At 42.9% G+C, this 72,089-nt stretch overlaps 1 protein-coding gene across 1 annotated transcript; it reads left to right on the top strand.

The window, feature by feature from the left end:
* Positions 1-38,806: 38,806 nt before the first annotated feature.
* Positions 38,807-49,335, top strand: sall1a (spalt-like transcription factor 1a; the record flags this gene model as incomplete). The annotated part of the gene is made up of 3 exons (XM_084540730.1): positions 38,807-38,879; positions 44,195-47,604; positions 48,649-49,335. The coding sequence occupies 3 exons, from the start codon at positions 38,807-38,809 to the stop codon at positions 49,087-49,089; spliced, it is 3,924 nt and encodes a 1,307-aa protein (XP_084396856.1). The 3' UTR covers positions 49,090-49,335.
* Positions 49,336-72,089: the final 22,754 nt, after the last annotated feature.

Here is a 72,089-nt window from a genome sequence, read left to right as displayed (position 1 = left end):
CAATAATTGAAAATGTCAGTAAAAGTGCTTAGGAGAAATTCCAGCAGGATTATCGCCCCAGTAACATGGACAGACAGAGGGCTTGTCTCTGGAGAGCACAAAAGAACTTGTCTCCATATCATAAAACCTGCACTGTTCCCCTGCTTTTTAATGAAACTGCTGCTTTGCCAATCCTGGGAGGGGAGTTAGAGTAACATCTTGTTTTTTTTTTTTTGGTGGGAGTTGGTGATGTGTGTGTTGGAGGTGGGAGGAGAGGCGGCTGGCGGTGGCAGTGGCGGTGGTGGGGGGGGGGCCGGCGTTGGGGTGTTGTTGGGGCAGTTTCCCTCCTCTCTCTTTCTCGAAAGCCAGTGTTGTCGGTGCATCATATAAAAGAAGATATACAAGCAATTCACATGCAAATGCTGAGGGTGATTTAGAAAAGAGGGGGAGAAAGGGGAAATGTGCTATTGAAAGCCAGTGGAGGGATGGGGGGGCGGGGGGGGGGACGCATTAAGCGTTGGAGAGGGAGGTGTGAGGTGGCGGTGCTGTGAAACAGAGAGACATTTGTGTAATCTGGCTTTATGTATCACCACTTCTGAATAATAACATGAAAAAAGAGACTTACCTCATCTGCCTGGTAGAGCCAAGGCATAAATAAAAGGGCAGAACAATGGAATTACTATTACCCCGGCCTCTGTGCCGAAGCTACATCACCAGTATTCTTTGGAGCCACTGGCAAGAAGATTAATGTTTTGTTAAATATCAGTGTGGGAGCATGTGAAGAGGGGAGAGGGGAGGAGGAAGCGGGTTGCTTACTGGGTCTTCTAAACTTAGTCAGCCCTGGCTCTCTTTGTAATTATGGTGTATTGCTGCGGATGAGTCCCACACTCTCCCTTCCCGAGTGTTGGGCGAGCGTTGTTATGGTATCAGATGCATGTATTTGTCGAGAGGATTGTGGGTAATGTTCCGTGGCGTCTGATTGGACATGTGTGACTTGCTGCGCTCTTGTTTTCATGATGCATTCCTTGGCTCGCGGCCGTCATGGCAAAATGTTCAGTGGTGCCGCCTAAATGCACTTAGACTGGCTCCTCTCTGTCAGGGCGCTCACTTGTCTCTTTCTACCATTTGGCTTTTGGAAAAATAAATAAATAAATAAATGGAGTGATCCTTATTTTAAAATAAATGAATATGGCAGGGTCATCTTAATATATCTGAATATAGTCCTGGGCTGCTACTTATCACTCAACTATTAATAACTTCACAAGGAATAATAAAAAAAAATGTAATGATTTAATCTATTAAACCTAATATATCTGTAGAATAATACTTTTCTCATTAGCCTCAAATATGTCAATGTAACCTGAACTATTAAATCAGCTAACTTCATATGACACATTTAGCTTTTTGTGTTGATGTTTTGTAAAGATTTAGAATAATTTGAAGGAGGAAACAACAATTTGTGACTCCCGGGAAAAATAAACCAAGAGACAGAAACTGTAACAGGTTTATTATTCAGTTTAAATAGTTGAAGGAAACTTTCTTACCCACTGTCCACCCTAACTCCATCGTTTCTGACTATTAGATTCCTATTATCTAATAATCCTGTAACAGAATTTTTTTTTTCTTCTTAAAAAAAAAAAAAAACTAAATAAAAGAAATCATACATAACCCTCTCGTTTAAGTTGTTGCACCGTAGGCCTTTGAGAAAAGAAACTGACAATAAAGATGACTTAGATTTTTGACTTTGACAGATAGAGTATTCTTAGCACTTTTATATCTTTATTTGTCCAATAATAACTGGGTGATTCTTGGGCTATTCCTTTAGCAGCAGCAGCAGCAGCAGCAGCACGCTTCCCTGTCGCATCCATTCTCACATTTAAAAGTGCCCAGTGCAACCACAGAGCTCTACTGTTGACCACAGAGCAGCAGAGCAGCAGTTTGGGGTTTAGCTCCTTATTCAACAGCACCTCGGCCGTATTTGAACAGGCACATTTCCAGTCATTTGCACACTTCTCTAACCCCGGGGTTACCGCGGTCCCCCATGCGTTAAATATTATAAGAACACAGAATTTACACAGACCGCAAAAACTGGCAGTCAACCGGCGACGCTGTTTACATAACTAAAAGTCCTAGGTAACACGGGCATACCCCAGCAATCATGTTCTTCATAATCGGGATGTGGTCTTTAATGAACCAATGTGTCTTTTTACTTTTTTTTTCTCTAAATTGCCATCATCACCAGCCACAAAAGCGTTTTAGCTTTTCTGACGCAAATGTGAGTCACATTTAGTCAGGTAATGACTCTCTCCTCTTGTAAAACCTAAACAATATACATGTGAAAGCAGCCACACAAAAACACGTTCTCACACAAAAGCGACAGTTCTTTTGGCAGAAAGAGGCCTCTGTAATTTCAATTTTAATGGCATTTGCATGTGTGTGCCTGCTCATGTGTGTGAACTGACCAGACACCCTACCCCTGTGTTAGTAACAGGACTAAGGGGGGTGGTGCAGCCACAATATTACACACCCTCATAAATCTATGGCCCCTGTAGCATTTATGTCGGTGGCTTGTGATCTAGGGTGATAGGCATGTCCGGACACAACTGCCCTCCCTCCTGTGCCTCGGTTCTTTTCTCTGTGGCGTGTATGAAAGAAGCAAAAGGTCAGGGGTGAACCCGGTCGCATGACAACGGGCTGACAGGCTCAGTTGCTAAGGGGATAGGTGACAGGGTGGCACGGACGTGGGGTGACAAGGTGATGGCATGAGGTGACAGAAAAGTTACCAGGTGAGGACGGAGGTGAGTGACGGCATCTGACCGACTCGAGCTTTCTCCCTCTTCTTCTCTGTCCGTCTTTCTTACTGTCATCCTTCCTCTATCCGTCCACCTCTCCTGTCTTAGTCGCACCAGCAGTCACACTCCGTCACACCTTTGAACTCTTTCTACCTGCCTTTGACAGAAAATGTGTGTGTGGGCTTCTTCTGTTTTTTGTTTGACTTAGTGTGCGCGCGTGAATGTGCGCATGAGCTTGTGTGCAAACATGGAAGTACTTGTGTACTTACACATGTCATGTGCTCAGTCCTATGTATTTGTGGCAGCTTTTACTCCAGTTACACCTTTGTTATCTGACTTTTTTTTTTTTTACTCCTCCACACACTCTTTGTTTTTTTACCCACTCTGAGCTGCATTTTATATATGTGATTGTTTCACAGCAGTTAACATCCTTCCTGTTTGCTCTCTTAGCTCTGAGTCACAGCCGTGACGCGCTGAAAGAGCCGAGGGGGAGGCATACATACTCCTGTTGGTGGTTGACGCGAACCAAAGGGAGGAAATGAAAGGTACTCCCCTCATTTCATACACCAGCAACCTCACACACTGACTCAGCAACCCACCGAGGCGAAAGTGTGTCTGTGTGTGCGCGCTTATGGCTTGCAAGTGCTCACATGTCTGTGCCTGCGCATCGGGGGCCACATATTACGCATTCTAAGAATAGCTTTGCATTGTCGCACAAATGGTTTGAGATCAGCGGTCATATTTGCACAGTCTGCTGTGGAGCAGTGTGTTCTCAGTGAGTATCAGGGAGATATTATGCAGGAGGGCACTGGAAAGTATCTGACCTGTCTGGTGCTTCACACACCCAACATCTTGTTCAGTGCAGTTCCTCCTTGCCTGGGAGGTGAGGGGAGACACAATAGCAGCACTCATTGACCAGGTTAATAAGTATTCTGTCTTGGTCCCAGTCAGATGCTCTTTACCTTCTAATACACTGCCTGTGTGTTTCATTCTTCAAAGCAACACAGTGACCTCATGTCTGCCTCACACAGCTTTTGTAAACTAATGAATGACAGGGGCCAGGGATTCTGCAGCCTGGCTGAAACAAGGCTCAGCCGTGTGTGTGTATTCGTGTGTGTGTGTGTCTTTCTCTCTCTCTCTGTCTGTGAATTTGCACATATATAACTTCTTCCCCCCTCCAACACTCCCATCTCATCCACCTTGTCCCGTGTGTTTACAGAGAGCGGTTTGTATGAGTGGATAACTGTAGGAAAACAGTTGTGTGTATGTGTGTGGCACACAGGCAGGTGTGTGTTGGTTGTGCTGGCCTCATTTCTCTCTGGGTCATATGGGGCATGTCACTCTACACTTTGTGTTGGATTGTTGCATGAGCTTGTTTTGGCAAAAACAGACTTTTGTATTGCGGGTAATGTCAGCTTTTCTGAATTTTCCAGGATGAATCAGATAATGCAGCAGAGAAAAGCAGTGGCATGCCTTTGTGAAAAGAGCTTTAATAAATTGTTTGGAGGATGAGGAAACAAAATACAGTGAAATACTGTATACAAACCATATAGATTGATTATTTATTTCATATATAACCTGTTGACAGCTGACTATTCTAAACTGCTAAGTATTTATTATATCTTTCATTATATACCTGCCCTGCTCCACTGGCTATCACAGCCAAGGAGGATCAAGAATAATCGGCCTCCACTGTGGATGTACTCATCATCCAGATCTTTGCTTTTTTTTTTTTTTTTCTGGTGTTTGTACATTATCTTTACCAATGATCCCAATGTGCAATTCAGTTTAGTTGAGGTTATACGTAGACATGTGCTCAACTGTAATGGGACTTTTAAGGCAAAAAAATAATAACACCAGTAAACAATAATGCCAGCATTTCACACAAGACTACTTTACACTCAGTAATCGATATTCCTCACAGATCTAGACAGATCTCCTCAGCTAATATACAACAGTAGGTAGTGGGATAAATTTCTGACGTGGTTCTAGACGGGCTTTGAAGTCACAACGGAAGTACTATTAAAAAAAATAGTTATAAAGCACAACATTATTGGGTCAATTTCCCTTATAAATACTATAGTATAGATTATAACACCATCTATCAGCCAGCCACATGTTTTCCATTATGCTGGAGTGGCTGTGTTGTCTTGTGTTTCAGAAAATGCAGATTGATATTTTCCTAATAGATGTTGACCAGTCATACTTTCTTGCTTCTCTTTTCATGTAATTACCTTTGTTGGAATACAATCCAAATATTTACTCCCTGAGAACAGATGAGGAGTGTGGAGATTTAAAAACAGGAATCCATCATTCCGCTCGCACAGTCACGTTCCTAAAATGCGGCTGTTTAACACATTTATTGTGCCAAATCGTGGACATGTTTTGATGACCTACATGATCACGTGTCGCGTGTGGATGTGTCGCTACTGTAGAACCTGATTGTTAAAAGCTGTAGGCAACAGCCACTTCCATCTCGAGTGCTGTTGAAAGGTGTTCCTTCAGGTCCTGGCAACCATCAGGTGTCCTGGCTCGCCCAACCTCGCTCGTTCTCCAGAGCCAGAGGAGAGTACTAATGCATGAGGGACATAAGCCATCAGTGTCAAGGGAAGGAGAGAGCCGTCGATTCCATGTCCATGCCACGTGTTGTTTGTTTACAGGAAGGTTCCTCTTGTGTGTGTGTGTGTGTGTTGCTAAAGGCCATGGACCAGGATGGAGGAAGAGGGACTCCTTCATCCTTAATGACTATTGAATGTGTCACACTAGATGACAGCCGCATGAGACCACCTGGCTGGCACTCGCCACGACCCCACATTACTTCCTCACGTTGTAGAAAGCAAAAAGGAACGATTTATGAATGTGTATGCATGTGTGGCTCTCCTTGAATAGCCATGAATCAGGAGGTCATGTGATCTGCTCTCTAATTGTCAGGTTTAAGTCTCTTCAAAAGAAGAGATGGAAAATTCCAAACCTTGGAGGTCAGGCACTCAGACCACCAGACCTTTTTGTTTGCTCATGGAAGACAGAAAGGTAACAGCCCATGTTTACATAATTTTATAGCTTTTTATGTCAGGCACGAAGAAGAAAAACAACATTTGCCTCCAACTTAGTAAAGGATTTATGTCATGTTTGTACAACTATGAACGATCCATCTTTATACAGGGTCTTAATTTCCTTGAAAATATCACTATTATTCCTCCAAGAGGAATGTGTTCCTAAATCAGAAATTTGATGTGTTAGTTCAGCACAAGCTAACTTAACTCACCCTTTAAGAATTCCCTCTATATTATATGTGTTACAAGTTTATGAGGATAATTATTCAACAGAGGCGTACAGTAGCAACCGCGGAGAAAGCCATGAGAAAATAGAAAGTCATTTGTTTTCATTTTCATACAGCAGCCCACAGTGTTGTTGGTGCCGGGTTTATTCCAGTAATCATACTTGTCAGAGCCCCTCCACGCTGCCATAGTACGGAGGGGGAGACACCTCGCAATTACTTATCTGCATTTTGTTGAGACGTTTATAATTCCCACAACCTAATACAGGAGCATCGACTCAAATTACAGGCTTTAAGTTACACGGTGAGAACTTATTTATTGTGGCACCTTCTCTTTCTTTGCTGGTGTCAGTCGACTACAAAACCTAATTAGTGCTTTCAGCTCGACACCCATTAGCTGAAACCCGATCCTCGGCCTGGTGGAGAAAAATAATTATGACATTCCTCTTATAAATCATTGGTTATGTCCCGAGCCCTTTCAATGGAAATATGATTTCCCACTACAAATTGTCCGACCTGTTTTATGTTCCCCAACACATAATTAAAGCCGTGGCGTGTGAGAGGAAGTAATTTTGTTCAAAGGCTTTTGGCAACAGCGGCGCTATGTCTTTTCTGCTTGTTTAGAGAACAGCTACTGGCAAACCTGGACATGTGAGCTGTGTAATGGATTAGGAACAACAGCGGCAACATGTGTGAATAACCTGGATTTGTCAGTCAGCCAAGAGACACGGGAAATGAAATACATCGCGGAGCGGCGGGGGTGATCTGCGGGTCATCAGGTACGGCGAGGGCCACGGGCGGACCGCTTTCTGAAAATGTGTCCACACATTAGGGCTGCGGGGTCCACGCAAGTCTGCTTTATTCTCCTGGGGAGGCTGGCTTCAAACCACAAGTAGCCATGCGTGACCTAGTGAGCCCAGCCTCGCTGAATGAACACCATGTTCAAGGCTGAACCTCTATATGTATTACGACAGGCTAAAGATCGTTATAGGTAGGGATAATACCCAAAGAGTTGTATTGTAATCAGATTACGTGCGGTGAGATTGAACGAAATATTTTTTCTACTTTTGAAATGAAAACTTAAATATTATTTGCTACTCATAACTAAATGTGACTGTTTTTTTTAGTTTCTTTCATATTATCTATCTATCTATCTATCTATCTACCAACCATATGGCCAAAGATAAGTGCACAAAAATGGCACTTGAGGATACTTAGGTTTAACCCTGCTTATTGTTGTAGTGGACGAGCTAATCTCCTTCATACTTGTAATCCTCCTGAAGCAGGAACATTAAGTTATAGTCTCTTGTTTATCTATGCCCTTCCAGGCAGGGAAAGGTTGGGCCGTTACCCTGCATGTGTTAGTCTGCGTACTGTACATATATAGGAGAAGGCAACAGCCTGTACCAGTGTCACTTAGCCAAATACATGACTGTCTGAGTGCCCTCCAGAGGTCATAGGGCAAATCTGGTGGTAATCTGCTAATCCAATTGGCCTGTCGTATTCACATGATCTGGCAGGCTGACAGCCATCTTCTGTTCAGACACGCACACACAACACACATGTAGGGAGAAAGCACATACATACACGCACACACGCGCCTTCTGTCCGCTACCTTTTCTCGCGACAGTCTTTGACTCCATGACACCGACCTGTTTGATTCCGCTTAGGCCACGGCAGATTAGTGAAGGTGACTCCTGAGGGGGAATTCCGCTGCATAATTGGCATAATTTATAAACCAATTAAAGGCACATTCTAAAGAGTGCTATTCTGTGACTATTATTAACTTCTTGTGATGGGATAAGCAATGTCCCGCTGATGCAAGTGTGCACACTTCCTGTCATACATGTAACTGTACAAGAGCGCCTGTGTGCTGTTTGAAGTTAATATAATCCCAATCCAGAGACCATCGACAAATGTGCTCCTGTGCTGGCAAACTCTGACTGACCCTGTTCATGCATGCGAGTCATACGTGTAGACTAGACACATCTGCAAAGTTTTCTCTGTCCAATAACCAACATGTTGGAAGATGAGAGAATGTTATTTATATTTTCCCATGAGTCATAGTTTGGCATAGTGTTTTTTTTTTTTTTTTGGTACACTTTCAGGAATTTACACACTTATATGTACCATGCATAAATATTCTTTAACATTACACTTAGTCATTATGAGAACATGTCTCTAATCTTTAGCCCACCCTGCCATCCTATCTGTGCTAACCAACATGCTATATGTTGTAAAGGAAAGTACACACTACATGTGGTTCCCATGCAAACAAAAGATAACAACCACATCAGGGCTGGCGGGCGGCACTGTGAGTGTGTGTCTTGCACTGTAGCACCAGAGCTGAGGCTTAAGAAGGGACTGGATCCCATTTCCCAGGCTGAAGCACGACCCGAGGGCAGCGTGTGGAAACTGAACTAATTGCAGGATATTGGTCCTTGGATGATTAGAGGAGGACATGGAATGCCTGGTCTGTGATGCAAGCAGACCAAGGTGAGACTAATGACGGATGCATTTTTTCATGTCCTCAGATAAGTCTGTATCCTGCGGCGGAGGCCTGCAGCACCGAGACCAGAATGGCAGCGGTGGCGAGGCTGCGACTTCAGGCTACAGCGCAGTCAGAAGTCTATCGAATACGTACAAATTTCCAACCTGCCCATGACCTCCAGCACTGTTTGTTTGCAACATGTGCCAATTCAGGTGGTGAAAAGGGAGCCTCACTACACTCTAAAATGTTGTTCTATTATTGATTGTTTGGACACTACTGTTGGCACAGTTTCTCCCAGAAACAGTACATTTCTATCAAGAAGAAAATATTTTTTGACCTCCAGAGAAAATACTGAAACAGAACAGTGTATTCCTAGGCAATATTTTTTTTTTTTTTTTTTTTATCCTGAACCTGCTTACACATACTGTACGTGTTTTAAATATGATTTGGAGACCAGAGGAAGAATATCTGTCTAACAGCACTTAACTACACTAAAAAAAAAACATGCTTGGCAGAGAAAATAGTAGTATACAAATAGTGTATTGAGTTTAGTGGTATTCCAGCAAGAAGCATAAACTGACTTTGAGTTTGACAAATGTATCTTTAGTTTACTTTCCTAGGTCCGTTAGGAAAAACAGGTAAAATATGCAATGCTAAACGCTGTCAATATAAAGGAAATTCAAGTCCTAAATCAAACTCATGTAAACACAAATGATGAATTTTAATACTTATACAGGCTCTGATGCCTTTAGTGTGTGTGTGTGTGTGTGTGTGTGTGTGTGTGTGTGTTTAACACGGAGCTGAGTCAACTAATGGTTTTCCTTTGGCTGAAGACCAAAGGCTGATTTCAGTTTTCCTTAATTGTAATTATCCAAGGTTTTGAAATGAGACAAATGTGTACGTTGTGAAATGGTTTTCCCTTTTCAAACAACTTCTGCTTTAGAGTCCAGCACCCACTCCCACTGCACTAAAAAAGCAAGTTAGGTTTAAACTCCTCTCTCTTACTCTTGTTTAATTTGTTACATATCTATCTGTGACCCTCTCCATGCGTACAACCACGTGCATTGGGAGCAGACACAAAATGTGTCTACATATTTAAATACTATCACATCTTCTTCCCTCTAGTGTACAGGTATACACTCAACACAAATATGTTCACAACATACAAACCACCTATTCAGTTATTACATAACTAAGCATCACGTCCTCGTGTGTACCCTGAAGTCTTTATTTTGAAACAGCAGTCGCAGCTATGACATGTAATTCAGTTAATAATATAGAAAACTCCATATGTGCTAACCTTTGTCTTTTATTATACATGTCTTCTTGGTTGTCAGACCACAAGCAACAAGTGGTAATTATTTTCCTTTTGTACGATACAGCTGGCCCAACTCCTCAGCTATGCTTCACTCAGTTGTTTGTGTCCAGAAATGTTGGCCATACTGGGCAGGAGGCATTTTGGAGCCAGTGAAGTGTTGCAGTCCCTCTGTGCAGACACCAACCCTTTGATTCTGTGTCTGCGTTGAGTCGCCTCCTTTGTTTGCAGTGTTTGTTTGATGTTACTTTAGCAGAAAGAGACAGACACCATTGAGTAGTGGGAGTGCTGTTCTGCTGCGTGCCATTCACGCCTGCTGTAGAGCGCGCAGAGTCAAACACAACAAGGGTAGGCCATTGTTTACCAGTGGAACTAATCACCCTGATGGCACCTCCATAAATCCCCCTCCCTGTTGACAGTGATTGGAGTGTACCTATGTGTGACCATGGACAATACAAATGCGCCAAAGGCAAATAGAATGGGGGTGCACTGAGGCAATATTTAGCTTGGCCAGATGGCCAGTTGCATGCAGCAGGCTCCTTGGCCCTTCACATCTGCTCCTTGTGATATGCCAGCAGAGTGTCTCAGCTTTACTTTTTAGGGGTCTTTTTTGTGTTTCCTCCGTTTTGTCTCACTATATAATGATGCCTCCACACTTTAACCTGTCTGCTGGACGATCCCTTCCCGCAGTCAGTCTTCTGTTTCTCCTTCCTTGCGGCAGTCTGTTTTGTATTTTGAAGGACACATCTGTGTCAGAATCCCCCCTCCCTCTTATTTTTAATTTCTTGATCAGATTCAGACTTGTGGTGTGGTCCTGTTGCATCACCAGTCCACACACAGAAGCTTGCTTTTGCAGCTGTTTGATATAAATTCCCTTCAAATATCTTTGCGCAGATGGTTTATTTTTACAAACAATACACAGGGCCGCATTCCTACTGAGCTCCGTCCCCACCCCTTTACTGTCTGTCTAACTAGACAGCTTCACTTCAGAAAGACAGGCACTATCACACAGAGAGCGCACAGATGGTCCAGTGACACTGCTGTCATACAAACAGGCTTCAATAAAAAAGATATATACACATGTATCGGTATGGATACATAAGCCATTCATTTTCAAAGGAGACATGCATGTGGACCTCCATACTTGTTCATGCGTGTGGAGACAGATGTGTGGAGAAGAAGAAAAAAAACACATGTATATGGATTTTGGATTTCAAGGTGTTTATTTTAATAGGATACATACCCATTTGTCATAGATCACAAGGTTTTTTTAATGACTTCCAGATGACAAACCAGTGTTGTGTTAATGTCAGTGATATTCACTGGCTGGGTGTGCACGCCCTTACAAGGTGCAGACATTTCTAGAAGTTATAAAGGCTGTTTTGGCATCAGGGGGGGACACCTGTGTCGAAGTGTCCAACAGCAAGACATTGAAGTACTGCACCTAGCTGCATAGCAAATTAATATCCATATATCATGTATTTCTTTTTCAACATTTTAAAATACTATTTAAATAATATGTCATGATTTTCTGCTTATCTGTGATTTATATATTCAGTGGTTTAAATAAATGTCAAAAGAATGAATGAATTTAGGTATTGGACTTTTGATCAGACAGGACATGAGTTTAAAAGTTCTTGCATGAGCAATAAGACAATAACACCTTTTTTTCCTGAGAGAAGAAATATTGTAAATATTATTTGAGAGAACGATTGATCCCATATCTGCCAAATTGCATTCTTTATTTTAATTCTTTACAGATTATCCACTGATGTGTTGTTCTCCAAGAACAGACACAATTACATTTTATTTGTGTGAAATAGTGGATAGAATTAAAAGAAAGGCTTTCTTCATTTGATGGACAAGGTACTGAATCTGAGACAGCTCAGATTCTTAATATAATTTTTATTACCAGAGAAATCAAAGGTGAGGCTCTGACTATGCTGTGCAGTCATACAGGATCTACTCTGAACCCAGAGACCTCAGTGAATTAAATTTAAGAACAGTTTTAATGCATTTATTTAATTTTTCTTTGTTAATCTTTCTGCATAGGAATCTAGTAAACTTTGATAATTAAATGCACTGGGTCAGTATACACATTTAACTTTGTTCATGACAATCCAAGAGAGTCAATCATTAGATGTTTTGACTGGACAAATATTAAAGTGAAATTATCTCATTATGGTTGAACTATCTTCTGGTGCTTTAAGAGGCAATGCTATGAATTCCATTGCTTTGTTAGTCAGGGCTTCTTTTTTTTTCTACTTCTTCTTCCAATATACTGTAGGTTCTACCCCCGAACCCCCACCTTCACCTCTCCCCAGGCCTTACTGCCACATCCACTGCACATCCTCTGCTCCCTTCCGGGCCCCAAGCTCTGGAGCCTCACAAAGGAGCCCTAACAAGAGAGAAGAAAGAGCCAGTGCCACTTGGACGGGATTACATCCTAGTAAGATTCTTCAGTCCTCTTGGCCGGCCGCCCCTTAACCCTCCCCTTCCCTGATTAGAAAGTGAGCAGGGAAAGGCTGGCTGAATATAGAAAAAGAGTCCACACATGTCCAATGAAGTGTTGCACTGTTGTATGGAGTAGACTTGCTGAGAGTCATGTCAGTCCGGACTTATCAGACATCCTGTCATTGAAGCACTTACAAAGTACATGACTCATTTTGTAGCGCATGCACTTTGTCAAGCAGTTGAAATTAAATAAGTGCTGGAATACGCTTTTTGCCTTAAAGTCCTAGATTTAAGTCTTATTCAAATCATTCCATGTTACGGATTAAACACTGGTATGCTCTTTTTATATATAAAACAATAAATGGTCCATTTTAAAATGACATTTCCTATTCAGGGTTAACTCTAGCTTTAGTTCTTGCTCTGACATGCCCAGAAAAATGGGCGTGGAACCTTGTTCTTTCTACATCTTTAATACCTGACTGTATCCTTGCTGTGCTCAGCTCTCCTACCGTGCCCTCAGTCCTGACCCATCTATCTAATTTCATGCTTGCTTTATTGTTTGCACTATATTATGTTCCATGTTTTCCTGCTCTTCAGTGCTTGTATAAGAGGAATACTTTTTGCAGTGTACTTGTCTCTGATCTACAACCACTGAGGATGAGTGATGGCCTCTGTGCTTCCCCCCCACACCCACACCCACCTTTTATGCCACCTGAGCCCCATGCCCCCTCCAACAGTGGGGGAAGGGGTCAGGTGACAGGTGGACAAAAACCAGTAGCTTCAGAGTAAATGATGCATGCCCCAGGATCAGTAAATAACAGGCAACGTGCCATTAAAGAAGGGCCGCCTGCATAGCTGCCATTCTTGCTGGTGGGGATGTCGACAGGGTCACCTGGCTGGGCCCACTGTGGCAAGTGTGGCGTAAAAGTGTGTGTGATGGTTCATCAGTATTCACTGATATATATTTTATAAATATCTATCAGTTAATGGCATTTTATCTTGATTATAATTAGTTAAATGATCCGTATTACTCAAACAATTTAAATACGTGTAAACACAAAGGCTGACTCAAAGGTGTGTTGATGCCTGTGTGTGTTATTTGCGCTAAAGTACGAGATGGAGCGGGCTTCTTGTAGACTGCAGAAACTCGCTGAGTAGTGGTCAAGGGTTGCAACACATTCACACTCACAAAAAAGAAATCTCTGCGTCCGAGATAAATGGAAATGGCTCTGGGGCTGAATGCATGAAGCAGATTATAGTTGTTTGTAGACGGCGGCAGTAATAGCCGTTATTCTTCTGTTGTGTTTCTCTTCTCACTTATCTTCTGCAGGGATGTCTGACATTGTCATTTCAGCTGCAAGGGAGGTTAAGTTATTTGGCAAAATAAAACTGACAGGTTAACCGTCACAACCACCTCCCAAGGTTTTCTCACTGCCATTAGCGATTCCACTTTTATTTGCAGCTTCCGCCGGTGCAAGGGATGAGCCGTTGTTGTTTATGGGAAGGCGGTATTGTTTAGAGAACCTGTGTCAGTGCGGTAACCTCAGAGCTGAGCGAGAGAGAGAGAGAGAGAGAGGGAGAAAGAGTGGGGCGGGGGTTGTTCTGGCTTCCCTCAAGAGCTCCGTCGTTCATCTGAGCCAGGGAGGCAGCTGCCTGCTCGCCCAGCCAGGGCTCCCTTTAGCCAGGCCCCACAGCACTTCTCTGCTCTCCTCTGGAGCTGAGCTGGGGACTGACGAGGCCTGGAACTCCTCTGTCTTGTACATCGCAGCCAGGACAGCAGCCGCCAAGCCAGCCAGCCAGTCAGCCAGCCAGCCAGCCAGCGAGGAAGGCAGGCAGGCAAGCAAGCCCCCTCCCCAGCCTTAGCTCCCAGCCAGGGCCCTTTGTGGTGCTCCACTGCCCAGTAATTGATGCCTTGCACTGGGGATATATTTAATCACCATAACAAGGAGTTGGTAGGAATAAAATGATCTTGTAAAGACGCTGCAAAGCTTTCTCTCTGAACAAGCTGGATCAGAGTTTGTGGGAAACAGAGAGTGGGATCTGAGCGTATGTGTGTGTGAGCATGCATGCATCTGTGCACTCTTGTTCTGTTATTTGTAATTTAAGACACTCACCTACGTCTTCCCCTCGTCTACCTCGACCCCAAATACACGACTGCAGGCCAACAAATTTCATTACAACAGCCCTAAACGGCACAGTTTTAGAGCCTTCTAATTATTCCTCTCTCTGATGTGGTTGTGTTGAGAAAAGTCGTAAATCAACAGAAGTAGGAGTGCCAGGCCTGGAGCTGTGAGAAAACTGGAAACAAATGATCGGCCCCTTCCCTGGCTCTTTCCTTTCTCGCCATCTCTCTCCCCCCACACCTTACCTTACTGTCCACGCTACTTCCGACTTTAGGGGACTCTGAAATATGAAACTGAAGGGCTGAAGCGAGAGGATGCGTGGTCTGGAGGGCGGAGGAACCTTAGCCGGTCCACCGAGCACATCAGATATGGACATTTGTGGTACAAAGCCGCTCCACTGCCCCACTTGGAGGTAGAGTGTTTTGCTCAAAGGCTCTGGTAGGTATGATGCGATGTGTGAGATGGCCAGTCGACATCTGAATGGTACCTGGGACCAGGTCTGCTCTGCAGTCTGTGACCGCCTGTAATCAGCTTCTTTAAAGGTTCCAGCCAGTAATTGCTCAGTATTGCCCCAAGATAGCAATCAAAGAGATGCAGAACTCCTTGCTCTCCCTCTCCGGGTGTCTCTCTTTCCGTCTGTCTCTATCTTTCTTCCTTTTTCTCTCCCCTCCTCTGTCTCTCTCCCTCTGTCTCTCTCTCTCTCTCTGCTGCTTTACATTTGGATACACTGTAAAGAAAAGCATCTTAGCATCTGTTTTTTAGTGTTTGGGGGAGGAAAATCAATTCAAATTGAACTAATGGCAAAATTGATATTGCTTTGAAGAATGCCCCTCCACCCCACCCTCCAACTCCCCCCTTTCTCCCGTCTCTGTCCTGGTTGCATTTTTCCCCGTTCTCTGTTCTCTTATCTTTCAACAATTACAAGAGCAGTCTAATGGCCCTTTTAAGATGCCTGCCAGCTGTATTTGCAAAAAAAAAAAAAAAAAAAAATGTCTTCTTCATCTGCGGGAGCAGCATAGCTGTGCCGAGGTCCATTCTCATGTAAGGATGGCTGATGCCTTTCCTCTGAAGTCATGATGAGGGCATTAAAGCTGTTTGTCTGGGCACGAGATGTGAGTGCATTCATGAGCAGATCTCATGATGTTATGTCAAATCTGTCAACCATCATAAGGTACCAAGCAGCGTTTGATGTGGTATGAATTCCTGTTATCCGGAGCTGTTAATTCATCGCTGAACGGCGAGCCAAAACCATTAGTTGATTAGCCAATAAGACGCTTGGGGGAAAACAATTTATCAAGTGAAAACAAACATTTTCTGCCTATAGTTTTGTGAACGTTGCTGTTGCTCATCATCATCATCATCTTCAAATAAAGAAGGTGGGATTTTCCTGCGGGCTGCTGGCTAGATAATTTCAAGATATCACTTTGGTTTCTGGTAATTTATGAAATTATTATTTTTGACAGTGTGTAGATTGAATAATGAATGAAGCATGAAAATAACTCGAGCCCAGAGGGAATGTATATTTTGGATTTTTCAAAGTATATTTAGTTTTTCAGACTATACACGACAGTATATGTAGTATGCCTTGCTTTGAATAGCTCATGTTCTGAGAAGTTTTTCCGCTACTACGCAACTGTGGCTCAGTTTTCATAAAAGGCACAGTTTCAAAGTTTGATTTGTGTCTTTCGTATTTGTGTAATTATATGTCTGTGTGTAAAGTGCCGTATTAAGCATGCTTTAAACTTTGCTATAAACAGCACCGTGTCACCGGGTGAAGTCATCTGTTAACTCTCATGAGAGGAGACACCTGCAGTTCAGCAGATGTCCCATCAATTATCACTGCCTGCTCTTCTCCAACTTCACCCGGCACCCACTCCTGGTTCCTGGAAGGTGGCCCCAGCCTAATCAGGCCAGTTTGTCCCTTTGATACAGTTCTCCAATCATTTCGCCCCTTTGTCATTTTGCGACTGATTTTCAGCATTTCGGTTTTTGCCGTTAGACTGCTCCCATCTAATCACATTGCTGATGTTGTATTCTGTGCAGGAACACAACATGAACCCTGTAGAGAAGCATGCTGTCACTTAGGACTTAGTTTGATGGGCTCATTGCTCAACTTTAATGCCAGCTTAGCCTGCGTCGCACTGAATTCAAGGGGGAGGAAAAAATGAAGCAGTGTGTCCTTTCCTCTTAAGACTTAGAAGTTAACCTGCTTAAGAATCAGCCTTACGTGGGATATCAGGTGAGGATCATCCAGCATGGGGGATCAGATCTCATCACCGAGCACGCGAACCTAAAGATGCTAATACATAGAGGGAGCACAGCGACTGGGAGGTGGTGGCAGCGGGGAGAGAGTTGAAACAGAAGCAGGGGAAGACAGAAATCACACAGCTCAGAGTTACTGGAGAGAGGAATGAAGGGGTCAAGGAGAAGAGGGTATCGGTCTTGCGGCTCAGCTGAGGCCGAACAAGAATGGGAGAGCAAGAGAGGGTTTGAGCAGGAGAGAGAGCGACACAAGCCAAGTGTTTGAAGTGGATCACTGTAGGCCAAACATCTGAAGAGGACAAGACTGCAAACATGTCACACTGCAGCCTGCTTGCATTTAACAACAGCTGTTTGGCCTCTCTATTCCTAGTAATGGGTCCACGACCAGGTTGGTCTGACCTAGTGAATAAATAATACACATATCTTTTTCTTTTAAACCCATAAAAAAGGACATTTGCTGGCATGCAGGGTCATGCATTTTAGCAGCCCTGAAATTTCCTAACTCTCATTTCCCTACTGTCTCCTATCCGCTAGCAAGGCTGTAGTGTCTTGCCTGGGGGCCTGTCAACAGTACTTGTTGCAGGAAAGGAGAGACACGATAGTGATTCACTTTTCCCCACCCAGTTTTTCCCAGACAGCCAAATACGTCAGCTTAGCTACAGACAACAGGAACTGTAATAAACCAGCTGAACATCTTTCCCTTCTGTTTTTTTGAGTTCTCCTCCATAGGTTCGGCTCTGTTTTCTGAATGCTTAGCCACGCTTCCTCTTTAAGTGTGTAATTACTCTGTGCCTACAGCAGCCCATACATTCTCCCCACGTAGTGCCATCGCTGGGGATCTGCTCCGAATTTATGGGTGCGGGAGGTTCAAAGTTTTAATAATATTTGGGTAAAATCATGGCAGGCCTCGCTTCGTCCGAGTGATGGATGAAGACCGGACCAAGCCATTGCAATTCTGAGCATGACAAGATACTGGCACCGAACAGCTTTACACCTCTGCACTCCTTTATAGGGGCTGGCAGTGGCGTGAGAGCAGAGCCAGAGGAGCTTCATGAATTATAGATATGAGGCTGAGTGATTGGGGCCGGGGCCATGTGAGCGATGGACCGGCAGGACAGGAAGTAGTTGGCTGATGCGCCGCTGTCCCTGATGTCCCGCTGGATGCCGATGCTCATACAGATTAATGATGGGATGCTGAATAAAGCAGGTCTCGTGTCAGAGCAGTTCATTGGCAGTAAAACGCTAGGCCGTCATGAGACACTGTGGGCTGCTGATGGAAGCTGATGGAAGTCAGATGTATTTTTAAAGTACTTTTGACAAACCGATCGCTTACAGAGGCTCCGAAGGCCTCGGAACGTCGATAGAGAAACCTGCGTGGCTTATTTTAAAAGTTGCGAGTAAAAGTGTGGCAGGAAGTTGCAGAGTCTCTTCAGATCTGCTGCTCAAGTGTGCCATTAATGTTGAGTAAGGCAGTGGTTTTGTTTCTATTTGGAAATATGCGGAAATAATAGGCCACACAGAGAAGAGGAAAATTTTTACTTTTTTCAATAATACTGCCATTAAATTAATTTTTTAATTATTATATATATATATAAAAATGATTTAATCTACAGAAAGTTTCAAAAACTTTATTTAAGAAAAAAAAAGAAAAGATAATTCCTTAGAGTTCGAACCAGGGAACACCTTTTCACTACTACTTTAAAACCACGCCTCTGTGTTTGTGATTTCCTGTATATTGTCCGTCTTTCTTCTGTGTGTCTCAAACCATTTTACTTCCCAGCGCTCAGAAACATCCCGATTTACGCGGTTAATTGACCTTTCACGACAGCAATGTGAATCCATATTCCACTTTGCGCTGCTCCTGCGCGTGAGTATTTGTGCCCGAGTGCTCTGGTAATACGTGGAATTAAACATTGCCATTCTGTTTTAATGAACCACTTGTTGGGGGTGCATTGATTGTGCAGACATTAAGCCCATGCTCAGATAAGATAACACAGAACATTCTCTAATCTAGCTCTGTCCTACTTCACACTTGACCAGATGGAGATGTGTTTTTTTTTTTTATCGTTCAAAGAAGAGAGAGAGAAAAAAAATCTCTTTAAAAATTAATACATTATTTACACCCACTAGAGGCTTACCGCTCAGTGTAAATCAAGTCCACAGCAGGCTCTTCTGAGTCCCTCTTAATGACTTCTAAAACATATGCTTTTTTAATCTTTCTCTTTTTTTTCATAGCCTCATTGCTGCTCTGGGCTTTTTTTTTTTCGGCCTTTATTAAACCATGTAGACGCACACATACTCAGGGTGAATTACACAGTGTCATTTTCACAGTGATAAGAGGAGAACAGGTCCTCCACTCTCCTGATAAAATCAGAGGAAGGAGACACAGTGAACCCCCCCTCCCACCCCTTCTCTTGTATCTAATCCTTGCCCTCGCTCCTTCTTTTCCCCTGCTCCGACTCCATCCTAGAAGGACCAGAGGAAAAAAAAAGAGGAGGGGGCAGGTAATGTCAAGCTTGACCTTACGTCCAGTGGGGCAGCTGCTTTCTTTGTCCACGGTCGTCAGATAAAGTCAGTCAACGAGGCCATTGTTGTGGCAGGTAACTGTTCTTACATGCAACTTAAAGAGCGTCTGGTGGGCGGCACGGGGGAGATTACCACCTGAGATTTATTAAAATGGTCAGTGATAAAAAGAACAATGGGGCTTAAGCAGGCTGGGTAAGTGGGCCTAATTCACGACAGGAAGAAGGGCTACGCGGCTACACACCTACAAACGGAGGAGCCTGAGGATGAATGCCCTGGCCACTTTTCCATCAATTAGCAAACAAGCTCTGTGGTTGGACTGTCTGTGGGACAGAAAGGAAAAACAATACACTTTTGATATGGGACAGTGAGGAGCAGGCGCGCTGAGAGATAAGTTTCCGGGCTATTGTCCAGGTGCAGCAGGGAGGAGAGGATATGGCTTCCTTTGAGATGAATTCAATCAACTGCCTGTTCCATATAATGCTGTAACATAATGATCCTGTCCCTTGTGTAATGTAAAGGAGAACAAAAGAGGCGAAATAATGTTTAAATGAGGAGATTTCAGGAAAGAATTGTGGGTTACATGCTGATTAATAGCAGCTACTGTAAACTGAATGCCTTCCACGTATGTAGCTAGCGGCTGAGCTCTCCCTTTGCTTGATAAATATTTTGAGATTAAAAGCGATGATCCTACAGATGTTCGAGCAGACATGCACGGCAAGCGTGATGTTTTTCCGTGTTAAGAGGATGCGTTTAATTCAACTAGAAAATAATTATTGAAAATGCTAGGCTGCAATCCTAATCTGGGGTCCAATCAAAGCATGAGCCCTTAGTCAGATTAAATCCATCCCCCACATTTCCATCTGCTTCAAGACATCTCCAAAGAAATGACACATTTTTCTTTGGAGGGAGAAAACAACGGAATTAGATGTTGGCTCACAGCGGTTTTAGCGTTAGTGTTTACCGAAGCCATATGGATTAAAGACAAGGCCCTCGTCCTGGGCACCGGAGCAAGTCTGCACAAAAGGACAGAGCAAGAACTGCATTCCTAAAGTTCCTTGACCCCGCGCTTTTGCCTACACACACGCATGCACGCGTGCACGCTCTCTAACATTACCAAGCCCATGACTTTATGTGCAATCAGCTTGTATGTTGCTTGGGTGCATTCTTAAATCCGCAGAAGCAAATTTGGGCTTCGAATGGACAGAGGGATTAATCAACGGGATGTTAAAACAAGTGACATCATCATACAGACTCAGCTGGAAAGTTTTGTCAGACGCAGCGCACACATTCACCTGTTTCTTTTCATCACCTTCTCCGCTGTGTTGTTGTTCTTTATAAGGCACAAATTGGAGACGTTCTTGTCTGAGCTCAGCACAGGACATGTCTGCAGGGAGTCGCTCCATTAAATCCTGTTTGTCAGGCCCATGTCCAACTAGTTAGCATTTAACCAGACTGTAGTCTTAAACACTGGGATTGTGCCAGTATTGGAAAGATGGTGTGGACTGAAAGAGAGTTTCCGGGAGAAAATATTATTAAAGGTGCTGTTACATATCAAGTTGAAGGTTTGGTGATATATAAATTTGAGAGTGACCAAAAAGTCAGGGAGTTAAAAATGGAACAAGCTGTTTATTAGTTGTATTTGATCATCTTGTCTCAGACTCAACACTGCTGCACCGAAGATGAATGTTTTGCAGACAGTCCTGACGCAAGATGGACACAGATAAATCTTTGGAATACATTTGAGAACCTACTGTCCCCTTTAGTGACCTCGCCGACTGGTCTGCCCCCCTGAAGTGTCAGTTTCCAAGTGTTCATTTTGAGAAAACATTCAGATTAAAGAAGCAGCCAAAAAAATATATATAAATAAATAAAAATGAATTGGACTTAAATTTGCTGAACAATTATCCAATACAAATTCAGGCATATAGTTTATTAAAGACTGATTGTATCAACAATCAATAATTTCTGTTGCGGTCCTTCCCATGGGTTGTGGATGTGTTTTTTTAAAAAAACATATTTACCCCAGAGAAAGTGTTTTATGCTCTCTTTGCAGAAAGTATCTGGTTTCTCGTCTGTCACTTCACTGTCTGAGAGTGACAGGAGATGACAGCAGGCTGCTATTACCTCCGTCTCTCAGACGTGGCCTCGGCTGCAGACATGTCAGCCTGTGGCATTTGGGGGATCTGATGATACGTTTACACATGTTCACATATGTCTGAGGGAATTAAGACGTATTTCACACTCTTTACGTCTTTCTTGGGCCAATGTCATACTTGGCCTCTCAGATTTATGGCCCTGTCTGTCCACGGTTTGCTGCATTTCACACTGGGGATTATTTCATTACTCACTTTGCGTTTCACACTGAAACATCCTAATATATCAACGGTGGCTCCTCCAACTTTTCCCCCCACGAATAACTCAGTTTCGGTGTAGCTTGTTTTAGTCCCTCGTTTTTTAATGACCATGGCCAATTGGATATGTTCTGTTGGCAACTGTCTTGCTCCTCTCAAACACTGGCCTATTGTGAAGTAGGAGGGAAAAACTCAACAGGCCCCTTGGATTTCTAACTTGTGTGTGACAGTAAATATGTTTCATGTGACTCCACATCTACCAACTGTATACTGGTACAAACTCTATGTTGTGTGTGGAGCGTCTCTCTCTCTCTCTCTCTGTCCTTCTCTGCTTTAATATTTGTGTATTGGACTATTAAGATGAATACACCATCCACTGATGTCATTACTTTATCTGCATGAAATAGGTGTCACCTCAAACCTCTCTTGTACTAAGAGGGAGACGTGTGCTATGATGGAGTGGAGCAGTCAATGCAGAGACACTGTTGTTAGCATAATGCTACATCCAGAACCTGTATGGTCCCCGTAATACGCCCATCACTGCTTGGAACTGCTTATTGGTTTATTTGGCGACACTTCTAATTACTGGTAGTGACAGCAAATATTATTTAAAGATTTCTGTTTTACGTTTTAACAACAGCTGATAACCTGGGGGTGCGCGTCTTGTGGCTTGCAGCTCCTGATCTAACAGCTCACTGTGGTTGTTCCTTCTTGTTTCAGTGCTTCCCTTCAAATATTCGAACTGGCTGTGACTACCTAATAATAAAAGCCGGCGTTTTGTAAGTTAAGTGCTTTTATTGTGAAGCTGCAGTTGAAGGAAATTTGCAGTTTTCCGAGTTAGCAGCGATCTCTGCATGATGGCTGAAGATGTTTTAGAATTCTGGATGAAGCTGATGGTTTCCAGCCCAAACCTGCACAAAAGCTACCAAAACACACACAAAACTGCCTTAAATATTAGATTCATAGTTTGTTTAGTGCTTAGAAATCATACAGCAGCAAACTGCAGAAGCTAACCACCACAGATACCCACATCTAGCTATTACGAAGCCATTTAATGACATCATGTAGTCCAGTGATTGGCCTGTGGAGCTTTTCCCTACTCTTTACAAAGCGTCGCATTCAGTGCACTTACGCGCACTGTCTTGGGAGGAGTAAAAGCACTTTGGTGTTGTTTTAAATCAGCATTAAAAAGTAATCAGAAAACCGTCAAAATGGTCCCAAACCAGCCCAGTTCTATTTTTACCCATGAAATAACTGCCCAGTTTGGTGTGAAACTGCCCAATCTGGCAACACTGTCGGTCTCATATCTGGATTTGTTTTTAGAGACACTTTCTTCAGCTGGCCCTAGACCCAGTCACCATTTAGTGTCAGATCATGACTTTACAGACATTTATTTCAATGAAAATCTTCAAGACCACCACTAGTATATTCACCAGGTATGAAATTCCTTTAATATGATTTGCCTTTTACGACACTGTGATTGACTCAGACTGTGCAGTCTAACATAATTCACAAAAAATCACTGAATAATTAGAGCGTAGATAAAATGTGCAAAGAAAAATCTAATTTAAGAGCACGCTTTACACACAGACTCCTTTCATTGGCACACACTGATGAAGCTGCATCATATCAGACTGGCCAGTATCCAGTAGGCCCAGGACAGTACTGATATTGGCTTAACCTTACTCGTGAGTGCACACACAAAGCGTGCTGGCATGAAGGAAGAGGCGCAGATCATAAAAGAGGGAGGAAGTATCATAATCTCTCATTACATCATTCATGGAGGTTATTGCAAAGACATAAACCACTGCTGCAGGAAATGACTTAACAACTGTCATAAAAGTCGGTTAAATACCCCCCCCCCCCCCCCCCCCCCATTTCCGATCAATATATGTTGAAACAACAAGGCTTTTTTTTTCATGGTGCAATACACATACTCTGTGTATTTGAAGTATCATATTGGTGTAAGCGAGAACTGTGTAGGGTCAGTCATTAAAAACATCCACAGCTATTATCATTCAATCTTTTATTGACACACATCAACTGATGTTTAAATGGACGGTTTTCAGGAATGGCTCGTTCAAGGTGCATTTCGCCTCGGTTTGATAGGAGCACATTCCACCCAGCTCCAGATGGGTCCTCTTTGAAGATAAAAGACCTGTAAATCTGTGGACAATAGCACAAATGATCAAACGCAATAAGTTCAGTCAAGAATATCAGAACCTGTTATGGTTAAGCCTTTTATCCACATCTCAAGGAACTCCTCCAATAATTGTCCACAGACTACTAGTTTTTAAACTCAAAATGCTTTCCCCCTCCTGCGTTGACCCACTCGGTGCTCTCCTTAGGTCATGTTTTGGTGGTGATGTGCCTTACGCCGTGAGTTACCTAAAGCCGTTTTATCAACTAAAACCCGACTTGGTGGACCTCCCTCTCAGTTGCGTCCCAATTATCCATGTGAGTCGTACAGCAGGTATCTAAATGTCAAGCGTCTTCCGTGTTATTCCTCTCGCAACTTCGTCTGTGGAGTAGATTCGGTAATTAGTACCTGAGGGATGTGTCAGTGTGATCAGAGGGCGAGGGCTAAGCATGGCTCCACGCTCAAGCGGTCCTTCATAACAGCTCCACGCTCGTACCATTCAGACAGGGGTTTTTGTTCGATAGAGCCCCTGAATCAGGCGTTACAGCAGTGTCAGTGGTGTGCAGGTATGGAGGCTCGGGCAGCTGGTGTACCGTGGTGGGTCTTAGTGTTCTCACAGCCTTGGGAGTTGCATTCCCACAATTGCTAAGACAGAAAAAGTGTCAGTTTTACCAAGTTTTTTAGCCGTGTGATTGGAAGGGAAAAGAATCAGACACATAGACATGTAGCTGTTTCTTTTTGTTATGTGGGAATGAAGACTAAAAAAAACAATATTGCTGATCAAAGTGTCCCTTTCTTCTACAGTCAAACCAGGCATTTTAGAAATTAGAAATGTAGAAACAAACATCTCTACCGTAGAAAGATTTTCTGTGTTTTTTGCCGCCATTCCAAGCCACCGACCAAGGGGGCTAAGTCCCCTTTGTCTTCCCACATCTATGAATGGATGGTTTTTCAACATAAACTATTCCAGAGTTTGTGATGGTAGAACATTTCTTCATCCTTTTATATTTATGTCTTTTGTTGTTTGCCCTTTTGGGCCCTTGTGTTTCTCCCAATACCACTTTTGTACCAATGAACGACACAATTACACTCCAACTGAGGTGATTGTCCGATGGTCAGACAGCATCTCAAGCAACCACATACATTCACAAAGACGGACTTCATTTTCTGTAGCTTTTCTGAGACTGACATAGTGATTGGCTTAGCTGTGTGGAAGTGAAAACGTCGAGTAGTCAACATTTCTGCAACTTTATCAATACTTTCTGAAGACTGCCTGAAAGTGTCCAATACCTGCGTATGTCCCACAAATCTCAACGTTACCTTCTGCCCTGACTGGGAAAGCCAGATTCTTCATTTTAACTAGAACTACTAGAACTATCCCCCTTCCCAACGAGATTGACCTGAACAAACTGGTTCAGCTCTGGCAAACCAAAAAAAGCTGAACACAGTGTTGCATCAAACATCCTCACCATTGTTTGTAAAGTTGTGTCCTCCCAATTTCTTTTTTAGAATAGTACACATAAGCTGAAACGCAGTGAGAAACAAGAAATATCAGCAGCCTGTTCCCAGGTTGGTGTTCTCCAGAGAGAACACCAACAGAAGACTTTGGATCCATCCAGTCCTGCCATCGTGTAGAAGAAACAATCCATGCACTCATTAAAGGTATTTACTGTATTTCCATATTTGCACATCTCTACCAAGCACTTGCTTCTGTTCACCTCTGTTTCAAGCTCTGGTAAATAAGAGAATAGGTAATAAAGCAGCACGGAGAAGCTGTGGAAAATCGACTGATGAGGCTCAGCTCAGTGTCTCCGTTTGATATAAGAGCTGTTCTATGCAAAAGCACTCCCCGCTCGTTTTTTTCCCCCTCGCCTCCCCCTTTGTCACTTAAAGAATGCTTGGCGCCTGTGGATTAATTAAAGTCTAAACATTAAATATTGATTGATGCATTATCAGTGGCTCACAGTCGCCTCCTCTCAGATTGATTTCCTCTGTGATTTATTGTCATATTTGCAGAGTCATTTCACTTGATAACAAAGAGAAATTGCTTGCAACCTTGGTACCCCCACCATTAGCCCCCCACATTGACACATGCTCCCTGGTACTTAGCCCTCCCCCCATCATCCCCCTCTTCTCTCTCTTGTTTTCTGGTGTCTCTTTTCATTCTTTTCCCTCTTCTTAGTGACTTTTGCTCCTTTGTCTTTGCCGTCATCCTCATTCCATTAAACAATATGTCTGCGGTGCCAGTCCTCTCACGGTTGTTTGTAACGTAATGCAATGCAGGCACAGCAGCTACTAAAAAAAAAACTGCTGTGGATAAGAATCAACATTTCAAAAATATTGAATCAACTTTTTCTGTTCAGATAATTAGTATTTTTAATTTATGAAAAACTGCAGTTAAAAGGAAAAAAAAAAAAGGTAATTTCTTGTTACAGGTTTTTTCCTCCGGTAGTCGTGCCATTTTCACGTGCCAAACATAATGTACGATTTTCCTCCTCAGCCGTCAAATGTGAACTCTATTAATTTGTAGGGGGGAAGTCTGATTTATAGGCTTATGAGCCCATGTGTTCACATCATCATTTGTTAGCCAGATATTTGCTGTCAACTGCCAGGGTGATGGCATCGTTCAGTTCCTCCGTAGCGAACACACACATCGTGGACGTATGCACAAACACACTAAGGAAGACACATAAGGAAGCATGATTTATGAAATTATACATATATTAAAGGAGAGGGGGTTGATATGTGCCGAACTCTACCCTTTCTGCTTGAACTCTCACTAAAATGACTTACCCCGTGTCTAGTCAACTCTTCACCTCACTGTTACCATCTAATTTAGCGCTCTCTCTGGTATAATTTCCCCTTCTATTCTTACACCAGCATTAGGGACACACATTACTACATTCCCTCAGTATTTACACAATGTCAAAACAGAAAAATGCTCTGTTTATCAACACGTCATATTTTTAGAACCTCCTCTCAAATCAACCCATTATATCGAGGGCTCGAGACAAATTGAATTTCCCTGATTGCAATTGGATTTGGTGACATTGAATTATGAGATATGTCCTAATTTGTTTTTGTTGCATCTGCTTGTGTGTGCGTGTCCGTGTGTGCAGTGCAACAACGAAGATCTTGTGGGTCGTAATTCTTAAGCCCGCGTTGAGACGAGGGCTGCATGTCACCCAGGTCTCGCACGGTATTGTATTGCCTTGCTAAATTGCGTTATCACTCATGAGGAGACGGTGTGGGAAACAAAGTTTTCCCAAATCAGCTGCTCAACAAAAAAACTCAACACATGTGAGCTTCACGGCTCTAAATTGTCCTATTAGGTGGCGCATCAATTGGAAAAGTTTGGTTCCAAAGGACATTAAAATATATTATCTTAAGCATTCCTAGAGGATTTAAAAACATTCTCATTTCATCTGTATAGGAATTTCAGCGTGGCTCATCAGCCCTGCTTTCTCCCTTCAGAACACTCTTCTTAATCACAATAGCCCGTCTGTGTTTGACATCCATAATCAGTATGCAACCAGGGAAATTATTCAATTAACCCTAATTAACACAGTAATATTCTACAAACTGCACGAAGATTAGCCTTGCGCTTTGACTATTTTCCGAGCTTGTTCACACGCGCGCTACAAGCTCATCTTTTGTCTGGGAGCAGTTAATTAAGGCTAAACTTGCTAATTGTTCATTTGTATTTTTCCTATTGGCCTGTCATGATGAATCACTGCGCTGTAATTCATCTCGCCCCACGTACTTCATCTCTGTCTTATAGGAGCTTGCGGTGCAGCTGAAGATGAAATGTTCATTGTTAGCATCATCTGTCACACTGTGGGGGCAGCGTGATGACACAGCTGTGATTTGCTAGCTTTACAGTACCGGGCCTTTTAGCCACACAGCCTGCTCCGGCTAAACTGGGTTTAGATTAGTAATCCCAGTGAATTTCTCCTTTCTGCGCCAGTGACAAAGCACCTTATAGCGGGCCTTTGCACTGCTAATTTATTTATGTTCGGCAGTCCAGAACAGACATTCTCAACCTATTTTGTGCGACGCACCATAATAGCCCCATCAGAGGAGTTTATGTACCCCTTCATCTTCCAAATGTGTTTGGATTTTAAACCTCATGTTATTTAACACAACTAAGAGCGGATATTGTTGCACCATTAGACAAGTAAATGAAAGGGTTCTTTGCTCAAGATGATATTTGTGCTACAAACTTTTTGGATTGGCAGAAGCTGGACATTTTACCCATTTATCCTCTACTTTGAGCCTCTCTGCTCCCTTGCTAATTCGTTTTTGCACACTCAGTTGCAACATGTGGTGTTACTGCGCTCGGAGGTGGACCATCGAGAAAGGGAAACCAGGCAATTTTTGTTACATGTTGATCGTGGTGATGTATACGAAGTAGTCCTGTGGAGTTAACTTACATATTTTCTCAATAATGAGAGAATATGTAATTTTTTATATTTTTCTTTCACTTCAGCAAATTGCGTAAAGGGGACATTAGTGCTGTTCGTGGCACTGATACAGCAAATCCTCCAGAGACAGCAGCTTTTTGCACAGTTTCCCACTGCGCCCACGTGTTATTTGCATACAGAGCGCAAAACTGAGATTGGATCTCAAGTGGTTTTGTGGAGAAGCGTTTTGAACGTGCTTCTCCACATGTGAAAGGTGAGAACACACGTACTTACAGCTCACAGTCACTTGTGATTGAGTAACCCAGGATGGATGTTATTTCCACGTTTGAACATGGCCAGCGCTTGTGTGCGTTGCATTTTATGGAGTCATGGGGGGACAGCTTCTTTGCATGAGGCCCCCAGAGTTTAGGATTGCACACAATTCTTATCAAAATATGAGTCTAAAACACAACATTGGGTTTTCATTATAGAACGTGATTCAACTATACAAGAGAAAAAATACCTCTGAACCCACCCGGACAGTCCTACAACCAATCTGAGGCCATTATGCTGTAAAGAAAGTAAACTCCACAGCGTTCAGATGGCGTGTATGACAGCAGCATAATCAGTTCCCAACAGAACGACTCCAGACCAACTTTCGTCCGCAACAATTTTATGATCGGGGGTTAGTTGTCTGGCTTCCAGACTAGCTGTAACAAGGAAAGGGAGCAAACTGGTTATTGACTGAATATAGTCAAGATTACCATCACGCCAATTTGTGACCTTATTTGACTGTTAATTTTCTTAAAACAAATATGTTGACACATCTCTTCAGCCCAAGCTTTACTACGGGACATAGACGGCGTAACCTACAGACGTAGCCTACACCAGTGCAAGCCGTTTATACTTGTGCGCTCACCAGTCTGGCTCACTCTGTAAAAATGCCACCCAAATGCTAGTCGGTGCTGTGTATTTTTTTGGCGGTCGGGTTAATTTTTGTTTCTACTTCCTGCTTCACTTTCAACAACGACATCTGAAACCTTTGCCAAAATTTCTCAGAAGACAAGTCATACCAATGTTTGTATCTCCGAACCTCCTCAATTAACCTTTCCTCGATGCGTTCCATCTTTATTGATCCAAAACAACCAATTCGATTGAGATGGAGAAGATGCCGGAAATTCTAAAGCGGAAACACGCTACTACCAAATGGACCAACAGCTCTTGCGTTGTGCATCGCTGTGACGCATTGTTACATTTCTGGGTAGGCGCATGTCAGGCTACGGCAGTATGGTCTGCGAAGGGTCTGGGCTGATGCCAAAGCTGCGGCGTCAAATTGACGCAGAAGTATAAACCGTGCATTAGATAGTTGTCAGTCGAATCAGGTATTATTTCAAAAACTTGAATTATGCTCACAGAGCCAAACATCTCTGTCAGATGTTGTCCTGCTATCCCAATGCATTAAACCAAGCTGCTGTCCACCATCCTGTATTTTGCAAGAACTCACTTCAAGGTCCTCCTTTAGATAAACAAAACACACCATCCTTTCTATTCTGTGGTGAGGCAGTTCAATACCCTCTCATCTCTCTACCCTGCAGTCTCTCCCTGCCGCATGTATTGGCCTCAGCCTCTACCAATCGTCTTATTGATCCCAAATGAAACACTGAACTCATCAATAAGGTCTTAATGCGAGTTTGTTGTTCAATCACTTGCCATTTAAATCACCCGGCTCAAGTCCCGCAAGCCATCCGTTTTCTGTCATATGCCACACGTCTCGCCAATTTGCTTTGTCATTTTGGGAGGAGTGTGCAATTATCATAAATTTCTCCCAGCACTCACTTTGTCATCCCCGCAGCGCGTCGTGATCATGCCTGAGAGAATTCAGGAGTCTGCTCCTTTTTATCTCCTTTGTATCCCGTGTTGAAAATAGGTGCTTTTCTCTTCCCACCAATACTTACGATGGCCTATTCTTACATCTTAAATGAGGTTTCATGAATGTCACAAATGAAGTCAAAGTGCAACCCCATTGATTAGGTTGGTAATTAAGATGTAAATGTGGTCGTGGGCTGGTGAGCGATCACACCTGCGATAATAGCAGAGCGCTGTTAACATCACTAGGGGTCTGACTGCCATGCGGTGCGGCGCCTTATCAATGTTTGGAGTGATCTTCTGTTTAAATATAGGCTCCGCTCTTAATTCATGCTGTTTGCTAGTGCTGTGCTGTCACTGGCAGATACTGGGCTACAAGGTAATGACAATTTTCTCCAGTGGGTGCAAGTCTCTCCACATATACGCTCAGTGAGAGTTGGCTCTTGTTGTGCCACCTGGTTAAACAAAGGACCACTGGAAGACGTCACAGTCCGAGTGAGAATCACCTTAACTGCCAAATGCAATTAATGTTGCTGAATTTGTCATGGTGACACATTCACAACTCACGTTAACAGAACATGCTGACACAGTGCAGTGTAAGGGGACAAAGCTAGGCACACATGAGAGTGTGTCGAAGCAAATTCCCAAGTTTATGTAGGTTTGTGTAGGCCCAGATTCATAAAGATGAGAGCAAGTGATTCAATTTTCCCATGAGCCATTGTGTGAAGTTGCACGGACAACTCCTCATTTATGACTTTGTTGAGATTCACAAACACTCATTGACTGGCTCTTACACTGCGTCCCCTTTTCTGTGAAGAGCAGATGTGAGTGTGGTGGGAATGAAGGTAGACCAGGCAGCCGCTGGCAGTCCTTTAGGGCTCTGGCACTCACACGTCAGTGTTAACAGTTTAGTTTCAGTGCCAGGTAGAGAATGAATGACACGGGGCAGGGTGGCACATCCTTGGAGATGTTTGTCAGGAGATGTCCCTCCCTTCTGCGTGTTTACACTCACAGGGGCCACACTTGGCTGTTAGCGGGGGAGAGAACTGGGAAAACAGCCGTCTTGTGAGAGCCAAGACTCTTACTGTGAATATTAAAGAGAGACAGAGAAGGAGAGAGAGGGAGAGAGAGCTATCAGGACAAAACAAAGCTGGGTTTGGAGAGCCCGGAGCACATAATAAGCACAGCTCTTTCACTGCACACCCAGGACACTCTGCAGAAGTGGGGAGGCCGCTGAATGGGAAAGGAAGTAATAAAAAAAGCAAACTTCTTTGAAAAGAGTCCTGTGTGTGTGTGTGTGTGTGTGTGTGTGCGTGTGTGTTAGCCCATATACATGTGTGTGAATGTTTGTGTGCAGCTGTCTGCTGAGTGATGAGAGCGTATAGCCTACCTGATGTAGGGTTTTCGGACATGTAATACAACTAAGCATTATGGATCTCTAAAAGACAGAAAAAATAAATCATATTTCTGTTTGTACTGTATCGCCATCAGAGCCAGTGGGTGAATCATCCCAGGCCTTGAGAAAGGGTAAGAAGATCTGTGCCGTGTCCCCTTGCAAGACATTTTGATGGGAGTTTAAAAGGCAGCGACTCGCCAAACAAGACGAGCCAAGAGGTAAAAGGGCAGTGGAGTTTGATGAGAGAGTCTGATTGCCATTCTGTCTGACATGCAGGCTAAATGAGCTAAGAGAGCGACTGTTTGATTTCAGCATACACACACGAACACAAGAGGGGGCACTGAAGTGTCTGTCTTTTGCGTGTTTTGCATTTACTCATGCATATTATTGCAGGTAGCTTGGAGTTATTGTTAAATTCTAGCAATTGCAAAAGTTGAGTTTGGTGAAAAGTTGCAGGAGGGGAAAGAGTGAGTAGTGAAGAGAGAGGGAGTCGAGGGAGAGACTTGGAACAAAAGTAACAAATTGGGAAAGTGGTGGCAGTGCTTTACCCCCCGAGGTAGTCTTTTCGCCAGTCATCAGGGACCTGACTTCTCTGACGTCCCGTATCCGACTAGACTTCCACAAGTGGGGTAAATAAAGAATGACAAGCCACCCCCCTTCACCTCCAGGCAAGTTTCACCCCTCGTCCCCTCTCCAGTGCAGACGTTGTGTGCACCAACAACACAGCTCTAACTAAATAACGTCTCACTTCCCCTCTAGTTTGCCCGTTGAGGGATGGGAGAAATTTTTGCAGCACAATTATTTTTAAAGTTTTATCGCACGGTCACCCATGTGGCTAAATAACACACTTTACAAAAACTGACACGTATACACACACACACACACGCGCGCGCGCGCGCGCATGCACAAACACACTTGGAGCTCTCTCTTGTGTGGTCACAGGGAGCTGAAGAACACACATGCAAACACATGAGAGGACCTCACATAGAGCCGGCAACGCCGCTCTTCCCGACACATTGCTGATTTTTAACCGCTGAAACCTCAGTGCAGTCTAATGTGTGTTTGTGCTTGTTTTAACGAGCAATTAAGTATGGAAAGGCGTCATATTTAGAGCTGCCTTCTTTATTGGGAATATGGAGGAGCATAAAGGAAGCAGAGAGCAAGCCGAAGTAGTCATTTGATATATTGCATCCTGCTGCCTGGGCACTTAAATGGCACTATGAAAATACAGCTCACCAAAATGAATTGCCCGATTCAGGCCCATCAATCAATACATCCACAGATAAGGAAATTGATTTCAGACAAAGTAGAATAGGAAGAAAGGATAAAAAGAGGAAGGAAGTTAGAACTTTCATTTGCCTTAGGAAACAGGTGTTGTTGGTGTTAAAACTGAAATCAGTCACGATGTGAAGAGAATGAATATTTTGGCCTCTGTTTTATTAATAGATACAGGCTGCCAAGCAACAAAATAAAGAAGGGTCAACTTTTTGAATTCATTCCCGACCGTCTCCACCAGTAGCTCCACCAGATGGTGGGTCCAGCAGGACTGTGAAGGCTCCACTCGGCTTCCGCCCGGCTCCCACTCCCGTTCCCTTCCCTCTAGCTCCAGGCTGGTCAGGGACAAGCTGGAGATCAATAGCTTGTGTTTGCCCACAGCAGCCCCATTCCTCAGCCGGGACACTGATGCTAACTATCAATAGCAATAAGAGGCTGTCTGAGACGCAGTTAACTGCTGGCCGACCAACACAGCTGTCTGGCGGCAGTTGATAAACATCTTGTGCCCAGAGTCGCTGCGAATAAACCACTTGATATGTTTCAACTTTGTGGGTGTATTTACTGAAAGAACGTGAGTTTTTATTTTTTTTCGTGTGTGTGTGTGTTTTACGTGGCGTGTCTGCAGGCTCGGTGGTTACCTGCACGCTGCTTTGTTGTGTGGTTTCACTACTCGCCCGGCTTGCTTTGTGGCTGTGACACAAACATCGCATGTGTATATTCTGTACGTTCTGTGTTTACGAGCGTGTGAAGTAATGCAGGGATAATTCCATGTGTAATTTTTAGTTTTGCTTCCAGGTTCTTAAAAATACATAAACACTCAGCTTTCGGGGGATGATGTGTGTAATTTCTTCAAGATGTTTGGAGTGTTTGGTTCCTCTGTAACCTCCAGTCCTAGTGATGTGTGTCAGTGTAATCCGGCTCCATTCTGTGAAACTTCTAACCATCTAAGCATCTCTCTTCATCCAAATATCATTTGTCAATGTCATATGAAAGCAGGGTGTGTTTTTTTTTGTTTTTTCTCCGAGAATACGAAGGAGCTAAAATGGGAGTCTTGGTGGTCGTCCAGTGCCGTGGTGTTTCTCGTTAATGCAAGTCAAGCGAGCATGTTTAATCAGATACAATCAAGTGAATTTGTATCATAACAATTGAAGGATTTGATGAATGCATCGCTGTGACTGAGAGTATCTATTCAGCAAAAAAAAAGTTGAGTGCACGATAATGAGAAACAGGCGTTGAGTTAATAAACTTAAAGAAGTGAAGCTGTAGCTGCATTTATTCACAAATGCTTGTATATTACTTATATATTATGTATTTCTTTTATACTGTATTTGTTTAATTTTAAATGGAAGTGATATAAAGTTTGTGTAGATAAATTATGAATTTCAAAAGGCTGATAAACACCACTATTATCAATATAAGAAGACTAAGTTACACTGCTATCAGTTTCTATCTATATTGTACTAAAATCATCTTGAGGTATATATACATATATTTTTTTCTCAAAACAAAAGTATGCCAGTGTTTGCAAACTGCGCAACAGGATGCAGATGTGAGTGCACTCTGCCCGTGGTGTCTAGTTTCCAGTTACACCAGTCTAGAGGACAATGCTGGCCGACTTGCCTCTCTCACTAATAACTGGGAGGTCGAGCCTCTTTGTCAGGGATCCTTTGGCACACATCTCTTAACACTTGTACACTTGTACCTGAGCAGCTACAGCTGATACACACACACACACACAATCACCCAGAGTGTGCAGAGTGTGCGTGTGTGTGTGTCAAGGATGACGATGCCAGTGGCATATGCAGACCCACATTCACACAGCGTGGACATGCAGGGTGTGTGTGATGGGCCGGTGACCTCCAGCACCTCTGCGGCACTCTTGAATGTTTGCTTGTTTTCCCTCAAACAAGACGGGACTGAAAGAGGGTGTCTGCAACTGCAGCTGAGATAATGTAAAAACAAACACGGCCCATTGATATCGGGTGATGCTGCAGGAAGTTGTCAGGGGCCACAATGGGGGGAGACGGTGTGTGGGACAAGTGGTGGCAGGGCCGCTGGAGGACAATGGAGGGGGTTTGATCTCTTAATTAATGGAGGCTATTCTCTGCTGCTGCAGGTACTGAATTTTAATGCAGGCGATTTTTCAATGGGATTTCTTTAGTGGCAAAACAGAGCTGCAAATGCTGCATTCTGATTATCTGCAAGACAAAGTGATTTCACTTCATACTGCAAATACACGCGTCTGCTGCAGCTCATGAGGTCTATTATGAGCCTTACTGAAGACACACTAAGGTCCTGTGAATTGATTCACAGAGATTTAAATATGGTAGAATAAAAGATTTGGTTACACTTAGAAATTTAAATATTTCCACTTGGAGTCGGACACTTTGAACAAATCTGTGCCATTAGGAGTCCTACAGTGTGTGAGACTTGAGACAAGGAAAATGTGGGCTTATTTCTTTATTTCTTTGAGCGTGAGGCCAGCTTAGAACAATCCCTTTAATCAAGCTCCTAATCCTTTTGAAAGACGTCAGCCTGCCATTAATAAGGCCATGCACTTCTTGATATTTATTATGGGAACGATGGGCATCGAAGGCTCCAGCGTTCGACCCCCACTGTTAATCAAAAATAAGTCAGTGAAATGGTTTTATATTTATTCAGTAACACATATTTTGTAAAGCCACCGTACTGTCTCCTGGAATATTTTGTTCAAGCACTGTATTTAAATCTAAGGCCTCTACTCATTTTACAGTTGTAACTTATGCTAGGTTCTAACAAATGGCCTTAAACTGTATCTCTGTCTCTAGTAAATCAAACCTGTCAAATAATTATGGCGTGTAATAAGGACACATGTAGCAGCAGTTCAGAGTATCAGTGAAATAGATGTCTGCTTATACATCCTGGAGTCATGAGACTCTGCACCCTTGTAAACCTTAAACCACTAAGTTTTCTCGTCTGGCTCGACGAGCTCCTGTTATCACACACACACACACACACACGCACGCACACACACACACAACACACACACGCGTGCAGCTGACCTAGATGAAGGCCCGATCCAGCTAGTTGTAATTCTCCAGGCATCGTGTCTAGCTGGGAGCAGGACCGTGAATAGAAACCCACCACGTGTTGAATACGGTGTCACGCAGGAAAAAAAGAGGGGGGCTTTCTAGTTAGAAATACACTGGCTGAGGATCACTAACAGCTCCGGTTCGGGAGATTCTCCGCTTTAACTATCGCATTATGCGCTCAAACGCGCAGTGTTTCTGAGCTGTATGATCCATCATGACATGTCAGTGATAATAGTGAGTGATGGCACCCGGGCCGGACCTTCTCTGATATGGCGCGCACGGCATTGATTGCGCGTAACAGAGAAATGCGCACTTTTTTTTTTCTTTTTTTTTTATGTCACTGTCACTTTCTTCAGAAAATATTCTTTATTTCATACTCAGAAAAAAAAAATGCTTTTTGATTTAATTATTATTAGAACAAATAAGATCAAAATCATGCAATTTATATGAAATTAGACATTAATATGAAATATGTGTTTTAAAATCGATAATATTCATGTGATGAAGGTTATTTAAATAATAAACAGCTGATTGAGAATCCCTTTCCCCACCTTTGAATGCACAGTTAATTATATGCTGGATATTATAAATAATGTTTTATAATCAACATTAAACCTGCATCAAAAAAATCAATAAATATAAAAAAAAAATCTTTTTAACCGGAGTTTAAAAGTTTTTTAGGTGCTGGCAGTGAGTGATGTCTGTCGGGTCTCCAAACTGTGTCCGCCTGTGTCATTCAGCCCGTGACTGTTAACACTGTATCCTCACCGTCCCGAGTGAATCCCATTTAAAATGTCTCCCGCTCGGCTGGGCTGCAAATCACCCTGTTTACAATCTCACACCAACACTCACATCAATTAACTGGCCATTGATTTTCCCGCCCGGGACATTACAATATTGCAGACCCCTTTTTTCTCCCTCTCCCGGCAATTTCAACTTTGGTGCACATAATTGCATGGGCTTCTTAACGGCGCACACACATACGCGTTTCCCCCTATTAATGATCATTTGCTGTTTGATTTGGTTAGTCACAGCTTACATTTCGATTTGCTTGCCAGGTTTTTTTTAAACAGTTCAGACATCTATAAATGCCCAAAGATATATATTATATAATTTTTTATTTTTTTTTAAATATATGTATTGTTTAATTATTTTAGCATAACACATTGATAAAGCCGATCACTCAGGGCCATCAGATGTATTTGATTTTCCCCCAGCTCTTTCCTTTTTTCATGAATAAGTAAATAGCGAGGCTAGTCGAAACTAAAAGATAGCTGACACAAGAGAGGACCAGATCCATCTAGCCTGCAGCTGCTCTTTAAATATTCAGTGAAAAATAATGGCATCCGAGGCATCACCTATAGTAACATTATTATCTTCATTTCTCAAAATCAGCCCGACTGAGAGCTTCGTTTATCTTTTTCAGGTAATAAATCTACTCGAGCCAGGCGCTCACACGAAGCTCCTGTGGGACCTCTTGCCCTCTTACAACATCCCAACTGAAGGCGCACTTCGGTTACTGCATGATGTAAGAAGAATTATTATTATTATTGTTGTTATTGTTATTATTATGATTATGATTATTGTTATTATTATTATTATTGTACATTGGGTGCGGGTTTTACAACGTATATACTGACTTCATTAAGACATGGTTTTACAATTTATCATAACTTTGAAGTTATGACAGTTCCATTTATTATTACCTTTCCAAAAAAATGTAGTATTAGTATAAATTTAAGTTCATCATAAGGCCTAAAACATCAAACTTTTCATAAGGCCCTCATGCAGTCGCTCATATTTGTTTTACTACTCACTTAATGAAGACGATAAAAAGTTATTTTTTTCTTTAAAAAAAATTAAGAAATAAAAAGAAATGTATGAGATGACATGTGTGTGAGCTCACAAGACCGGATTGAGAAACAGACATTCACAGAAAAAAATTATAAAATTAAATAATGTTTCGTAATAAAGTTATGAAAAGCTTTATTTATCCCCATTCAGATGAACAGACTCTCCGCTGTCTTTACCGCTGATCAACCAAGCGCGCACAGAGCGTTTGGATGTGCTGTGCGCAATCAGAGAGAGAGAGAGAGAGAGACAGAGAGAGAGAGAGAGGGAGAGAGGGAGGGAGGGGTGGAGGGAGGCAGGAGGTGGAGGTGAATGGTAGCGTGACTGAATAGCCCGGTGACCAATCAGATCCTGGATGGGCCGGGCTCCGCATTTGTCCCAGTGCCGCACGGGCCCTCAAAGTTTGTTTATTCGCGGAACGCAGTGTGTGATGAAAACGTGTTAGTAAGTAATCCCCCTTTCCACTAATAATAATCAAATGAAACTGATTGGGACGGCGGACCGCACCGTGGACTTTGGGGAACGCGCACCGGTGCCATTTACGCACGGAACATGCTGGAGCGACGCTGCGTTTTAGCGCACCGGGAGCCTCGCTTGAAACTCTTCAGAGAGTAGGTGTCGGTGTGCAGCACAACAAGACCTGAATTACAACGATCTTGATGCGAGAGCGGAGGACGGACTTCCCGGCTGTAGAGAGAAGAAAGTTGTTGGGAGATCGCGGAGGTTTGAGTTTCGAGCGTCCTGTCGGTCCACATCTACAGGAGGGGAGAGAGGAGGAAAAAAAAAGAAAAGAAAAACTGTGATCTCTGCTTGATCAATGAGAAAGAGTGAAAGATACGGTCGCAGGCATGGACTCGAGACGCTGACATTCCCCTGTAGTAGTCGAGATAAGCTTTGACTTGGCTAACAGAAGGGGTTAAACCGTATCTAAAGGGAGTTTGGAAAACCCAGCCTTTCTTCCCCATCCGGATCAACTCATTGGGTGGGAGCTGAGAGAGAGACAAGAGTCCCCAGCAAATCAGGAGCTAATTGATTAAAGAGACTTCATTTGAATAGGAGGGGGGCTGGCGAGGTGCCAATCGCCTTTCAAAGAAGCCCCCCGTATGATTAATCGCAGAGCATTATTGATAATCATAACGGGGCACATGCGCGGTGGATGGGCTCGATTTACGTAATTTTTGAGAGGGTTTTGTAGTCATTTTTTTATTCTTTGCCTGCTGATGTGCCAGCCAGCATGTCGCGGAGGAAACAAGCGAAGCCGCAACACTTCCAATCCGACCCTCATCTGCCTTTATCGGAGCACAATGGTGAGTCTAAGAAACTATCGCTCCTTGTATCCAGGCACCGCGAATTTCTCGCACTTTTGTGGTGTTTCCTCGCGCCTGTGGGCAAAGCGGACCGTTAAAGTTAATACTTCTGGCTTTTAGTTTCTCTGCAGATTCCATCGTCTTCCTGATGAGAGCCTGAACGACTTTTCACCAAACTTAAAAGCTTAGGTTTTCTTTTAATTCACATTTTCCCGGCGTGAAGACTAATTTATGGTGACTTTTATATTTCACTTATCTGTGCTCAAGGCTCCATTATCGGTATTATAGCATGTGGAAGATAAATAGGTTCAAGATAATAACAAGAGCCCAAGGCGATTTTTTCCTCACATTAGCGCTCGTATTGTGTGTTTTAAAACTTTTAAAACTTTTTAGTCTCAGCCTCAGCTTTAAAACCAACGAAACTCTCCTGTTCTCGGTGGCTGGCGTAGTTCTCGGTCCCCTCGGAGCTTCCCTTCGGTCTGCGGAGGACCACCCTGTCGCTCCTGCCGGGACTCCCAACTTTTCCTGGGACGCGGAAATTCCCCCTTCCGCCGTCTTTCAGTCCTTCGCCGTGAAGTTGCGCGGTGTCTTCCCTCTTTTACTAAAATCTGACAAAAGTCGCGACTCGTTTTCACACTGTAGTGGGTTAAGTTGGATAAAAGAAAGGCAAACAGCTCAAAAGAGCGCAAACGAACTAACACATCTCCCGGATATTCAAATGAAACGTCTTCAGTTTACTCATCCTTCACGCTTTTTGCACAAATAGCAGAAGTTCCAGTCTTACTCAGACACTCACACACAAATGTACACCCGGGTTATATTTAATTACAAAATAAAGGATCGTTTTTTTTTCAACCAATATAAACATAGACATTACATTTTTGGTTTTTATTTGCACGCTTTCGCCTTGGTTTGAATATATATATATATTATTATGGGAATTTTTATTTGTTGTTGTCATAGCTTCGCTTTTAACAGTAGCACTGTGCCTAAAATATGAAATGACTTTTGTGCAAAGTGGCCTTCACAAATGCGAATTATTGGACTGTGCACTGGAGAGGAGAGCAGAAGCTACTAAAGTCGCAATTAATTGTAGACTGTTGCGTTTTTGTCGAGGAGACAACATTAAACCCGAACCAAAAACTTCGATAAACTGATAAGAACGCACGACAACATTCATGACGCTTGGATTTCGTTACAGGACGTTGCGTTGCAGCGTGAATTTTTGTTGACCGACTTTCAGGACCCACTGTTGTGAAATAATACATATTTACATGTTCCGTAATTTCAAGAAATGTTTCTTAATTGAATTGGACTTTTGCTTTCCACCGTGGTCGAATTTTACTTCACACCATTTGCATTTTGACTATTTTATTTAATCCAAAATTATTTGATAATTCATAAAACAGAAATACAAACGGGGAGGAGAAAAAAAGTTGCGCTGTCTAGACTCGCTGGATAAAGGCCTATAAATGTAATTTGTGCAATGCAAATTTTCTCACGCCACTTCATGTTTAGCACAGACCGAAAGGCATGTGCAGCTCATTTGAACACTTATTTGTTTCAGTAGAAAGTCATGCTTAGAAACGGTACCTGCAGCCCGTTTCACGTGATTTTAGGGAACTTGACGATTAATGCAAAACCCAGTTAATTCCTGAGTGCTGTTTTTTTCCCCCTGCATTTTCCTTTAAATCTAATAAACGAAGACTGATGAAGAGTCACATTTGCCACCAATCCTGACAGACTGCAGAATGCAAAAAATAAAAAATAAAAAAATCCCAATTTTATCCAATATTATTCCACATGTTTAAAAGTGTCTTGTGTTTGTGATTCTAAGAGCCAGGCCGTGTTGTCTTAGGGTTCGGTGGCATTTAGCTAAAGGATAAATGTGTCTTCTGGAGAGTTGTGGTAGCCGGAAGTGAAACAGAAAGTCATTGTGTTTGTAGCTGGATATCAGTGATGCTGAGTGTTGTAGTTACTGGGAGGTCGGAGTGAGAGCTGCAGAGGGTGGGATGTTGAGCTGTTTTAACCTTTGCCAGTGTCCCTCTGTGTGGAGGTGATCAGAGTTCAGGGCTCAGTGTGTTCCTCTCTGCCTCGCCATTGACCCCGCTGATCGGAGCTGCAGGCGGCCCAGCAAGGCCTCGGCTTTTTATTCAAGAGTGTGCGCGACTGCGAGGCCTTATCAATGTGGTGGCCATCCCCTTATGCCCTATCAGAGTGGCCCCCCTAGAGGGGAGATTGGCAGGGCAGCCCCCTTTGCACTGTTGTTCCCTGCAAACACAAAGTGCAGTCGCTTGTCATTTTGCCAGTGTTTATGTGGTCTGTGTGAGTCTAGGTGTAGCCTGGAGGACTTGCTTTGCCTTTTTTTTTTTTTTTGCCCTCCCCTTAAGCTTTAACCATGTCACCGGGGCAGAGCTTCTGAGATTTGAGTCTTGTCTTGGACCACGGCAGCTTTAGTGGAACCCCATCTAGTGTTCAGTGGGATGAGTCCTGAGGGCTGGAGACGATGAGAGCAGAAACCCTCCTGAAGTTACAAGTGTCAAGAGGCTCACAGAGGCCCCCTGCGAAAAAATAATGTAGGATCTCTCAAAGCTCTCCGTCAACTTTTTTCTGACTAATCCTCACTTTCTGTCTCTCATATTCAGACTTTGGTCACTCTCTCCGAGGCTGTATCCTCCTGCTCTTTGTCTTTCCTGACGCCCTTTAGCCTTGCGCACTGCTTACGTTGTGCTACTGATAGAGATTCTATAGAAGTTTTAAAGACTCCTTCTTCATACCAGCTTGACTTTATCTTGATTTTAATTCGAAGTTAATCCTTGCTATTTTGGGAATTAAGCCTAATGCTAGCATCTGCGCTGTTTGCTGTACAAGTCTTATGTGTGTGGTGGATTTGTAGCGATGCATTAATTTAGCTTTGATTCCTTTTATGGGTGAAGCAGGACACAGTTTTGCAAAGTTTAAAGATCAGATCTGGAGCCGTGCAAACACTGAAGTTGTCGATGAAATTATTTGTGTGTTTTGCTTCTGGGAGGGCATTGTTAACGTTTTCCTCTCTCACACTCCAAACCGTTCGCTGCTGCACTGCACAATTTGATGAAAATATTTTTTTCTGGACCCTTAATTGATAAAAGAGAAATGCATAATTTTTGGGGGAATAAATGTCACTTGTTATTGCTTCATTTTTGTCTTCTAGCTATGGTTTTATTATTATTATTATTATGATTATTATTTTAATACGTGCACCTTAAACATAGTTTTATTTAAAATCTTTATTGAATTTATAAAATGCGCTCTATGTAAAATTTTGTTTTTATCTATTGTTGGAAAATTGATTTTATCAAAGAAATACACACACTTTATTTTTGATGGTGAATCCGTTGTTTTCGGTGCCTTCAGTTGTTTCCCTATTTATTACGTGTATTTTGTGTTGTGTGTGTATCTTGCGTTCTGTGAAGATCTGATCTTGAAAACGCACATTTACCGCATCCTCCAGAAGTTTGTGAGACAAAGTTTTCTCTCCTTTCAATAGATATTCTGTTATTTTCATCCCGCTCATTGTCATATGATTGCATTTTTTCACACTAATGCGTGTACAGTGAGCTTTGAGAAAAGAGAAAAGGTGTTTATTTAATACCTCACATTTTTCACACTATGAATCAAACACATTTTTTCAAAATTAACACTTGGGGTGTAGGTACGCGGGCGGGTGGAAGAGGGGGATTTAACATGAAAAGTTATCATTAAAGTTGAGGCTTCCCTGTTTGCATGGTTTGGTGGTGTGAGGGCCAGGGTTTACTGTCATGGCAACTTTGCGTTATCTGATGTCTCTGAGCGGAGAAACATTGGGGGAGATAATCCCTGAATTAAACAGGATCTGCTTTGAGTCGACTGAGATGAGCAGGGCCAGGCTGTGCCGACGATCCCCGCCGCTCCCATGCTGCGCGAACAATGGGAAGGCATCCTGTCTCTCTGTGGGGCAGGGCTGCACTTCTCTGGGTTTCATTTGCAAATGAATTCTTGGCCCTGATGAAACTGTAGAGGGGCCAGAGCCACAATGAAAGGGATTCATAGAGAAATGCAATTTGTAAATCAACTTGTATGTTAAATAGTGAGATTTTAGTGTGACAAAGAGGGAAATGAATAAGGAAAGTCTGGAGCACAGCAGTGGCTCTGGGGGCAGGGTGTCGCCTTGCCTTTTCGCTCCCTGACTCGTCCTGTTTATTAAAATGGAAAATTTGAAAAGCTGTTTCTGTGCGCATTTGAAAGGTGGTCATTACTTCTGAATACTCATCCATGCAACAACAGACGTTGCAGAGTCTGTGCTGCTTGTTCAGTGAGCTGGTGAGTCCAGTTTGTCAGTTTTGGCAAGTTTGCAAAGCATGCATTCTGATGTACCGCCCTACTCTTTAGTTTTGACCAAGTTATTTTTTAAACACATTCTTTTTGTTTCGTTTTGTTTTTTCGCCCCCAGAAGAATTTTCTGATGACTGCCTTTGCTGTAGTTGATAATGTTTTAAGGTTAAAGTACATTCACAACTATGCAACAAAAGTGCAGCGACTGAAGAATTAAATGCGCTTTTTATTATTTTCAATTAAACAACGACATTTTAACCCTGATAAATAATTTCATTAAATTAGGCACACTTTACTTTGAAATTCTGACATTTTTTCCCCTCTTTGTTTGGCTTTGTTCTGTTAAGTGTGTGCATGAAGCAGTCTGGGTGCCACAGGCTCTGTTGTTCATGTCTCCCTGTGATTGCAGGCTGAGTGGATACAAATTAGTTTAGTGACATAGATAACCTGTCCAAGATGCCCATAGTTGGCTGAAAATGAGCAAAGTTGACAGCAAATTGAAAGTCTAATAAGTCCTTCAAATGCTTGATTTGCGCCGAGTGGACAAGTAGACTTTGAAGGGCATGGAATATAGGAAATCAATGCCTTTCTATGAAATTTCATTAAGACCCAATGTCCTCACTTCACTCTATTCTATATTTTGATGGATTATCTGGAGAAAATGATTACCTTTGGTTGGGTTGATGAAACCCAGATGTATATCTTCAAAGATCACTTTTAAGCAATATTTGAGTAGTTCCCATTGATTTTGTATCCTGTCTTATCCACTGCGTTGAATAAGGCCTTTTCTCATTTCTGTTGGCTTATTGTTGCCTTTCGATCGTTGTTTTTGTGAGCACATCAAAAGGATAAGTGTAAAACTGATTAACTTAAGATTAGCAACAATGGAATGCAAGGAGATAAAGCTGCTTCTTCAGCTGCAAAACATTTCTAATCACTAATCCCTGTTTCCTCTTTTTCAGGGGACACAGAACTTTGCTCCGAAGACCCCCCCTGCAAGGAGTCAGACGCCCATGTCTGTAGCAGATGTTGTGCCGAGTTCTTTGAACTATCAGATCTTGAAGAACACCAGAAGAATTGCACTAAAAATCAGTTAGTTCTGATAGTGAATGAAAATCCTGCCTCCCCTGCTGGAACATTCTCGCCTGGGTCTCCTCCCCATAATCCCGATGACCAGATGAATGACACAGCTAATAACACTGATCTAACAGAGTGCAGCGACCTTTTGGAGCTGAACACTCTTGAAAAAGACGAATCCATGGACGTGGATGTTTCCGGAATGAGCAGTGGTCATGAAGAGGAAGGCAGTCACACAGATAGCGGGAGTCCCATCAATACCGTCAGCAGCCACTCTGGCAGGGGTACCTGTGGCCCTGCAGTAGGAACTTCACCTATCTCTGCCTCGCTACCTCAGCTCAGTAACCTAACTGAACTGGGGAACTTCTCCATGATCAACAGCAATGTCATAATTGAAAATCTGCAAAGCACCAAAGTGGCTGTTGCTCAGTTTTCCCAAGAAGCTCGTTCCACTGGGGGTCCCAGGGTGGCAGTGCCAGCCCTGATGGAGCAGCTCTTAGCGCTACAACAGCAACAGATCCACCAGCTGCAGCTTATTGAGCAGATCCGTCACCAGATACTGCTACTGGCTTCCCAGTCTCCAGAAATGCAGGTGCCCCCAACTTCTGCTCCAGGCACAATGGGGCCTGCTGCCAGCCCACTGACCACTCTCAGCTCACATCTCTCCCAGCAGCTGGCTGCAGCCGCAGGCCTAGCGCAGAACCTGGCTAGTCAGTCAGCCAGTATTAGCAGCCTAAAGCAGCTGGCTGCAGCAGCTCAGCTACCTCAATCCAATCCAAGCAGCAGTGAGACATCTCAGAACATTACCACACTGGGGCCATCAACAGTCAATCCCCAGTCATCTGACAAGAGGCCGGGTCATATGAGTAGCCTCCACACTCAGCTAAGCAACTCCTCACTAGCTAAGTCATCAGCGCCAGCATTTGGAATAGGTAGCTTGTTAAGCTCTGCAGTGAATCCCCTTCTACCTCAGCCTCCACCTGGAAACCCCATGTTCTCCAGCTCTCTGCCCAGCGTTGGCACTACCGTAGAGGACCTCAACTCTTTAGCAGCTTTGGCTCAGCAGAGGAAAGGCAAGCCGCCAAATGTCACTTCATTTGAGCACAAAAGCAGCTCAGATGACGCTTTCTTCAAACACAAGTGCAGGTTTTGTGGCAAGGTATTTGGGAGTGACAGTGCCTTGCAAATCCACCTGCGCTCTCACACTGGCGAGAGACCATACAAGTGTAATATTTGTGGCAACCGCTTCTCTACCCGTGGTAACCTGAAGGTGCATTTTCAGCGTCATAAAGAAAAATACCCACACATCCAGATGAATCCCTACCCTGTTCCTGAACATTTAGATAACATACCAACAAGCACCGGCATTCCATACGGCATGTCTATGCCCCCTGAAAAACCTGTCACCAGCTGGCTGGACAGCAAACCTGTTTTGCCCACTCTGACGTCCTCAGTTGGCATGCTGCTGCCACCAACCATGCCAAGCCTGCCACATTTCATCAAAAAGGAGGATCATACAATAGCCATAACTAGCCCTTCTTTAACTTCAAAGAGTGACTCAGGTGCTGCCGAGCCTTCAGCTAAAAGTAATGATCGAGTGTCTGAAGAGGGTGAAGGTGCAACTTTGCCTACCTCAAATGGAAAAACTGAAGAAAGCAGTCACTCCTCAGGCTTCATGACAAATGTGAGCTCTGCTTCAGAGAGCACTGCTGAGTATACAACATCTAACAGCCCACCCATGATGACCAACCCGCTCATGCCTCTTATGTCCGATCAGTTCAAGGCTAAGTTCCCTTTTGGCGGCATTTTGGATCCTCTCCAGGGCTCCGAGACTTCCAAGCTACAACAGCTTGTGGAGAACATTGACAGGAAGGTGACAGATCCAAACGAATGTGTCATCTGCCACCGGGTGCTGAGCTGCCAAAGTGCTCTAAAAATGCACTATCGCACTCACACTGGTGAAAGGCCCTTCAAATGTAAAATATGTGGTAGGGCATTTACCACAAAGGGAAATCTTAAGACCCACTACAGCGTCCATAGGGCTATGCCTCCTCTTAGAGTTCAACACTCCTGCCCCATTTGTCAGAAGAAGTTCACAAACGCTGTTGTTCTACAGCAACATATTCGCATGCACATGGGTGGCCAGATCCCCAACACCCCTGTGCCAGAGAACTATCCGGAGTCCATGGTCTCTGACACTGGTTCGTTTGAGGAGAGAAACTTTGACGACCTGGACAACTTCTCTGATGACAACATGGAAGGAATGGAAGAAGGCCCAGACAGCAGTGTGCCAGACACACCCCGGTCGGCTGATGCTTCACATGATAGTCTGTGTAACTCCCCAGCTCCCCCTGAAATGTCTAGCCAGGAGGGGCAAGAGAAGAATGGCCAAGAGAATGCCCATCATAATGAGATGGAGGAATTCCACGCTAGCCAAATGAAAGTTAGTGCAAATGGCTTAGTTGAAGGGGATTGCCTCACAAATGACTCCTCGTCTCTGGGAGGGGATGTTGAAAGCCAAAGCGCCGGGAGTCCAGCTCTGTCAGAATCTACCTCCTCCATGCAGGCGCCATCCCCGACTGGCATCCACCTACAACCACGTAAATCCCCCAGCTTCGAAGAAAGGCACCATAGGGCCTTTTCTGTGGACCACACCAGTGCAAGCCTCTTGCACTCTCACCCCTCCAACATCGGAGCCCTGGACCTGACATCTGTCACTCCCTCAAAAGACCCTCTTGGCATGATGTTCCCCTTCCGTGAGCGTAGCACCATCAAGAACACATCCTGTGACATCTGTGGGAAGACCTTTGCTTGTCAGAGTGCCTTGGACATTCACTATCGAAGCCATACCAAAGAACGACCATTTATTTGCACGGCCTGTAACAGAGGTTTCTCCACCAAGGGCAACCTTAAGCAGCACATGCTAACCCATCAAATGAGAGACCTGCCCTCACAGCTCTTTGAGCCATCAAATACCAGCCTGTCCTCCAGCCCGACCCCTTCCCTCCTCTCTGTTGGGTCTCTCAACAAACCAGAGGTCAACGGCTTCTTCCATGGCCTCCACCAAGAGATCAAGGACACCCCGCCTGTCTTGGTCACATCATCTGCATCCACTTCCCCGGTTCTTTCTGCTGCTCCACCACGCAGGACCCCCAAACAACACTTTTGCAACACCTGCGGCAAGTGTTTCTCCTCCTCTAGTGCTCTACAGATCCACGAGAGAACCCACACAGGGGAGAAACCCTTCGCCTGCAGCATCTGTGGTCGGGCTTTCACCACCAAAGGAAACCTCAAGGTAAATGTCGAAGCACCCAGAAAACTGTCGGTCTCCTAAAAGTTTGTGCGTGAGAATGCCGGTGAAAAATGAGTCTCAGGGTGGTTATTTAGTTTTATATGGCGTGTCAGGGCGCTCGGCATCAAGTGGTGGTAATGGTGTATAATTAATGAAAGGAACGGCTCTATGAGAAAAACATACTTAAGGGGAAAGGCTGAATCACGCAACTAATACGAGTATTGGGGAGAAGTTTCAGAATGCGATCGGCTACGAATGATTCAATGCACAGAATTAATTATCATAGGTAATCAGTGTAGTTTTCCATAACAGATCCTGTGAAGAATGCCACACGCCTAAATCATTAGGAAAATTATCTGCTGAGTTAACTGCAGAAGTTATTTGGATTCATTATGAAATTATGACAGTTATTTTTTAAGTGGGTCAATCCTTAATCCTAAACAGGAATTTGAAATACATGTTAATCTTTATTTTTAAAGGTCACATACTTTGTTGCTACTAGTCTCACACAGAGATTTATGTGACTTAGAAACAGAAGTAAGTAAACAGAGAGAAAAAAAAACAACAGTTTTGTAAAAGGTTTAACATAAAATACATTCAAACTCAGTTTTATTTGAATGTATTTTTCAAGGATTATGAAGGAGAAAAAAAATGTCTTAGATGAGGGGAGGAGCAGAGGTGAAATGTCACATGCAATACTGGCTGGAGCAATGAAACTGGACAGTGTAATTTTAGCCAAAGCTGTGTGGTCCCCTTGTGAGATGAGTAAATTAAAGTTTAGATTAAACTGCATGTATCAGTCTCGCCAAAATAAGATGTTTACACCATGTTGGGTACCTCTCACAGCATAAGTCTGCTGCACCCAGGGTGTGAAGCTATTTTAATTCACAGTCAAGCATTATTATTATTTTTTCCATTGCATCATCTCATGTGCAGCTCTTGTGGCCAAGTTTGTAAACATCACTAATTTTCATCGCTCTCATTGCTCTGTCTCTCTCCTCCCTTTCTTTTATTCCCTTCCCCTCTGCTCCCTCTCTGTCTGTGTAGGTTCACATGGGCACGCACATGTGGAACAGCGCTCCTGCCAGACGAGGCCGTAGGCTCTCTGTGGATGGGCCAATGGCCTTCCTGGGCACCAACCCAGTCAAGTTTCCCGAGCTCTTCCAGAAGGACATGGCATCGAGGGCAAGCAACGGGGATCCGGCAAGTTTCTGGAACCAGTACGCCGCAGCCTTCTCCAATGGCCTGGCAATGAAGACAAATGAAATCTCTGTCATCCAGAATGGAGGCCTCCCGCACATGTCAGGTGGTGTGGGGAATGGGGGTAGTTCTCCCATAGGTGGCCTGACCGGCAGCCTAGACAAGCTACACAGCACGGAGCCCAACGCTGCTCTGGCTGGTCTGGAGAAAATGGCCAACACAGAGAATGGGTCCCACTTCCGCTTCACACGTTTCATGGAGGACAATAAAGAAATTGTCACTAATTAGAGCGTATGTCCTCTGGTTGGGCACAGACGCGCGAAGATGCCGAAAGGCATACTGTAAACATATGTAGACACACACACACACACACACACACACAGAAGAAGAGAAAGGAATACACCGAGACAGGGACAAAATCAACTGAACTGCTTTGCTCGCCATTGAATCTTTACGAACATGAGTGTGAAGACAAGTTGCTTTTTTTTGTACAATGTACATGTTATAGTTTTAAGGAGCTTATTTATTAGTGATTATAACCTTGCTTGAAACCAAGTGAAAGCATTAACAGTTAGGTTTTGTTTATTTTAAAGCCAGAATGGGTATGTATGGGTGCTTAAAAATTGTACTTTTGAAACGTAGAATATCTGGTTAGATAACCTTACCTTGGCATTAAGTTATTTTTCTGTCTGTAGTAGCTATAACCGAACTGTCTATGTTCATGTGATGCATTAGCCCTGTAATACGCAAACAGACTTGCTGTAAATAATGTACACTGATCTTCTGTAGATGGTCTAACATCTGTGTGTTCATGCCCCCCCGCCCCCCCATCGGGACAAAACAATGCGAGTCAGGCAAGGGACTGAATGATGTGGTAGTTCCTTTCTTTCTGATTGTTATTTACCTTTATCTTATTTAAGGAAGACAAAACATTGAAGTTTGCTACATTTCAAGGATTTCTTTAGTGTTAACTTGTTTTCGTTGTTACAGTCTCTGTCTATTGTACTTCCTACTTTTTGTTTACTTCCGTAATATTTTCCCTCAATCTCTTTCTTTTCTTTTTTTTTTTTTTTTTTTTCCTGTTGCTCGTATTGTGGTGTCGTTGAGAGCAAGTCAGTTACTAAGAGGGAAACATTCGACCTGGTCCATTTCCTTGTTTTTGGAGCCCGAGACAGCCAATCAAATGAGAAGGATTCTCCTTTAGTTTCTCAGCTGGATTTCCACATTGCTGCTATGTCCCAGCATCCTCACTGACGTCAAGTGCAAAGTTATGTGTTGAAGCTTCTGTAAATATGTTCAGACGTGGAAATACAAACTCCCTCGCAAGAAAATGTACATAAAGCTCACACGAGAAGTCCATCACGGCCAGGGGACAAAATGATAGTGTTTTTATAAATATAAATATATATTGGGTTTAACAAACCTTCGGACTGTTACATGCACTTTCTTGGAAAGTTGGAAGATCTTTATGGGTCCAGTTTCTCTACACTTTAATACCTACTAACAACTAAGATACTGTAATTCTTTACTCTAATAATCAAATACATCAGTTTTCCAAAAGAAACCTTGTGTGTTTGTGTGATTTTATTCCCTCATATTTTTTTTTTTTTTTTAAACTTCACAATAACTCACAACCATTTTCACCCATCAAATCATTTTAAAGAAGAGCAGAAATAAAAATAAATAAAAAAAAAAACTGTTCTGTTTTTGCATCCTGGGCTTCAGTTATTGCGCACTGGCACACTGCAGAAAAAAAAAAAAAAAAAAGAAGCTGAGGCTTGGCTGCAGTCACTGATGGTGTGAGCTCCCCTGCTCTTTAATTTAAAATGATCGCAGTTTTAACCTCATAATTCCCGTCGCCACTCTGTTGAAATCACCAATTAATGGCTAATCCTCGGAGACCAAGTTGATTCACGGCCTTTTACGCAGAATGAAAAACACACTTATTATAAATAAGATAAAAAAATAAAAATAAAAGTCTGAGCGCGTAGAAGAGAGGCGGTGTTGGGGTTGCAGCTGATATTTATTTTCCATATTTTATATATCTCCTGAAGAGTATCTTTCTCGTGTTGGAAATGCACCTTTCATTAAGAATGCGTCGGTCTAATAAATTGCCTCAAAGCTCCAAAAGAAGTCGTCAAAACGATCACACGCTTATCCGGATAAACCTTTTGACGGCTTTAAACGGCGTTTGCTTTTGCATTTCTCTCCCTCTCCCTCTCCCCCCCTCTCCCTCTCTCTCTCTCTTTTCTTTTATTCAAACTGAATTTTTCCCCCTTTTGTATTTCAACAGCTGCATTTAATTTAACACATCGTTGCACATCCTGCAATACAGGATCTGTTAATTTCTGTCCAGCATCCTCGGCTCTCTCTCCCCTCCTCTTCGCGGAGCCCAAATCCCCAATATTTACGTTTTAGATTTCAAGACGTCGAAGCTAAATGATCCTTGCCCACAGTGCCTGTTTTCTTTTTAACAGTCACATCTGTTCCCCGAGCTCTGTTTGTGCAGTACATCGGCTTCCTGAGAGATTCCTTCAAAGGACAGAAAGAAAAAGAAAACTGCTCCGCATTCCTTGCTAATTATGTGCGTACTTCGTTTGCGTGTGCCTTAGTTTAAATCTTATGCAATTAAACAGTAACAAAAAAATATTATAAAAATACATTATTATTATTATTATTACCATCATCATTATTATTATTATTATAGTAATCTAATAAAATGCATTAAGAAAAAAAAAAAAGAAAAAGAAAGAAACAGATTAAATGAATAATAATTACTGGAGTATTGCTGGAGTACTTCCTTACATGAAGTACTGGAATACATAAATAGACGGACTAAAATAAAATAAGAGCCAGAGGAGTCTTCATGTCATTTGGGCTGCTCACAGGTGGGGAGTCCAAATAAACAGCAGTAAATATACATGCCTTATCTCTGCGTGAGTCATCCCACCACTAAGCATGCACCGACCGGGCTCTTGCCCCTCGGTTCCTTGCTTGGGTATCGATTGAGCTGTGCAGTATTACAGAAACACTTGAATCTCAGGTGGCAGGAATGTGTACAATTGATCTCTTCCACTGTGGCTCCCAGCAGTGGCTTTTTGCTCCACAACACAGAGCACCACAGGAAGAGCCGGGGCGAACACACTGAAACACAATCGCTACAGACTAAGAGGGGCTGTCCCGGTCTGCCCTGCTCACTGTCACAATTTATTGTGTTGCTGTGAGTCTCCTCCACTCCTCTGCAGCTACCCCTGACACCGCGCTTTCTGGGATGCGCTTGTAGTTTTAAACACGCGCTCCTACATATGCGGATTTATTTGTGACATCCTCTCTAATGGCTTTATTTAAGAGTTACCTCTTGTTGTTGTTGTTGTTGTTTTTTTCCTCATTTGTGCTAAATGGCTTGGTGGCATTTGGCGTCTGGAGAGGATGGCAACCATCAGCATTACTCTCTTTAGCTTTAAGCCACTCCTGCCCACTTACTGTACACTTGAAGGTTCACTAAAGGGCCAGCCTGAAGTACGGGCTGTGTGCACAGCTGCCACAGAAAAATCATTTGTTTCCACTGCAAATTAACGTATTCTTTCCTACACACATTCTTGTAATTCTAACTATTTGATCTGTCCATTTTTACTTTATTTTGCTTTGAATATTTTCAGCAAAGGCCTTTATGTATTTTTCTAAATTGTCAGTCGAAACTAAATTGTCTGAGAAATAATGAATGTTCCCCAGAACTGACAGCAGGTTTAAGTGGATCTTGTGGTGTTTGGACTAATCCATCACAAGGGAAAGTAAAAGTCCTTCTCCGCTCCTTATGTCTGATTGGAGGAAAACATGTTGCTCTTCTTCACTTGTACCTTCCTTCCATCAATGTGCAGGTCAGGCTGAGATGAAGCTGCACGGAAGCGGTCTTGGGAAGCTGGAGCCCCAACCACCACCACCACCACCACCACCACATCTCTTGCCTCGTGCTGTCAGCCCTCCTGAGTCGATACAAACCGTAGCCTGGGGCCCGGCCTGGACTCCCCACTGAGGATCCGGCCTACCACTGGGAGATCAAAGATCCGCCGACAACAATGGCGAGCTAGCCGCGGTTCACTTTTTACCCTGGATGCACCGGCACACCTGCCCAAGATGTCAATCATGCTCAGGTGATGGCCCGGCTCAGAGGCCTTCTCTCTGTGTAATAGCATACAACATTTAAAACATGTCTAATACTCATTTCCTCTTAGTTTTGAGGTCTTTTACCAAATGCTGCTCACTGTTTAGTGTGCTTTTATCTGTCAGTGTGGCGAACTAGCAGTCTCTTACAGCATTTCATTTCCCCAAATGGCCTAAATTTTTATTTTTTGTTTGTTTGTAAAAGTCAGATTTGTGTTGTCTTTTTCCTCCAGCCATGTCATGCTGCTTTTATCTTCCTGTGGTTCTCGTCGTGCTTCCTGTGGAAAATGAAGGCAGAGTGTACACAGCTGTCTGGAAGGAAAACCCTCCACGTCGCAGGTACAAACACGGAGATTTTTCAGGCCTGTGCACTCTCACAATTATCACAGAGGAGCAATCAAATCCTTCTAGGAAATATCAGTCTGCCAAAAAAACAAAAACACTTTCTTTCTTCGCTCGTCTCCTGTTTGTTCTACCTTTAAGTTCTGCTTCTGACTTATGAGAGTTTGGGGGTTTTCTTTGCATGGTTTATTTTTATGGCACAATCTGGAGACTATCCAAATGTCAAGGTCATTTATCTTGCAGTTCATCCGCTCCTTGCCTTTTGTGTGGTGAGAAAGAAAGGCACAGGCCCATATTGTATTTCATGACCTATTGTGCCAAAGGAGTACCCAGACAAACAGGTGGGAGCCCGAATGTGAGCTCTTCATGGACCAGACTCACCCGACTTGAGGCTCCCTGGGCCATTCTTTAATAAGGCACTCATGCTTGCAGAACGGCCACAGTGCTCTGTTTCCCTCACCGTCAGATGGGAACCTTCAGGGATGCTAATGAATGTACAGTGAGGGTTTGTCTCACGCACAGTGCTCCCGCTATCTGCGTCTCCTAGTTTATCATCACCACTGAAATTGCAAGGCCGTTTTACTGGGCTTTTACTACAAGGGAGACATTTAGCCCATTGTGATGCTAATTCTTTAAAATTTGATGTCAGGGGTTTGTTCTTTCGGGTCAGGATAGGTTTATGAGAATGAGCCTTTCGACGGAGTACAAGCACCTTTTTTGTTGTTGCAGAAAAACCTGCGGTCACAAGGCTGTCCTCCATGCCCCTAAAGGCAAATTTAATTTAATGTACATTTCCATTTTAGGATAAATCACATGTCTCCTTGTTTTGTACAGTAGAATGGAGACAGATCGTCTTTCTTTGGTTTTAAAGAACAGCTCCGAGATTAAGTAGGCTGATTGTGGCCCTTTCACCATCAGAATTACGGCCGGTAACCCTAGCCAGGCCTGTCTGCTCTGGGGCTTAAACACACACACAGTTGGGGACACTCTCTGTTAATGTCATCTCGCAGATTCAGTTTCCTCATCTCAATCTTACCTCGAGTCCCACAACCTCTGACACATATTCTTATTCTTTCTCACAGTGTCAGAGCATGCTAGTGAGATGGAGAGATATTCCGCGGCTGCTGAATGAGATATTGATATTGAGAAGATGTCAAGATGGGATGTCAGAACGAGTGGGAAGAAGCCCTTCAGCCGCTTGTCAGGTGTGTTTGATTCCATAGGTGCGCCGGAGACGTGTCTTGAGTTTATTGAATTTGTCATTTTCGGCCTGGGAGTGAAAAGGGCACCTGTGTGCTGCCGTGAGCCCCCGCGCCAGGACCGCCACCCGCATCACGCGATGACAGCTGACGTGCAGGGACAACCCTGAAGCAGTTTTTCTGAAAGCACTCCATCGGCCTCTGTGTACATTATTCATAGGGAAACAGCTGAAAGGATATTTACTTTGTCAATTTTCTCATAAAAGTCACCCGGGGTTACGGCAAGAAAAACTTAGCTATTTCTGAGGCAGGTTCAGGACTCTGCCAGTCTCAAACTGAAGAATGTTGTAGTTGTGGATACTGACCACCCACATCAGAGCTAGATCAAAGCAAGGCCTGTTTGCTTCACAGTGGCTGAATATTTAGTGACATTATTGGAGTGTGGTAGGTTTCTCCACGCACTCAGTCGCCGACTGTGGGAAAATGAGGAAAGTCTGATAGAGATTTTGTTCTGTTTCAGTGTCATTAATGGGATTTTGGGCTGCTGTACAGTGTATCTGCCGGGCCAGGATCACAGATCTGCCACCCACACCTTTAGAAAAGTGCTCACTCCCTTGGTCAAGGTTAGTTTTCTCACTGGACATCTTGCTGTAGACAAGAGGAAAGTGGTTTCCTCTGTGAAATGTGTAATCAAATGTCAGATAAGAAATGCATTAGGTCATGGCAATTCCCACAATGTTCTGTTTGATATGGAGATGTGGACGTGTGTGTGTGTGCGTGCGTAACTCAATTGTACCACCAGAGTTAGATGTTTGACTCCCACTGGCTCCCCCCGCACTAAAACTGCATCACTCATCAGATTAAAGCATCCGCTAAACGGCATATGCTATGATAACATGAATTCTGTGTGTGTGTGTGCGTGCGTGCGTGTTTTACAGTGCGCCGCCTGCGTGGATCTTCTTGCGCACATGCCTTCCTCATGCTCAGTTAAGTCTGTGCCACCTGTGATTAATAAGAAATATCCCAGATCCAGCAGGTTAATGTTTAATCAATCAACTCGGAGAGAAGCCTCTAAATGGCCCTAGTTTATTTTTAACCACTGCATCACATTAACAGCACCAAGGTCTTACGCGGCCAAAACTCATTATTTTTGCTCTCTGCTAATGTTTATCAATCCGGGGTGAGAATATTTTACACCAGGCCTCTGTGCTTGTTTTCCTTTTTTGGGAGAAGTAACAAAGGTTTCGGCTATCAAGAACATAATGTTCTGAAATTAAAGGACGCACTGAAATGATTTTAACGGCCAAAATATCACAGAACAAGGTCAACGTGTGCAGAAAGTGAGCAGTGATATGATGAATCATTCGTGTAGTTATATTTATAACACCTTGTTTCCTCTTCACTGTGAGCTGCTGCTGCTGTGTGACTTGGCAGAAGCACCTGCGCTATGAAATCAACACGGCACTCAGCAATAATGCTCTCTGAGGCTTGGCCAGTTTACTAAATAATCGATCCAAATAAAAGCAGCAGATAAAATTGACTGACCCTCATATACTTAATTATTGCAGCTATTTGACCAAATAGCATTTTTCAGGATGCTGTGTGTCACAGGCCATCAATATTCCTTTAATCGCTGTTAGTTATTGCCCTACTTTGTTACTGCTGTGGATGGCCGGTCTCCAGTGGTCAGTTTGGCCCAGGGCAGCGAGGGAATGAGATGCTAAATGGTTGCGCAAACAATTTGATTATGCTGTTTAATTCCCGTCATATAGATCTGCCGGGCCTGCTGATGCACTCATTTCTGTGAGGCTGTACAGCAGAGTGCTGACCTGCCTGCCTCACACCACCAGGCCTGAAAGAGACGTTTTTTTTTCTCCACGGCCTCGGGATCAATAGTGCTGCTCTGTGCGTACGGGCCGGTGTCTTCCAGGCTTCACCTCTTGCCACTAACCTTTCATCCCTCGTATGAAAGTTCACTGTTCAACATCCAGTCTAAGCTGAAACATTCTGGCGTGGTGCATTTGTGGCCCCAGTCGATACCTAGCTGAACTAAAGTGCTGTAATACAAGGAGAGCTGAGGGTTAACTCCCCCCTGTTGAAAGAGACCACCTCAGCCAAGTGAAAAATGAGAAATGAGCAGGGCAAGCTCTCAGGCCCAGTTGCCCAGTTCCCAAAATTAACATTTCAATTCAAAACCAATAATAACGCATTGTGTCTGGCATGAATGAGTGCTGCTGCAAAGGGAAGGCGATACCTCCTGTTCCTGTGTCAATGAAAAAGCTCCTTCATCTTCTGCTAAAGGGCCCACACAGTCTGAGGTCAGCCAGTCAGCCTTGGTTACATTGCACAGGCATGCCTGGGAGGACGGCTCGAGCTTCCCGGTGCCTTTACAAAAGCCAGGAACTACAAACACACACACACACACACAAATACACATACACAGAAACACTCATGTCATGCTCTGCATGAAGTTGATGGCTCTTTAGTTTTGCCAAGAACTACTTATCACGTGAAAAGAAAAGTACACTTGGTGTTCTTTGAAATATGTTGTAGTAATTAATTGCAATATCGTATGACCATTTCTTTTTCTTCTTTCGGCCTGGCAGCATGTTATAATTTGAAACATAATAGTTGTATGAGGGTAAATTATCTCTGCATGTGCATTCCACTTGTGTTTCCTTCTACTGGTCTGTTAGGGCTGCTGTCATACCGTGGTGACACCTTATCTGCAAGCGCTTCAGTCCAAATACGTGTTATATCTTGAGCGCTCATACTGTATGTCTCTGTTCATGTCAAACCCTCTGATATGCTCATTGACAGGAGATCCCAGGCAGTCAGAAGGGACCACAAGTGAACACACTGTGTTGGGGTTTTGGGCATCTTGGCTTCTGAGAATGAGTCTGGAGCCAGGCTCTGTGGCTCTGCCAAGAAGGTGTCAGAGCAGACCTCTGCTACATGCTCCCCTCCATCAGGGAGCAGATTACTCGTCTGGGAGGTGAGGCACAGGGACACGGGGCAATTCCAGTACAGCTCTGTGGCTCTTTCTGCTGAGGCTGAAGGAGCGCATGAAGCTATCTGCTTGCTGTCCGGTCCAAGTGAGTCTGAGTGACTTCTTGCATGTATTGCACTGTCTCTAAGGATGGAGGCTCGTGTGTGGGGGTCAGTCTGCCATAGCTGATATTACACTCTTATATGCCAGCATTGTGTGTGTGTGTTTTGCTCTGAACACAGTGTTGGGTATCTCAAATGGTCAAACACTACATGAACAGTGTAGTAGAGGAGGATTAAACATCATTCTGAATCGTATGCAGAAATATACAACATTTAGTGAAGGTGTCAGAAAAGATTTCAGTCTTTCTCAGTACTTATTTAGGTAATTATTAAGTAAACAAGAAAGAAAGTACCTCACCTTCCAAGTGAAGCAGCTAGAACTACTGTTCGAACACCTGTAGCGCAAAAAAAAAGCAAACTAATCTGAATACCTAATCAAAGGTTTGCTTTTTTAAATACAATAAATAAATAAATGGTCTAAAAAACATGTTTTGTTTTCTGTGTTAGGAAATAGCTTTGCATTTTAGGAAATGGGACCCAGGCTAGCCATTTCCCCCAATTTAGCCCACGGTGGTATGACATTTAGACTAAGGCCAAAAATATCAAACTATTCCTTTAATAGCTCCTGTAAGTGCAGCCTAGTTTAAATGATCAACATGATTTTGCTGTGTACACAAACGCTGATCAGAAATGTGCTTTAAAACTGCGACACCATTTCAGTTAACCGTTAAACATGTCATTCGGGCAGATTCTTATTAATCAGACTCATTTGCGTACATTCATTCCACCTGTTCAGAGGAAAAGGCGCGTAAGTCTAAGAGCAGACATAAAGACAAACTTCCATTATTGGGCATTTTTGTGAAATGCCTTGTCTGGCTGAGAAAGCGTCTTTTGGCAGGCAGAGATGACATCGGGGCTCCCAGCAAGAGGCCAGCTCCACTAATAAGGCGCTGTTGGGATTGCCGCCCGCTTAGGTTGTCAATGAGTCTGTCTTGATCTGAGGATTAGGCCAGTCGTTCCAATTACAGCCTGGTGCCTTGAGGTTTGTCAGGCATTGACACAGACGCCTGTCGATGGCCCCGGTGCATATTCCAGGACCCCGCTGAGTGACAGGCGCCAGAGACGCCAAGACACGATGACGCACACTATGAGTGTGCGTGTGTGTATGTGTGTGTGTGTTCTACAACTTTAGTGTCTTATCCATGTCATAGCTCTCAGCTGTAAATGAACCCGTCCTGCTGTTGCTGTGTATGTACCATGCAGGTAGAGCAGTGTGTGAGTGTATCGTGTCTTGTTTCCACAGTGAGGACATTGACTCTTAATGACAGTCTATCCTCGACAGATAGAGGAGTGAGAATACCAGCGTACAACTGGTGATCTGTCAGTTAGCTGGCAAGTGGATATATTAGAAAGTCCTTCATGTTAACAATTTAATGTGAAAGCAGAAAAATGAATCGGCGTTCCAATTACTTCTCATGGGTTCAATCTCGATTATTCTAGTTATTATTTTATAGTGGAATACATTATTAGGTTGTTTTTTGTTTTGTTAGTTTCTTTTAATTTGATTCGGTTGTGTTCACCAACAAATCTCCACCATCAGAAAGTATAATATAGGATTTATTTTTTGGTTGAAACCAACAAAAAACTGCAGTTCCTCTTATGACCACTAGAGGCTTGGAGCCTCCTGGTGGAAGTCTGTCCATCTTTATATACAGACTGTGAAGGGAATGGTTTGACGGCATCCCTGGAAAATAATGACATCTGTATCTCTCTGTGATAGCCTCAGCTGGCGTGATAGCTAAGCATCCCTGCAAACGATTAGGACAACACAAAAACTTAATTTGTTCTGTGTATATTCTCACTCCAGCTGCGTTATAAATATGGCGTCACATGGCCTGAGTTTGACGATTTATAAACATGAGAAATGCACCACCAAATGCTTCTTTAGCTTCTGATGCTCACAGATAAACCTGTATCATGTTAACAGGTGAGCTGTGCTCTCTCAGAAAGACGTGAGACAAGGCTGCTGGTTTGTTTCTACAGCTCAGACATGAGTCAGTGGGGCTGGGCAGTGCAGCGCTAAACAACTTGACATGGCTTGGCTGCACTCAGCCACCTCTCATCTGGTCATCTCTGCTAACTCACCCCCCTCTCTATCCACACACACACACACACACACACACACACACACAGCTTGTCGCCTGGGAGGCCAGCAGTGACTTTACACCCACAGAGGTGGGTCATGTGACGTAGACTGTTGTGTCCCATGTTTGATACTTAATATTCACCACCTGGTGTTATTTACATGCCATTAAATGAGAGATGGGTGCTGACCTTCTGACTCTATTTGTCTGATTCGGATAAAATAATCAGAAATCCTCTTTGTAAGTCGTAAATTAAGGATCCACATTCTGTCATATACGCACCGCCACAACCCCCGCGCTGCATTTTTTAATTTCATAGCAGTTCTTCCCTCCACTTTTGCCGGGTGTAATGTTATCCGCTGGCGATGTTAGCAGGCTGTAATTAAATATGAATGGAGCGCTGCTGGTTGCCTGGCCAGTTTGTTTGGTTGAGTGCTGGCCTGGGGAGGAAAGCTCATCAAATCAGTTGTGTTGGTGTCATTCTACACCCCTATGATACTCCATGACAGGGAATCTCGGTGGTCCTGCGTAAAAAGGGGACTGGGATTCACCTGTATTGAGAGTTAATGGATTCGAAATAACTCACAAGCTCGCCCTTTAATGAACGCTGGATTGATGAAAAAAAAAAGACCCCCTCTGCACCCCCTTGTCCCCGCATTGCATGAAAAACATTTTCAAATTGCATGCTGGCACAGATAATTCACTTATTCGGTGTAATTGGATGCTGACCAGGGTTAATATGTAGGGTGTCATTAAATGGAAATGTAGAGTTGTAAAGGGGGACTGTATGATACAGGGACTTTTCTATAGAGCTGCCCAGATTGTGAGCTCCTTCTTCTAGCTGGCAGGGACCTTCTTTATTTGAGGCAACTCAAGCATGAATTCTGCGAGGGAAAGATTGGGGACAGTTATATTCACTTCTGTTTGTTGCCCAGTTGAATGAAATGACCTTTAAGATAAAGCAAATCTCTTGAGCAAGTCAGGTGAAGAAAAGGCCGCACAAATAGGGCAGACGTGGTGAAAGGAACTTTTTAAATTCGACAGTGAAGGAGGACTGCTAGACCATGGATAGTTAAAAGACTGTTGTTTGCCGGTAACCCGGCTCTGCCACCATGACAATGCCTCATGGGAGGAGGCACTCACTGTGGACGCTCCTTATTTTGATTCAAACAAGATTGAACACCAGGGATTTAGTTTTTTTTTTTTCACTTTTATTTCAAGCACAACTGTTGAGGAAAAGTTTTGTGATCCTCTAGAAAATAATTTTGGTTGGGGGAAGGCAGCAGTGGAATAATACAGGGTAATCTACAGACTGGTTAATTAAGTTGCTCCTCCATCCTCCATTCATGGGAACGGCCTGTAATTAGTCCTCGAAAAGCAAAGGTATTTTCTTCGGATGGGTCCATTTGAATTCCTCCCGACTCTGATGAAGAACACCAAGCCACTGTGGCTTCAGGAGAGGCCTGTAACCTGCATTCTCCCAGTGATAGCAACACTGTAAAACTTAACCAAACAGTTAAACATGTCCTAAAGAAGAACCATTAAAAGCCAAAGAATGTGCAACTACAGTCAGTAATAAAAACAACAAAATGAACCCTTTTGGGCACAGCCCACTTTTTGTTTTTCCTGGTAGTCCAGTGCTGTGCCACGACTCACCAGCTTTGCCACCTACAATGAGGGCAGACTCCGGGCTGCCTGGGTACTTTTGGTGAGGAAGTTAATCATATACCTCAGAGTAGCGCGACACAAGAAAAGCGGTGTTTGTAAACCTGCCCCCACGGTTCTGCCCATAATTGGCTCTACAAGTGACTGCCTCAGCTTCCTGTCAGCATTATATCTGTGTTCACACCAGCCCAGCTGGTAAGACATTTGTTCCTTGGAAACATGGCTGCTGTTTTGATCTTTGGACTGTGAAAGCAAAGTAGCTCTCACAATGGTAGTAATGTGGGGAGGATTTTCCCGGCTGTGGGGGAAGCCAGGCAAAAATGTCCTGCTGCCTCGGCGTCAGAGCGAAGAACACCACGGCTGTAATGTCGCTGGTGCTCGCCTGGCTCTTCTGTTAAATCTGTTTTAGGATGTTTAATCAGGATGAAAGCTCAGTGTGAAACTCTAATCACCTGTTCAACAGATGCACTTTGGTTGTGTTTGCAAAAATACCTCTATTTTCAAAAACCTTGTTGCCAAACTTCAGTGGAAAAAGTAGTTAGAAGTAGTAGCAAGTTTATGCTACGTTAACATTTATACTATATATTATGAAGTGATTAGCATATTATTCAAAAGTAAGCAACATCTGAATGTTGTAACTGGTTGAGGTGGAGCTAATTTTGAGTGCAATGCATCATTATTTCAAAATTATATGTTTAGATTTGCACAGTAACTAGTAACCATGATTGTAATTAAAAGTAGTTACAAAAGTAGAGATTTTCCTGGAATAGAAATACCCGGAGCGAAAGTACCAACTTGAGTAAATACACTGTGTTATTTTCCACCACTGCCAGATGTTAATTACTGTTATTACGATATCAAGCATATTTCATTCATTCTTAATAGTAAACATGTGATCAAATGGTGCATTTGCCGCACCATGTGTTTTAAATCTCGTGCTTTAAATCATTTTTGAGTAAGTTTCAGCTAAACATTGCATCTTGCTTTGAAACATGCTTCAAACGGATCCTTTTCTCCCCCAGCAAACTTTGAGAACAATTAAAAAAATTAAAGAACAAAGAAACTGAGTGGGGCCTGGCATCTTTGTGGCATCTCTCTCCCTGTGGCAGATTGTTATTAGGAGGCAGCAAGGATGCAGGAGCGGAACTTTATTTTGAAGGTGACACTTGGCAGGAATCTGAGAATAAAATTGGAAATGTTAAAATACTGCTGTTGACACCTCGACGTGTGGAGGGATGTGACTTCCTGTGCAGCTGTCAAGCAACACTTCCCCGCACCTCCCAAGCTGCTGCCGCTGTGCTCGTATCTGCACCTCAGCTCTGTTAATAGAGCATGCAGGGAAAATGGGAGCATGGAAAACGCTTGGAACGTGCTCATAATTAATCATAGTAACCCTAAAATGAGAGGTTAATGATAAATTTGTAATAGTAACCATTTGTATGGTAAAATCTCTTTGATTTCGTGGGATACTCTAATTTTGCTTGTTTCTTTTTCCTAAAAAAAAAAAAAAAAGATATACATAAAGAAATATTCATGTGCCAGATGATAAATATGTTTTCTCTGATTGTTGATTAACACAGGATGCGTGGGCCTTTAAACATTGCATCATGTGTTTGTTGTTCTTTTGACTGGTGCACAGGTTTCTGACAGATATTTTAACCAGGTACCAAGAGGAATGGATTGAGTTGCAGCCACTCGGCCGCATGCTTTTGCAACGGTTGCCCTCGTGCAATGAAAAATCGTCCGTCCTCACCTCTCGCCGGATGCTTGCAGGGCTGAATATGACTTTCTCTGACTGGTTCTGCCATTTATAGACATGCTAGATTTGTTTGGGATTTTTTGGAAAACCACACTCTGATGAACATCCTGCCCAAGACATTTAATTGTGGCTGCTCCGTTTCGTGCACATGCAGCGCTCTGCCTTTTTAAGACTTGTTTATTCAAAAGCGTCCACATGTTGATTGTGACCTTACTTTTTCATTCTTCTGGCCCAGTGATGTTTCCCTTCAGTTTATGGGCGTTTAGCTAGATAGTGATAGTGATGGGTGGGATAATTATGTGATAATTATACCATAAATTGTTATTTGTAAAATCTGGTAGTCTTTTTAATCCTTTTAGCTTTTGTTGCTAAATTTGATTTAATTGACCAGAAAATGTCTTCTGTTTTTAGCTTGGGACATAATCAGAGTGTAACAATGAAAAATGAGCACAGGCAATACTTTGAATGCATGAAGAGACACCTAAGTCATAAATAGCAGCAGGAGTGAAGCTAAATATTGACTGTGTGACTCCATACTGATGTCTCCTGTGACTTCAGGTCTTTGTCTTTTTCCTTGCCGGTGCGTGGTTGTAATTGAATTGTAAACAACACCCACCATGTTATTATTTACAGCGCTATGCTGCTCGAAACCATTCGACCGGCCTCAGCCACCGGAGCACAGCTCTGAGTCACTTTGACGTGTTACCTAAAAGGCAGTGAAAACAATATACGGCCAGCTCATCCATAAGTCATGGCATTTGGCGGAGCACCGGTGAATCCAACAGAAAGGAGCTTTATGAATGGCACAAAGTCTGTGAATGATAACGGTCATTAATATGTCCATTGAGGGTCACCACATTCATGCCACATATCCAATCCCCTTTGAATGAGATCAGTTCCCTCCTGTCAGAGCCCATTAGATCCGTCCCACAGCCCCAGTGGCCAGCTGACAGGGGAGAAACCCTAGCCCCAGCCTAGCACCATTAACATTAGAAAATGAGCAATCAGCTGGAATGAAGCGCAAGAGGAGGGGGGGACTCGTCCAAACTTTAGCCCTGATACTCTGCAAATCCAACACAAAATGTGACAATGTCCGAGAGGCATGGCGCTCTGCAAACAACTGAAATACTCTGCTGCACAAATGGCTGCACCAATGTGTGTTTTTTGTTTTTTTATTCAAACATTTGAACACTTTGCTAAGTTTTAAACATGTCCACTGGTAGTTGTGTCTCCTTTAAAGAGGGCTGCAGAACTCAACTGCTTCCTCTCCGCGGAAAATGTTCCGGCTGCTCATAGAAAATCGTGTTGAACCTCTTTGACTTTGCGAAATAATTGAGTTAAAACACTCGATAAAACATTAATTAGCTTAGCAGTCTGGAGCAGATAACATAGATAAAACCCTATGTAATTCATATTGATTAGAATATGCACATTGAGCGTAACCTCTTAAGACAAGTTTTCCTTATTAAATGGACACAAAGCCGAGGTCGTTATTCGTACAAAGAAAGATCGCTTTAGATTTTATCTTTTCACATAAAAAGGTTTGATTGGATTTCTTTCTGAGGAAGCTGCACAATCTATTTTATTCAGGTTTGATTGTATTACCTCTTAATTAGTTTGTATATTGAGTAGAACAGGCCTTATTGATTTGAGGTGCATTCATTTGCATTGCAAAAATCCCCTTTAATCCAATATAATCTCATCCTTACTCAAACAGAGCAGACTGCATCTTGGAGTCGCTCTTGTTTTCCAGCTCCTGCTTTGGCTTGTCTCATGTTTAATATAACCTCTTGGTAGAAATTAGAGATTGCATTCTGAATGCAAAAGAATTTCCCTAAATTTGGCTGTTTATTTAAAGGTAGTTACACTCCATTTCTGTGCGTTTCATGTGGAGAATTACATGTTGTGTGTGGTAATTTATACGTCGACTGTAATAACAAGCTGTAGTATTTTCATGTGGCTGTGTTGTGGGCTTTAATTCCGAGCTGTTTCGGTGAGTGATTGGCGCTTGTAGGTGTTGTGTGTAAATCTGCTGCTGAACACCCGTGGAGCCGGCAGAGCCGTGTCACACAGAAATCGGCATTGGAGGCGTCAAATCCCTCCCACCCGCCCAGTGCACAGCAGCAGGCTTAACAATTCTCTGTAATTAACCTCACCTGAACTTTAATGGCCCACCTCCGGGACCGAGGGCCCCGGCTGTGTAAAATTACTGTCACACATGGAGCCGAGGGGGAGCCCTGCCGCAGCGGGTGTGTTCCACTCAGACAACTGAGAGGGAAATGGACCCCTGTGTAACACCTAATACCACCAACACGATGTCAGAGCGCTCACAGACATTTTGGGGGTGGAGAGGTGGGGGCTAGTTGTCTGGCGATGCACAGGCACAGAACATGTTTAACATTAACATCTCAGTATGTCTTATTCCAGTAATCTCCAAGATCCTAAATCGTCACGGGGCTTTTTACGTATCTGCTAAGTTTCTGTATGTGATGCTCTTTAGTTTTTACTGCGACGGTGAGTCATGCTAATGCTAACTAGCCAGTTCTTCTTCGGTTTAAACAATAAATTAAACCCTACGTAGAGGCAGAAGTAAAACCTAAACGTGTTCCACCGTGAAACGCTTTTACAACAACACATAACGGTTTTCAGAAACTCCTGTTCAAAGAAGCAAAATGAATATTCTATTCATATTTGATATTTATCTGAAACCAATATCCAAGCAGTCATGCTACCTAAATGACTAAGCAAGTTGTTAGTTAACAACGGGACTGTGCCAAAAATATCTAACATTTCTGATCTGCCTCCTCTACAGCTGAGGTTTGCCCGTGTTTAGGCAAATTCACCATTTGGTTTTTCGAAGGAAAATTAGTTAAACCTTAAGTATAGTTAAACGACACCAACAGTAGCAGCAGGAGACTAGATGGTCTGTCTTTAAAGGCGTTTTCTTAACAAAGACAACCACTGTGGTTTTTGAGAAAATCCTTTATGTAATCGCAAGCGGTTGGATAAAAAACTAAAGGTTATAGGTTGACAATAAATATTGTAATTTTTGGGCACGGCTAGTGCAAAAAGGAAACATGAATTTATTTTAAAAACACCATAATACCATACTGTGCTAAATTATTTTAAATGCAATCAATTTCCTTTAAAAATGCTTTAAAAGTATTGTTTGCTCTTGAATGAGAGGAAAGTTCAATTCAGAGCTCCAAGGGGGAAAAGCAACATATTGCGTAATATTAACCGTATTTATTTATTTATTAATTTTCAAGAAAGTACCAGGCAGATAAAAATTCTTTGAAGGCCTGCTGCTATCCCCATCATCTTCTTTGAGCCCCTTCAGTAGTCCTCATACAACAGCTGCATGCAGCTACAGAGACATTTAGCAGTGTGAATGTGTGCATGTTCATACTCATCTGAATCCTGTGTGTGTGTGTGTGTCACGTCTGAGGTGGAGCATAGGAGATTTGAAGGGAGAGTCTGAAGTCATCCAGGTTCCTGGTGGAAATGTGTGTGTGGTGTGTGTGTGTGTGTGTGTGTGTGTGTGTGTGTGTGTGTTCATACGCCCAGTGGCTGAGATTCACACAGTGCGGTTGAGTCACAGCCGCTATCCTGAGATCAAACACTTGCGACTTGGCTGTGGGTTTACCATCAGGCCTGATATTTTATCAGGACTGTGGGCCTCTCTGGTGGCTTAAAAATCAGCAGTAAGGGCGGCGAGAAGGCCCAAAACCTCTGCTTTGCTGAGTAATGTAAACTTTTACTTAATTTCAGTGTCTCACATGTTCGAGCTGTGCCAGATGGTGACCTAGGATTTCCATGGGTGTATTTCCTGCGGTGTCATTTATTTATTCTTGCGTTCACACAAGGGTGACTTATATTTTTAGTGGAATGTGTTTAGAGCATAATACTGAAACCGAGCAGTTTTATTCATTATGTGTTCGTCTATTACAAGTTACACAAAAAAACAACACAACATTTATAAATCCATAATTCTGAGTAGTTCAAATCTCACTTTGTTGTTTGGATTCAGTGTTGCTGTTTTTTTTTATTTAAATTACAAAATAATAAAGTTTGGGAGAAAAGCTCTGCCATAATTTTAGTTAAAAGTACTTAAAGTCTTCTGATTTACATAGATTGATCAGACTGTGGTCAGCCGCACAGACAGCTCCGTCATACACATCAGCAGTATATGTAAAGTGACAGGCTGACAGTTCTGCACACACACAAACACACACTGAGCCCCTCTCTCTGCCAGTGGCTGCTGCTGCAATATCCCCCGAGCCGCTATCTGTCTGCCACTTGTATGAAGGATAAAGAGACAGGATGTGGAGTGGGGGGGCTCGGGCCTATGACTGAATGCGCCATCAATGGGCTTATTTTCATTACAGCCAAACAAATGTGTCACCCCAATCATCACACGGCTGATTTTATCCTTCTGTTACTGTAGCTCCACAAGCATTTCCTTTTGTGACCGCTCGCTCCTGATAATCCCGCTCTGACAAAGGGGCCATGTGCCGCCGCAGAGGTCCATGACCAAAAATGTAAAACTAGTCGTTTCCACTTACATACTTTCTCAGTGATATCATACATAATGAAAGAGCATTTGTAAGCACTTTTGCTTGTTAAGTAATTCCTGTAATCCCATATGTTGCAATAACAGGTAAACACTTACTGGAATTCAACTTGTTTGTGCAGTTTGTATGAGTCCAGATGAAGTAATTCTTTTATTTATCCCTGAAATGGGCTTTCATATTTCCTTTTATTTCCTAAACTAACATCTCTTCGATTTAAATTCATCTTTAATGATTCATCTTTAACAGTTAAGGGCTATGTTTTCACAGCAAAAATAAATAGCTGTGTTATAGATTAATTGAGCAGAGTGAGTGTAGTTTACAGAGGTACAGCTCTCAGAGGAACAGGGCCTCAGTGCTTTCAGCTGGGACGTCTAAACCTGAGAAACTCCTTTATTCCACCCTTCACTTGGAGACTGACTCCAGCTTTACTGGGCCGGTCCATCGTAAATGGGACTGGGTATCTTTTTTCCCAGCCCTGCCAGACTCGGTGTGGGCTACACGGCGACATAGCCAGGTGAAAACAGTATTACTGCTGGTGTAAAGTACACACAGCAGCATGCAGGCCCGCTGCTGCTGCTGCTGCTGCTGCTGCTGCACTGAGGTTTCACTTGTTAATCTCTGAAGTCTGGAGGCAATAAATGAAATGTTAGCATGCATTTCTGCTAGCAGGAGGTCATTTGAATAGTTGTGACATTGGAACACATCCTATTTTAAACATTGTTCGCCTGACGTGTCCCACTAGACCAGAAAAATAAAATAATATATAATTAACTTTCTTCTAAGCAACGATGATGTGATTTTTATGTTTTTATAAAGATTTAAATAAAAATTGAAGTTGTCATATTGGTACACATGAATGCCTGAATAAACACGATGTAGTTATTTATTTATTTATTAAATCTATTTTGTGTTTTGTATATTTTTATTAAGGCCTATATTTTGTCCAACAGTTTTACTATGACAAGAGACCTGGGTGTACATGCACAACAACACACAACCAGACTATTTACTATCCTATCAGCAGGGATCCTGTCCTGGGATCTGCTGGGATGGAGAGTATTTCTACATTTGAGAAGACGTGTAATAAAATGATGAAGCTTTGGTTGGAGACCTTAATAAAGAGCAATGATAGCGTGTAGTTCTCTTGTTGTTGCAGCCTACTTTTGCACATTGATGAGTGTGATATTTGCATCCTGTGTTGGGGCTTTTCCTTCCCCAAATTGTCGTTTGCTCGTTGCTTCCACTTGACCGACTTTCAGCGGAGGTGAGTCAAGCCTCATCGATCCAAGTTGGAATTAGCCAAGGTGACTGTGGAAACCCTTCGGAGAAACAAATTGACCCTCGACACGGTGTAGCTGAGCAATTCAATGACGCGACCCCGGTGGCTTCTGTCGCAGCAGGTGCCTCTCCTCAAATGTGTAATTGAGCCACAGCGTAAGGATACACAGAGATATGATACTGTTGCACGTCGATAACTGGACATGGGCGTATTTGTATTGCTAACATAATGCACAATCTCACCTGACAAATGGGGAAATACATATACTGTTGCTCAGATTGGCTTTTAGAACATTTAACCTCCAGTCAAGGATATGAAACCCCGTTGAAATGTTCATCCATCACCTCCATGCGGGACGCGTGGCACAGCTCTGCCGTGCTAGCCCTTTGACGAGGGTATCAAGTGAACACTTACTAGCAGCTATGAGGAATGTGGCACTGCGGTGTCCAGCGTTCACAGAAACATGCCAGACTATAATCTGTTGTCTCGCTTAGCAAGGAAAGTTTCCCCTTCTGAGGAACCTGTTAGGCTCTGTCACCAGCTTGTAAATACACCTCAGTCTGTCTGGGAGAAGCCTGCTGCTTCAACTCCACGCTATCTGACTGGAAGCACTTTCTAAGTTGCAGAATAACAACAAATGAGGCTTTTTTTGTGTGTCGGTCACCACAAAGGCAACAGGCTGAGATGCAGTGAGCAACAACAGAGCCATTAGTGCGTGAGTAAGTGCAATAAAAGCTGCAGCCCAAACAGCTACAAGTGTAAAGCAGTGGGACACACTGTGGAAACAGAAACTGCAGTAGTGCAGTACAATGTCATCAGTGGGCAGTCTTCTGAATGTGTGTTTGTAAGTGTGAGTTCATAATGTAGAAGCTCTTTTATACACTAATGCCACGATGTGGAATACCTTACATTACAGGTACATTTGACAAATAAAACGACTTTCAGAGGTGACCATGCAGCTGCAAGGTGAGAAAACGTGCAATCTAACAAGAGCTTTCATTCTGTATTTGTTGTGTTAATCTTCAGTGATGTGGATAGTTCTATAGTTAGTATAGTTGTGATGCACCTTACGTGACTAGTCTAATTATTTGCTTGTATAATTCTACTTTAATATTGTGCTTTTCACTCCACACCATTTATTTATATTATTTTTTAAATTATTCATATTAATAATGCGTAACATAATTAACTAAATATTATATATAAAGCTACCCAGAAGTACATAAAGTGCTTACAATCAGCCCACATTTTACCAGCTGCAAAAAGCAAAAATATATACGTATATATTTATATAATTCTGAAATACTACTATGATATTTAGTATATTTGATGCCAATATTGTTCTTTTACTTCAGTGAAATAAATAAATAAATAATGCAAGACTTTTATTTGCAACAGGTTTGTTTCATATTGCATATTTCAATTTTTTACTCAAGTAAAATGTAAATGAAAGTTTGCACTCTGGCTTGTTTTTGCTCTGTTGCTGCTACGTGGTTAATGTATGTATTTTAACATTGTAATTACTTCAAAAAATTCATTCAACATGTTTATAGACAAAATACATTTTTGATAGTTAAGAATTGTACATTTTTTACACGTAAATGACATTAATGTTAAGTGTCAAACACTTTAATACAACCTCTAGATGTTTATTTGACTTAATATTGAACATGGACTGCAGTCGGGGGTTCGAGGAGCTATACCTGTATAGGTTTGCCTAACACAGATAAATTCTGTTTGTTGTCTTTGACTTAAAGCCTGTGGTTACAACCGATACAATCCAAACACAAAAACTTTAAGCGTTAACTGACTTATATCCTTTCAGGTTTACTTTGGCCCAGGTTTAACAATTCAAATCCATCCCTCTTGTCTTTAGTTTCCTGTCACTACTTGTCGCTTGAGGGACACTGTGATTTATCGACAAGGTAAACAGCTTATGAATGAAGCCTAAGCTTTAGTTATACAGTTTACAACATTTGAGTAACCACAGGAGGTTTATGTACACATGCTTTCTCAAGGCTACTGTTAGGGGAGAGAATGAGTTTGCCAGCCTCATCTCATGTCGAGGGAAATTCCTCAATGTCTTAATTGTAAGCCCGTAAGATTAATTCTGCATGCACAACTCCTTGTGTAAACGTTTCAGGGTGACGCTGAGACATTTTTAAACAAGTTTCAGGCGGCGTGGAGAGTGACAGGAATTGTTTACACCAGAACTTGGAGTTTTTTCGGCATCACGGCCTCGTCTCTGAAGCTGAAAGTCCCGAGGCCTGGTTCATTTTAGGGGAAAAGGAAATTGGAGGAAGAACAAAATAAAGTAAAGAAGAAAAATTGTCTTTTTTTTTTTTTTTTTTGCCACATTAGGCATAGCCAGTAATTTCTTCAACAAATATAAGGCTAGCTTTCTATTCACAGGTACAGAAAATACTGTAAACTGTTAAAAATATGTGTTACTGTCCTGCTTGTTTTCTCAGCTGCCCATTTTTTAAACCATCATCTTTGTGAAAACGTTTAGTTTTTTTAACCGTGACGACATTAAGGCAAGCACATCTAGGTACCAACTTGCTTGTGTTGAAGTGCTTAAGGCAAGCATGGTGCTACCGGGTAATGATTGACCAGGTTGTGCTCTTTCCATTTACGCATGAGAAGTAGACTCAGATACACAGAGAAAAATCCAAAATGAAATAAACAGCTGAAAGAAAATATAACGTATTGTACAAATACAAAATAAAGCACCATGATACAGTGCAGTTAATACACAGATTACAGGCATTATGTCTGATTATTAGTTTATATGTGATACGAATGAATGTACTCACAGAAAATGAAAATACTCAGGAAAAACTAAATAAATAGAACACTTTCAAACACAGGCATTGCTTTAAGGTTGATATTTCCCCCGGTGTCTGCTAAAGTGTAAATAAGGTGGTATTTTGCACCAGTTCCCGCTGACGCGGTATCTATCTGCTCACAGGCGTCACCAAATTCGTGCACACAGCTATTGTAAAAATGGCCCTCTTCCTGTTGTTGTTTTGTGGAGTCTTGATTTTATTCAAGCCTCAGGAAGTGGAATAATTTCAATGCAGATGTTTTTCACTGTAAACAGCCGAAGCGATC

This window comes from Chelon labrosus (assembly GCF_963514085.1).
Source record: "Chelon labrosus genome assembly, chromosome: 3".
NCBI lineage: Eukaryota > Metazoa > Chordata > Actinopteri > Mugiliformes > Mugilidae > Chelon > Chelon labrosus.
Note: the sequence above shows the minus strand (reverse complement) of the source record. Positions and strands in the feature narration are given on the sequence as shown.